General features: G+C 36.2%; 1 protein-coding gene and 4 pseudogenes across 1 annotated transcript; 4 read left to right on the plus strand and 1 right to left on the minus strand.

Moving 5' to 3' along the window:
• Window positions 1–4,332: 4,332 nt before the first annotated feature.
• On the plus strand, window positions 4,333–8,404 carry LOC131876637 (uncharacterized). Its single transcript, XM_059222080.1, has 4 exons — window positions 4,333–4,575; window positions 5,973–6,199; window positions 7,739–8,221; window positions 8,356–8,404. The coding sequence occupies exons 1-4, from the start codon at window positions 4,333–4,335 to the stop codon at window positions 8,402–8,404; spliced, it is 1,002 nt and encodes a 333-aa protein (XP_059078063.1).
• Window positions 8,405–16,293: 7,889 nt separating this feature from the next.
• Window positions 16,294–17,367, plus strand: LOC131037580 (photosystem II protein D1-like; annotated as a pseudogene).
• Window positions 17,368–22,021: 4,654 nt separating this feature from the next.
• On the minus strand, window positions 22,022–24,348 carry LOC131037567 (NAD(P)H-quinone oxidoreductase subunit K, chloroplastic-like; annotated as a pseudogene).
• A 16,754-nt stretch (window positions 24,349–41,102) lies between these two features.
• LOC131037555 (ATP synthase subunit beta, chloroplastic-like) lies at window positions 41,103–42,565 on the plus strand (annotated as a pseudogene).
• Window positions 42,566–43,395: 830 nt separating this feature from the next.
• LOC131037579 (ribulose bisphosphate carboxylase large chain-like) lies at window positions 43,396–44,823 on the plus strand (annotated as a pseudogene).
• The last annotated feature ends 27,266 nt before the right edge of the window (window positions 44,824–72,089 follow it).

Consider the following 72,089-nt stretch of genomic DNA (forward strand, 5'->3'; position numbering starts at 1 on the left):
TATAGTTAAACACTTTCCCACCAAGAGACAAAAATAAAAATTCAAACTTAAATCCACACGTGTCAAGTGACACAAGAAAACATTTTTACAATTTAATACATGAAATCGTCTCTTGTGGATTTTACATAAATCAATTAAATAACACTTAACACACACACATCATTCACTATTACAAATAAAATACAACACAAACGGGGTGTTGTCTCTCCAAATAGACAAACCCTAGCTTACGAACATACATAGGTCTAAGTTTGGTTCTCTATAATATTTCCATGGTCACATGGATAACTTCCTGCGCATCTCAATTTACATATTAGTAACTTTCAAATATCCACATATAATATAATTCACAGGAATAATAATACACATCATCACTTGCATACAATTTACATCTGAACAATTTAAATACATCTTTTATCCAAGCAATTTCACATAAGCAATTCATCCTAATTCTCATACCGTTGATCCACACTTAAACATACATCATAATTCTATTATCATAATAAAGTCCTGCAAATTCCATAATGACATTTATCACCACATATTCATCCTATTCAAAAATCATGTATTGTTCTATATCATAAAGCATATAAATAAATCCTCAATATATAGCAATGTTATCCAAATCATGAAATCATATAAGTTCTAATTCCAAAATGCATAAAAATAAAGTATCATGTTACTGCGTCATTTATTCTTCATGGCAAGAGTGGGTCATCTTTTCGTTTTTATGTTGGAGTCCTAGTTCATACCATATTACCTTGGTTCAAGTCCTTAATGCGGCCTCAAATCCTTTTTCTAGTCATTTAAGTCAAGTTCAGACAATTCATTGTACTCCTTGAACACATCGAACCATTCTGAACTAGGTTCAAGATGTTCATTTAGGTTCAATAGGTTCCAAGGTGTTTAGAAAAGGTTCTTCATACTAACATTTTCTCTAAGTTTTTGCAGCGGCTCTTTAATAAAGTTTTTCCTATTCGGTGATATAACATTTGTGTTGAACTTGTTGAACTGAGTTCAAAGGGTTCAAATATGTTCAACGTGTTAAACATGGCAAAGTGGTCAACAGTTTGACGTGGCATACATCTTGAACTACTTGAACACTCAAGAAGTTGGTTCAAGATGTTCATACGGGTTCAATGTTGGTGGGTCCCGCAGTTTCTAATGTTTTGAGAAGTGCATTTATTGCTAAATATGGAGAGGTAGAACCATATTGTAAAGTGATGTCATTCTTTGGCTTTTTCAAAGTAAGTGAACATTTCGAGAACTGGCAGTTTCTTAAAGTATGCTGCCATGCATTCAATGCATGTGTGCGGGGGTCTAATCTACCAATTTAACGCGTTCAGAATGAAATTGTGAAATAATTGCATTTAATGTGTTTGTATCATTACCTTTCTCAATGAGGTATGAAAATCATTTGTGTTCTGCATTTACTACTTGCTGCTGGATTTTTGTTTATATTATCCCTAGATAGGAGTCTTTCTTGCTGCTAGCTGTTGTCCGATTATACAGTTGTGAAGGTAAGGAAATCAAGTCGGCTTAGCCTAGATGCAGATCTAGCCCAACTCTGGATTTTAGTACCCCTCGGCATACTCGATCACGTTGTGTCACCCAGAGGAGGATGGACTAGGTCAAGGATATGATAGTGAAAGATGCCATGCTTGAAGCTCAGATCTTTGAAATTGAAGATGTGGATGGTGAAGTTGCTTGTGCTCTAGACTCCCAAATGGTGACTGTGGCTATGACGCCACCCCCAAAAATGATTGAAGGAACTTCTCATTTTGTTGCGACTCCTAAATGGTTAACAACCTCAGTGAACAAGAAAAGGAGCTTTCTTCCTATGACCATTCCAATTTAGGAGATGGTTGCCAAGTACTCTGAGAAGAATCCAAAGTGAAAGAGGTTCAAGACCACCGCTCACCTGAAAAATGATGAGGAAATTGGTAAATGGACAGCAGAAATTGCCTCTTACAAACTAAAAGATGAGAACAAAGAGCCCAGTTCTGATCATTTTGAAATCACAAAAGTAGAGTTGGGAAAGATGAGCAGGGATATAGATAACCATTTTTTCCAAGTGTTAGCGAAGAAAATGCTTACCTGGTCAGAGAAGGATGGATGGGAGGAAAGAGAACTTAAAAGACACATAAGTGTTTTGGCTCAGTTCATCGATAGCATCGGTTGCCTTGGAGCAATTCCAATATCCCACGCCACTAAGAATTTTGACCCAACTTCTCCGGAAAACAAGAAGTTGATGAACCAAGTTCAATGGGCTAAGAGCATTGCTGAAGTGGTTGAAAAGTGGATTGAACAAGTAATCAAAGATGGCAAAAAATACATTACCAACTCCCAGAAGTTGTGTGATGAAGTACAGAGCCTAATTTATGAAATCCAAAATCAGCTTGTACCATGGGAGAAAGAAGAGCACAAATGGCAAAATGTCCTGCCTATGTTTACCAAAATCGAAGAGTATGGAACTACTAGATTTTTGATAGAACATTCAATTAAGCTAGTATCTGATGAATGCCAACTTTTCATGCTAAAGAAAACTATCATGTGGCGGGTGCTCACCTTTCAATCAGTGATTACGGATGCAAAAACCTTCATCTATGAACTCCAGGATTTGCAGAGCAGTATAGTCAAGGATAATAAAGTGGTTAATCCTGATCATGACTGGGAGCTAGGAATCTGCGGGTCAAGTACATAGGAAGCAGTCAAGTCTTTCCAGTTGAACATGGAGAAGATCAGAGTTAGGAGTAGTTTCACGCCGGAGGATATAACCAAAGTGGCTAGGATTGAATCTATTGTTTTCAATGGGAATGATCAACTACCAAAGCACTCAGAGAAGATGGTGCAACACAAGTGGAATAAAGAGGTGGAAAAGGTGAAAATTAATGTAATGAAAGTCCCAAGCCAATCAATGATCTAGGAACTCATGGCTGCTCATGACGCTCGTGAAGACGGAGAAGAGGATGATGATGAAATATGACATAATGCATCCACTTTGGGCTAGTTTTCTTTATTTTCAAAACATTTTTCATAGTTATGCAAAAACTTCAGGACAACTATCCCAAAATACTTTATGTTGGTTTTGTAACTATTTTATCGGGGAGTGGTCGAGCTTTTAGGGAGACCTCCCCCATTTAGACTATAAATTAAGTAAAACTGATGGTAGAAGGGTTAGATTTTAGTAATTGATTTTGGAAAACTTTGATGGAGTGTTTGTTTTGATATTTTCTATTCTTAATCAAAGGAAGAATTAGATGGTTGAGATCTATGGTGGAACAAGATAGGCAGATTTATCATTGTGTCTTTGATTACATAAAGATATATATATGAAATCTGATCATATTGTTTTTTGGGGAGAAGAAAGATCTGTGTATTTTGAATCCAAATAGATAACATGTCTTTTTCATATGTTCATCTGATCAAGTAATAGTATTTGATTATTTCATTGTGGTTTTTCATTATTCCTCTGATGTTCTCTCCTTTGAATGTATTGTTTACTCTGGAAAGGATTCATGTTTGTGGGTGGATTTATTTTCCTTGAATCCGTTCGTCTTTATTTGGAAGAAGTATATTGAACTTTGTTTCAGTTGATGTAGTTACATACTTTGAAAATTAAGAAAATAGTTTCCATTATTTATGATATATGAGGAAAGTTATAGCCTTTCATCTAAGAATGAAATAGGTGGCCTTATACACTTTCTGGTTAAAAGCTTTTCATTTATATATAAGTAAAAACAAAAATGCCATTTTGTGAAAAACCTAGATAGGGAGCTGTACCTAGGCGAAAATTCAGAGGGAAGTGATTCGAACAAACACTTACCCAACTGTTTAGTGAATCATTTGTTCTTAGAAGAAGGTAACAGAGTAAAAAATTAATCATTTAAAAACAAAGAGCAAATATATTCACTAACAGATTTTTGGCGACTTTGCTGGGGAGCAAAACAAAGAGAAAAAGAATCAATTTTTCAGTAGACTGGTATGCCATAAACATAACAAAAGTGAACTTAAATTGGCAAAATTTCTTTGAGTGCAGGAAGATTGTTGAGATTGAGTCCTATTTGAAGTAACCTGGTTTTCCTACAAGTAATCACCTTGGATTCTCGTCCATATACCAGAGCACAAAGAAGAGAAGGACTAGTTGATAACTGTTTTGAAGAATTACAAAATTTGTCATTTGCCCCAAGTTTTACTCCTAGAAGGAAGGCCAAAAGAAGACCTTCATCTCCTGTCAGAGTTACCCCTATATCTTCTTCTTCCCCTTGGCAAGCACTAACACTTACTAGAATTCAAGCCCCTCCTCTTGTAACCATTCATCCAGTGTTCATTATGGCTCAACCCTGGGGTGCGGCTGTTGGACCTCCTGCACTCGTAGCCCATAATCCACTACCAAAAGGAGCAAAGGATGTTTTACCCAAATATAAAGGTGATGGGAAAGTTTCAGTTGAAGAGCATTTGAGCTCTTTTAATGTAGCAATAGGAATCCTAGCAGTTCAATATGAGGATGTGGCTATTAGGCTTTTTGTCCAAACCCTCACCGAAGGGGCAGCAGAATGGTTTAGCCAGCTGCAAGTAGGATCCATAACTGACTAGCAAATGATGAAAACCGCTTTTGAAAAAAGATTCCAAAGTGTTGATGATGAACACACGCTATTGGCTCAACTCACACAGATGAAGAAGGAAATTCATGAGCCAATGAGGGATTATGTGGCAAGATATAATAAGATTATTCACAAAATTCCTCAAGCCAAAAGACCAACTGCAGATAATCAGTGATGTTTCTTCATAAATTCCATGCCACCTGATGTAGGATTTCACCTCAGAAGAAGTAGGCTGGCGGACCTAGAGACTACACAAAATGAGGCTATAGAGCTTGAAGATGATCTAATAACAACTGGCAAATGGAGGAAAGATGTACAAACTCCTCTGGGACAATCTCAGGCTTCTACGTCCTCTACTGATCCAGTTGTTCAGCGGCTTGTCAATGATATGATTGCTTTAAAGAGGCAGATACCTAGGCCTGGAAACTCTTATCCATAACCTTATCAGGATATAAGTAGGAGAACTTCAAATCAATATAACTATGGATGACCGTTGCAACTTACTGTAGCTCCACAAAGATTATAGATAGAGGCACCTCCTGACAAAGGTGTCATGTGTTCATTTCATCTTACCACTGATCATGATGGGGTTTCATGTCTTGATATGATAAGACACGTTTAGATGCAAAACACAATGAATTAGGAGAGTTCATTGAAGCAGAAAGAATTCAAGAGGCACCTGGCGACTCTGGAGCATTCTACCTCGAATATGAGTCAGATTCAGAAAAGGGTAGTAACATTTTGGCAACTCTTGAAGGTTCTTCATGTGCGATTCTAACATGGAATCAATGAACCTCCTAGCCTTCTTCCTTTGTGAACCCTTCTGGAAACAATTTCAAAGGAAAAAATCTCCCAGGTAATAGTTTTTCAAAGGTTCCTGAGGTTAAGATTTTGCAAAGGAACCATGAAGATCATAAGAGCTCTTCCTCTTCTTCCTCCTTTGATATCATCGAATTCTGTAAGGCCTCTACTATTCAACTTCCTACCACTGAGTATTTAAAGCTTAACCCAAAAGAGTTGGATAAACTGGTCAAATACGTTAAAGGAGATTCCTTTTTGGAGTCTCAAGTACATGGATGTATGGAAAATAGTGATTTAGCTGCTGTAGAAGGGTCTTCATCTATCCCCTGCTCATTAGCTAATCTGGCAGATCCCTGTGCTTTTCATGATACAAGGTCTAGGCATGAGCTTGAGATTCTGAAACCTAAATCTTTCTATATTTCCCTTCTCCTAAATGGCCAAAAGTTAAGTAATTGCATAATTGATTCAGGGGCTTCAAACAACATAATGCCTTCTCCTATGGCTAAGTCTCTAGGTTTGACCCTCACTAAAACATTTGGGAGATGCTTTTCAATGGATGGAAAACAGGTTCCTCTTATTGGTCAGGTAAAGGACATCCAGGCAGTGTTGGCAGCATGCCCAAACAAAAGAGTAAGATTAACTATACTGGTTGCTGATATTCCGATGAGTTATGGAATGCTTCTGAGTAGGACATTTTGCAAAGATCTTGGAGGTGAAATCAAAATGGACTGGTTTGAAGCCGTTATTCCCCTTGGAAATCAGAAAATCAAGCTTGAACCTGAACCCAAGAATCAGTATACTGTATTTCCCTCAGATAACCCAAAAGCCTAGATTCTATTTCAGGAGTGTGAGTTTGGAAACTATCTTCTCCTTGCACCTGGTGAAAAGAAAATAGATGAGGCAGTTGATGAACTTGATGGACTATGGCAGATGGAGTTTGATGGAAGCTGCGCTAACTCCGGTTCTAGAGCAGGGGTGGTTTTGCTATCACCAACTGGTAATATTTTCCCTTTTTCCTTCAAGTTGGATTTTAAGAGCACTAATAATATTGCTGAATATGAGGCACTATTATTGGGATTAAGTGAGGCTAAATGTAAAGGAATTAAGTTGCTTAAAGTCAAAGGTGATGCAGAATTAATAGTTAGGCAGGTGAGGAATGTCTATACGATTAAGAATGACAGGTTGAGGCATTACAGGAATAGAGTTTGGGATGAGTTAGAATTCTTTGATGCCTTCTCGATTGAAGCAATTCTGAGGGAACAAAATATTAGGGCAGATTCATTGGCCATGTCTACCTCACTTTTATTACCACATCTAGATTTTAAAGATAACTCATATAGGATTGAAATGATCTATAGGCCCAGTGTTCCTGATAATGTAGATCACTGGCAGGTTTTTGATGCAGATGCATAGATCAAAGATTTCATAGAATGTGCTCAATCATTTTCTCAGTCATATTTTGAAGGCTCTGAGAATGTTTGCAAAGAGTTCAGTCCAGATCCAGAGGTAGATCCTACAAATAGCTTTATTCAGCTTAAAGGTAACAAAATTCCAAAGGGGTTAGTGACACTGGAGAGATTTTTCACCAAAGATGATGCATTCATAGGTAACAAAGCTCCCAAGGATGATGGGAAAGGGAATTGTGAGAAAATAAACTTGGGAGATGAAGCTAATCCAAAAGAAGTGACAATCGGCAGGTGTTGTTCTACGGAGGAAAAGAGAGAACTTGGTACACTGCTTAAGGAGTACATTGATGTTTTTGCTTGGTCTTATGATGATCTGAAGGAGTTTGGAAATGGACATTTTCAAGATCACATCCTGCTGAAGCCAAGCATCTCTCCTTTTAGGCAAAAATTGAGGAACTTCATTCCCATCATGGCGGATGCAATTTCTAAGGAAGTTGAGAAAATGCTTAAGGCCTGAATCATATATCCAATCCACCATTCCACTTGGGTAGCTAACATTGTGCCTGTAAGAAATAAAAATGGAGAAATTTGTATCTATGTTGATTTTCAAAATTTGAATCAAGAAAGCCTAAAAGACAACTATGCCTTACCAAATATGGATCACATTTTATAGACAGTGTCCAGGTCAGAGATGATGTCGATGTTGGATGGTTTTTCTAGTTATAACCAGATATCTGTAGCAGAACATGAGCAGCACAAGACAATGTTCATCACTCCATGGGGAACATTCGCATACAACCGCATGCCTTTTGGTTTAATAAATGTCAGAGCCACTTTTTAAAGGGCTATGGATTCCTCTTTCAAGGATTTTTAAGACAGAATAATTGTAGTTTACTTGGATGACCTCACGGTGTTTTAAAAAAAAAGGACAGATCAATTCCAGGATTTGAGTGCAGTATTACAGCGTTGTCATGAGCACAGGATTTCTCTGAATCCTAAGAAATCAGTTTTTTGCATCACGGAGGGAAAACTGTTAGGACATATTGTCTCAAAAGAGGGATTCAAGATTGATCCCGAGAGGGTTAATGTAATTCAACGTCTTAGTTTACCCTCTATCCGGACTGGAGTAAGATCGCTCTTTGGTCAAGTGAATTTCTTAAGAAGATTTGTTCCAAAGTTTGCTGAGACCACAAAACACATTGTTGGTTTGCTAAGTGAGCAACATCCTTTCAAGTGGACTGAAGAGGCCAAAAATGCTTTTGAGAAAATTAAAGAATCAGTTGCAAATGCGCCCACTCTTGTTAATCCAGATTTCACGAAGGACTTCATTCTGTATTGTTATGCATTAGACCATACTATGTCTGGGATTTTGTTGCAATTGGATGAACGTGGGGCTGAAATGCCTATAGCGTTCATTAGTACTCCGCTCAAGAAGCATGAGCTCAAATATTCACCTATGGAGAAGCATGCATATGCTATTGTAAAAGTCATGAAATAGTTTTGATACTATATCCTACATTCTCACTCTGTAGTTTTTGTTCCAGATTCAACCGTGAAAAGCATTTTGACTCAGTAGGAGGTTGGACTAAATAAGAGAGCAAAATGGGTGATGAAAATCTAGGAGTATGACTTAGATATTCGCCCTACGAAGACAATTAAAGGGCAGGGCTTATGTAGGTTGATAGTGGAAAATGAGGTGGAAACTGAAGCGGAGTTACCATTAACTCTTTTTATTGGATTGCAGGATACTTGGTTCTCTGATGTGGCCTACTATTTAACTTATGGTAGTTTCCCAAATCATCTGTCAACTAAAGAACAAAGGAATTTAAAATTAAAAGTTGTAAAGTATGTAATTTGGTAGGATGTTATATACAAAAAGGGTTTAGATGGAACATACCTAAGGTGTGTAGATAAACCTAAATAGCAAAATCGCCTGGAAGCTTATAATGGAGAGGTTTGTGGTGGACACTTCTCATCATCTGTTACTGCTTTCAAAATTATGAGAAATTTTTTTTATTGGCCCGACATGTTTTGGGATGCCTATATTCATGTAAAAGAATGCGAAAAATGTCAATTGTTTTCTAGAAAGCCACATTTAGTAGCACTACCTCTAAGGCCTGTAGTGATAGATGAACCTTTCATGCAGTGGGGCATTGATTTCATAGGCCAAATAAACCCTCATTCCAGTGTGGGTCACATGTATATTTTGACAGCAACTGACTACTTTACTAAGTGGGTAGAGGCCATTCCCACCAAAAAGGCTAACTTAGAGATTGTGTGTAGTTTTCTCATGGATTACATCCTAGTTCATTTTGGAGTACCCCAGAAAATTGTGACAGATAATGCGTCATATTTCTCCTTTGAAGAGTTGACTTTGTTTTGCTATGATCATCAGATTTCCCTCTCACATTCTTCTGATTATTTTCCACAGGGCAATGGTTTGGCCGAATCTAGCAACAAGAATTTGATAGTGATCATGAAGAAGCTAGTTGATGAGAGTGCTAGGAATTGGCATAAGAAGTTGTATGAGGCTTTATGGGTGGATAGAACCACACCCAAGAGGGCTATTGGAATGGCACCTTTTGAACTTGTGTATGGCATAGGAGCAAAACTTTCTTTGCCACTGGAGTTACCAACAACCAAGCTGCAAACAGTAGTGGAAGATTCCTTCTTTCAAAATGCTTTGGAGAAAAGAATCATGTATCTGACAAAGTTAGAAGAAGAGAGAGAATTGTTGGTGGATAGGATTTCAGAACATCAGAGCTGAGTAAAGAGGATTTTTGACATGCAAGCTTGACCAAGAGGTTTCCTAGTAGGAGATGAGGTGCTGCTATGGGACAAAAGGAGAGAGTCCAAAGGTGCTCATGACAAGTTTGATTCATTGTGGAAAGGCCCTTTCAGAATTTGTGAAGCAGTAGGACAAAATGAATTCAGACTCAGCTATGCTGACAGAACGATCATGCCTTATACCTACAATGGGCAAGATCTCAAGCTCTATAAATTGTAAATCTGGTGTTTGAGTCACTTGTACATAGTAGTCTAGGTATTTTTGGTTGTGCCCTTAACCCTTTCCCCTTTGTTTTATATTTTATGAAACCAGAGTCTGTGAGTTCTTTGCATTTTCCTTTGAAAACTACAATCCCCAGTCAGAGCCAATGTTACCGCGTCATTTATTCTTCATGGTGAGAGTGGATCATCTTTTCCTTTTTATGTTGGAGTCCTAGTTCATACCATATTACCTTGGTTCAAGTCCTTAATGTGGCCTCAAATCCTTCTTCTAGTCATTTAAGTCAAGTTCAGACAATTCATTGTACTCCTTGAACACGTCAAACGGTTCTGAACTGGGTTCAAGATGTTCATTTAGGTTCAATAGGTTCCAAGGTGTTCAAAAAAGGTTCTTCGTACTAATGTTTTCTCTAAGTTTTTGCAGGGACTCTTTAATAAAGTTTTTCCTCTTCGGTGATATAACATTTGTGTTGAACTTGTTGAACTGAGTTCAAAGGGTTCAAATATGTTCAATGTGTTCAACATGGCAAAGTGGTCAACAGTTTGACACGACGTACATCTTGAACTACTTGAAAACTCAAGAAGTTGGTTCAAGATGTTCATACGGGTTCAATGTTGGTGGGTCCAACGGTTTCTAATGTTTTGAGAAGTGCATTTATTGCTAAATACGGAGAGGCAGAACCATATTGTAAAGTGATGTCATTCTTTGGCTTTTTCGAAGTAAGTGAACGTTTCAGGAACTGACAGTTTCTTAAAGTATGCTGACATGCATTCAATGCATGCGTGCGGGGGTCTAATCTACCAATTTGCTACATTTGGAATGAAATTGTGAAATCATTGCATTTAATGTGTCTGTATCATTACCTTTCTCGATAAGGTATGAAAATCATTTGTGTTCTGCATTTGCTACTTGCTACTGGATTTTTGTTTATATTATCCTTGGATAGGAGTCTTTCTTGCTGCTAGGCGTCGTCCGATTATACAGCTGTGAAGGTAAGGAAATCAAGTCGGCTCAGCCTAGATGCAGATCTAGCCCAACTCTGGATTTTAGTACCCCTCGGCATACTCGATCATTTAGTGTCGTCCAGAGGAGGATGGACTAGGTCAAGGATATGGGAGTAAAAGATGTCATGCTTGAAGCTCAGATCTTTGAAATTGAAGATGTGGATGGTGAAGTTGCTTGTGCTCTAGACTCCCAAATGGTGACTATGGCTATGATGCCATCCCCAAAAATGATTGAAGGAACTTCTCATTCTATTGCGACTCCTAAATGGTTAACAACCTCAGTGAACAAGAAAAGGAGCTTTCTTCCTATGACCATTCCAATTCAGGAGATGGTTGCCAAGTACTCTGAGAGGAATCCAAAGCCAAAGAGGTTCAAGACCACCGCTCACCTGAACAATGATGAGGAAACTGGTAAATGGACGGCAGAAATTGCCTCTTACAAACCGAAAGATGAGAACAAAGAGGCCGGTTCTGATGATTTTGAAATCACAAAAGTAGAGTTGGGAAAGATGAGCAGGGATACAGATAACCATTTTTTCCAAGTGTCAATGAAGAAAATGCTTACCCGGTTGAAGAAGGATGGACGGGAGAAAAGAGAACTTAAAAGACACATAAGTGTTTTGGCTCAGTTCATCGATAGCATTGGTTGCCTTGGAGCAATTCCAATATCCCATCCCACTGAGAATTTTGACCCAACTTCTCCAGAAAACAAGAAGTTGATGAACCAAGTTCAACGGGCTAAGAGCATCACTGAAGCGGTTGAAAAGTGGATTGAACAAGTAATCAAAGATGGTGAAAAATACATTACCGACTCCCCAAAGTTGTGTGATGAAGTACAGAGCCTGATTTCTAAAATCCAAAATCAGCTTGTACCATGGGAGAAAGAAGAGCACAAATGGCAAAATGTCCTGCCTCTGTTTACCAAAATTGAAGAGTATGGAACTACCAGATTTTTGACAGAACATTCAATTAAGCTGGTATCTGATGACTACCGACTTTTCATGCTAAAGAAAACTATCATGTGGCGGGTGCTCACCTTTCAGTCAGTGATTACAGATGCAAAAACCTCTGTCTATGAACTCCAGGATTTGCAAAGCAGTATAGTCAAGGATAATAAAGTGGTTAACCCCGATCATGACTGGGATCTAGGAATCTACAGGTCAAGTACACAAGAAGTAGTCAAGTTTTTCAAGTTGAACATGGAGAAGATCAAAGTTAGGATTAGTTTCACATTGGAGGATATAACCAAAGTGGCTAGGATCGAATCTATGGTTTTCATTGGGAATGATCAGCTACCGAAGCACTCAAAGAAGATGGTGCAACACAAGTGGAATAAAGAGGTGGCAAAGGTGAAACTTAATGCAATGAAAGTCCCAATCCAATCAATGATCTAGGAACTCATGGCTGCTCATGACACTCACAAAGATGGAGAAGAGGATGATGATGAAATATGACATAATGCATCCACTTTGGGCTAGTTTTCTTTATTTTTAAAACATTTTTCATAGTTATTGAAAAACTTCGGGACAACTATCCCAAAATACTTTCTATTGGTTTCGTAACTATTTTATTGGGGAGTGGTCAAGTTTTCAAGGATACCTCCCCTATTTAGACTATAAATTAAGTAAAACCAATGGTAGAAGGGTTAGATTTTAGTAATTGATTTTGGAAAACTTCGACGGAGTGTTTGTTTTGATATTTTTCTGTTCTTAATCAAAGGAAGAATCAGATGGTTGAGATTTGTGGTAGAAAAAGATTGGCAGATGTATCATTGTGTCTTTGATTACATAAAGATATATATATTAAATTTGATCATATTGTTTTTTGGGGAGAAGAAAGATCTGTGTATTTTGAATCTGAATAGATAACATGTCTTTGCATATGTTCATCTGATCAAGTAACAATATTTGATTATTTCATTGCGGTTTTTCATTATTCCTCTGATGTTCTTTCCTTTGAATGTATTGTTTACTTTGGAAAAGATTCATGTTTGCGGGTGGATTTATTTTCCTTGAATCTGTTCGTCTTTATTTGGAAGAAGTATATTGAACTTTGTTTCAGTTGCTGTAGTTACATACTTTGAAAATTAAGAAAATAGTTTCCATTATTAATGAGATATGAGGAAAGTTATAGCCTTTCATCCAAGAATGAAATAGGTGGCCTTATACGCTTTCTAGTTAAAATCTTTTCATTTAGATATAAGTAAAAACGAAAACACCATTTTGTGAAAAACCTAGATAGGGAGTTGTACCTAGGCAAAAATTCAGAGGGAAGTGATTCAAACAAACACTTACCCAACTGTTCAATGAATCATTTGTTCTTAGAAGAAGGTAACATAGTTAAAAATTAATCATTTAAAAACAAAGAGAAAATCTGTTCACTAACATATCCGTAATAGTCTCAATATAAAAAACCACTAAAATGTCAGACTGAGTCGAGGTGGGGCCTCACATTCGGAAAGATCACTTGATTTGATTCAGAAATGGTAAAGTTTAATTATATATCCCTTGATGATTTATTTTTTTAAAGGTTCTAATTCTGTCGTTCAATCAAAACAATTGTTAAAATAGCGATTAAGGTAACTACGTATTCCACTTCGACTGTATCTCTCCAAATAAGGGTTGCTAACTCAATGGTAGAGTAATCGGCTCTTAAGTGCAACTATGGTCTTTTAGACATTCGAATGAACTACTAAATTCATCTATTCCATTGGTAAAATTAGTAAGGCTACGACTGATCCTGAAAAGTAAATAAAATGGAAAAAGCAGCATGTCGTTCTAAGAATCTTGACTTTCTTTCTTTTTTGATCAGAATCGGATTTTATCCAAGAAATTATGCATGCATGTACATACATATTATTTACATGTATGTATAATTTGAAATAAAAATGGATTGATCTTGAAATAAGATCAAATAAATTGAGAGTGCGAGTGATTAAGTCAAGTGAGTCAATGGATAAAGCTGGATGGCTTGAATCATAAGTAAAACCAGAAGAATAAGCTTTTGTTCCTCATTTCAATGAGGAATTCCCTTTACTAATCAAAAGTTAAGAGACTTTTAGTAATTGATAAAGGAAGTTTTCCCTGTAGTAAATTAGGGTTTGTACATCCACAATGAGTCCTAAGTACTCGAAGAAAAATGTGTAAGAGAAATAGTGTACTGACTCAGGTTAATTGTATTCCATGAGTCAGGAGAGCGATCGGACTACCAAAATAAAAGATTTTTGTTCTTCCTCATGACAAATGAAGATCTATGTGAAGAAAATTATCAGATAGATATTTTCTATTATGTCCTAACTAGATCGCAACATGTATCATTTAATAATCCAAGAGGTTATTCTTGGGTCTGGGGGTTTTAAAAAAATGGGTGAATTCCAAAGAAATGAAAACAAACATAAATCTTGGCAACAATTCTTTTTATATCCACTTTTTTTTTCAAGAAGATCTTTACGCAATTGCTCATGATCATCATTTAGATAGATCTGGTTCCTCTGAACCAACGAAAATTTTAGTTTCTAATTTTGAGTTTCCTAACTGTAAAATGTTCAATTCATCGGATGCGTAAATTAACTAATTCCATTAGTTTATTTAGGAATTTCGATCCAAATAAATTGATTGAATGCAATAAGAATTTTTCTTCTCAATCGATACTAGAAGGTTTTACAATCATCTTGGAAGTTTCATTCGCAATGTGATCAAAATGGTTCATAGAAGGAATGAATGGGTGGAATAGTCTCCGATCCATCGATTGCCTATTTCCTCTTATGGAAGATTTGTAACTGCATTCCAATTATATATTAGATATACGAGTGCCCTACTCAATTCATCCAGAAATTTTGGTTCAAATTTTTCGTCGTTGGATTTGATATGCTCCTTCTTTTCATTTATTACGATCCATTCTCCATGAATGGAAAAATAGGTTTAGTCGAGAAAATTTGTAGAAAGCACTAATTACACAAATAGAAAATACAAGGTTCTCCCTGTTCCTTTGGAATTCTTATGTGTATGAATGCAAATAGTTTTTAATTCCTCTTATTAAATGATTTTTTAATTCACAATTGTTGTTATAGGGATCTTTTCCCGATCGAACTCAATTTGATAAAAAGATCAAAGATATTGTTCTATTTCCCCATAAAATTTCAACAAAAAAGATATGGTTGTTGAAGGATTCTTTCATCCATTATGTGAGATATGAGAAAGATCCCTTATGGCTCTAAATGGTATGCACCTTCAAGTGAAAAAATGTAGATATCATCTGTTTCATTTTTGGCAATACTATTTTCATCTTTGTTTTCAACCGTATAGGATATGCAGTCTTCAATCATCCAAGACTTCTTTTTCTTTTTTAGGTTATTTTCTGCATGTTAAAATGAAACCTCTCATGGTTAGGGCCAAAATGCTAGATGATTTATTCATTACCGATCTCATTACCAATAAATTAAACCCAATAGTTCCGATTAGATCAATTCTTTTCTTTTTGGCTAAAGAAAAGTTTTGTGACATCTTAGGGTGGCTAGTTAGTAAATTGTCTTGGACCAGTCTATCAGATGATGATATCCTCGATCGATTCGGTCGAATTTGGATAGTTTTTTTTCATTACTATAGTGGATCAATCAATCAAGAACAATTAGGTTCGAAACTCTTTACAAAATCATTTTCAAAAGAAAAATTCATTTCTTCATCCTTTTCAAAAACTTGTTCATAGAGAGAACAAATTTGGAATTCAGAAATTAGCCAAATAAATCCCCTGGCTAATTTCTGGCAAAATATGCAAAATAAACAAATAGAAAACTGATTTGACCAATGAAATTCTTATTGAGCAATTGCCATGACCAATTTATGATCCTATAGCTCTTTTCCACGTGGAAATCCCACCAAATAATTAGTAAATTACTACATGGAGAAAGCAGTGTGCAATGAAAATTGCAAGCATGGTTTGGGGAGAGATTTCTTGCTCTTATAAAAAGAAAGAGAGGATAATCCACTCCATCTGATGAGCTTCGGGTTCAAGTTTCGAGCAACCCAGAGTACTAGAATCTAGTACCTAAAGGTATTTTTACTTATGATCCAATCTAGTTCATGTTATTCATTGCTCTTAATAAGCAAGAGAGGTAGCATCCCACATTTCGGGAATAATCTGAGAAATGATAAGGTCTTTCTTACCCAATTTTCTCCAATAACATTTATAATTCAAGGTAATAAATACTAATATTATATTACCTTGAATTATAAAGAAAGAAGGAATACTCATAGAGCGCATTAATACCGGTATTAATATCTATAGATATTATACTATTCAAAAGTATTTCAATATATGTACATATAGTTTATGGAGGAAGATACCATGAATTTCTATAGTATTCATAAAGATGTCAAAATAAATATTGATTGACATACAGATATGAATCATATTATACTGTTGAATAACAAGCCTTATGTGTATGCTTGGGAGCATCTAATGATTAAATAAACCAAGTTATAACCATGACCACAATTTTAGAAAGATGCGAAAGTGCAAGCCTATGGAATCGTTTTTGCGATTGTATCACTAGCACTAAAAACTGTCTTTACATTGGATGGTTCAGTGTCTTGATTATTCCTACCCTATTGATTGTAACCTCTATATTCATTATTGCTTTCATTGCAGCTCCTCCAGTAGATATTGATGGTATTCGTTAACCTGTTTCCAGTTCTCTTCTTTATGGAAACAATATTATTTCTGGTGCTATTATTCCTACCTCTGCAGCCATTGGTCTACATTTCTATCCCATCTGGGAAGCAACTTTTGTTGATGAATGGCTATACAATGGTGGTCCCTATGAGCTAATTGTTCTACACTTCCTACTTGGTGTATCTTGTTATATGGGTCATGAGTGGGAGCTTAGCTTCCGGCTAGGTATGCGTCCTTGGATTTCTATTGCATATTCAACTCTAGTAGCAGCAACTACTATTGTTTTCTTGATTTACCCTATTGGTCATGGAAGTTTCTCTGATGGTATCCCTCTAGGAATCTCTCGTACTTTCAATTTCATGATCATATTCTAGGCTGAACACAATATTCTTATGCATCCATTTCACATGTTAGGTGTAGCTGGCATATTCGGCAGCTCTCTATTTAGTGCTATGCATGGTTCCTTGGTAACTTCAAGTTTAATAAGGGAAACTACCAAAAATGAGTCTGCTAATGTAGGTTACAAATTTGGTCAAGAAGAAGAAACCTACAATATTGTAGATGCTCACAGTTATTTCAGCCGATTGATCTTCCAATATGCTAGTTTCAACAACTCTCATTCTCTACATTTCTTTTTAGCTACTTGGCCAGTAGTAGGTATCTGGTTTACTACTTTGGGCATCAACACTATGGCTTTCAACTTAAATGGATTCAATTTCAACCAATTTGTTGTTGACAGTCAAGGTTGTGTAATTAACACTTGGGCCAATATCAGTAATTGTGCTAACCTTGGTATGGAAGTGATGCACAAGCGTAACGCTCACAACTTCCCTTTGAATCTAGCTATTGTTGAAGCTAATTCTATAGATGGCTAATTACTCAATCCAATGAATTGTTAGTGTCTTTCAATCCTTGAAAAGCAAAAAAGAAAGCAGTACCAAAACTGAAAGGTTTGCTACTTCTTTTTTCCGTCTAATTTTTTCGTCATAAAACTAAAAGTTATTGCGATCAGAGCACAATAACTATTCATTGTGCATACAACAGGAATTGAACCCCCAACTTCCCAATTATGAGTTGGGTGCTTTAACCATTCAACCATGGATGCATAATAATAATAATAATAAATAAGTATTGGCTTAGATCTTTTTTTGGATACCCAGAACTATTGTTTTCAACAAACAAATAAAGAAATGTAATGAACTTGTTTGAGAGCTATATTGAAGGTTATTTATCTTGCAATGCATCACTTTGATGTTTGGTCAGAGCTTGCCAACAAAATTGAAGAGTTCATAACTAACTAATAATATATTAGTTTCATTATTAGTTCATTTATGGGGCTTAGAACCATTCTTGTTGAAATGGAATGACCGTAGACAAAGACTATCAATTAGTTTGGGGCAGACATAGCCAAGTGGTTTCAAGGCAGTGGATTGTGAATCCACCATGCATGGGTTTGATCCTTGGTGTTCGCTTGGTAAAAAAAATTGACTGGATTCAATTCATTGCGATTTTCTATCCTGAATCAAATGATGAGTGATTGATGATACATTATGTTATATGTATGTATATATATATACATATAACATATGTTATGTATGTATTTTGTTATATACATATAACAAAATATAAGAAGAAAATAGAGATATTTGAAAAAAAGAACAAACTGAATCGATGGGAGGATTGGGATCTTTCCAAAACTATTTCCTTGGTTTTCCATTGATTCATTGAAATAACCATACACGACATCACATATAACATAACAAAAGCATTCATTTGCAGGCAGTAACCAAATCAAATCCCAAACCTATCTTCTCCTCTTATCATTTGCCATGTAGTCAATTGGTTTTTTCATTCTATTATTTGAATAAAGAGAACTAAGTCTTAATTACCGGGGAGTTCCATCCGCTTCAAATTAATGAATAAAATTGCATTGATCTAGGAATGGAGGAAGGGTCTTTTTCTTGGCTTCCTCCATTTACTTAGGAGAGAATAAGGTTTAAGATGTGAGCGAGCTAAAAAAAACAACAACGTCAAACAATGTAACATGCTACAATTATATAAATAAGGCAAAGTTCAACTCAAAATTAGATCAAACGAATCACAAGTTCGGAAGATAAAAAAAAAATAAAAAGAGATGAAAATATGAAAATAACAGTTTATGGAAAAGGCGGAATTGGTAAATCAACCACTACTTGTAATATTTCAATTTCCCTAGCTAGACGTGGTAAAAAAAATTTACGGATTGGATGTGATCCCAAACATGATAGTACTTTTACTCTGACGGGATTTTTGATACCTACAATTATAGATACTTTGTAGTCCAAAGATTATCATTATGAAGATATTTGGTCTAAAGATGTCATTCATAAAGGTTATGGAGGGGTAGATTGTGTGGAAGCTAGGGGGCTACCTGTAGGAGTCGGATGCAAGGGATATGTGGTAGGAGAGACTGTGAAATTGTTAAAAGAATTAAATGCATTTTATGAATATGATGTAATATTATTTGATGTATTGGGCGATGTGGTTTGTGGGGGTTTTTCTGCTCCATTGAACTATGCAGATTATTGTGTCATTATTACAGATAATGGATTTGATGCATTATTTGCAGCTAATCGTATTATTTCTTCTATCAGGGAAAAAGCTCATACATATCCACTGTGATTAGAAGGTTTGGTTGGAAATTGTACATCTAAAAGAGATCTTATCAATAAATATGTAGAAGTCTGTCCAATTCCCACAATAGAAGTGTTACCTCTTATTGAAGATATTCAAGTTTCGAGAGTCAAGGGCAAAATCTTATTTGAAATGGTTGGATCTGAACCATCTCTTAACTATGTGTGTGAATATTATTTAGACATAGCAGATCAAATATTGTCCCAACCAGTAGGTATTGTGCCAAAGGAGATTCCAGATTGGGAATTATTCAGTTTTCTCTCTGACCTTTATCTCAATCTTATTGATGAGGGGAAACATCAAAATGATAAGGAAAATTTACTTGGATTTATGATGATTTAATCAACATAGTTATAATCATTTATGTCAGTGAAAATTGATGAAACTCTCACTGTCGAATGTGAGATAGGTGATTATCATACTTTTTGTCCAATTAGTTGTGTATCTTGGTTATATCAAAAGATTGAAGATAGTTTCTTTTTAGTTGTGGGTACAAAGACATGCAGTTATTTTCTGCAAAATGCACTTGGAGTAATGATTTTTGCAGAACCTCGCTATGCAATGACAAAATTGGAAGAAGGAGATATCTCAGCTCAATTGAATGATTATGAAGGATTAAAAAAACTTTGTATTCGAATAAGAAAAGATACAGACCCTAGCATGATCATATGGATAGGTACTTGTACTACAGAGATAATCAAAATGGATTTGGAAGGTATGGCATCCAAGCTATAATGAGAAATTGGAATCCCAATTCTAGTGGCAAGAGCCAATGGACTCGATTATGCTTTTACTCAAGGACAAGATACTGTGTTAGTTGCAATGGTACATCATTTTCTAGAACCGGAATTCTTTGTTCGTGAACGAAAAGAAGCTATACAATTTTTTTTCACTTTTCTTTTTAGAAAAAAAGAGGAATTGGTTGAATATGAAAATCACCCCTCCTTAGTTCTTTTTGGATCTTTGTCGTCCAATGTGGCTTCTCAACTAAATCTAGAATTAAACATCAATCCATCAAGGTATCAGGTTGGTTACCTGCTCCAAAATACACCAATCTTCCATCATTGGATGATGGAGTTTATGTTTGTGGTGTCAACCCATTTTTGAGTCAGACAACGAAAACTTTGATAAGATGTGAAAAATGTCAATTAATTGAAGCTCCTTTTCCTATCGGTCCAGACAGAATGCGTGCTTGGATTGAAAAGATTTGTCCTATATTTGGCATTGAACCCCAAGGTTTGCAGGAAAGGGAGGAATGGATATGGGAAAGTTTAAAGGATTATCTTGATTTGGTACGTGGTAAATCTGTCTTTTTCATGGGATATAATCTGCTAGAAGTATCTCTAGCAAGATTCTTAATAAGATGTGGAATGATTGTTCATGAAATTGGCATTCCATATATGGATAACTGATATCAAGCTGCTAAATTATCAATTTTACAAGATACATGTATGAAAATGCATGTTCCAATACCACAAATTATGGAGAAACTAGATAATTCGAATCAAATACAATGTATACGTGAATTACAACCCAATTTAGCTATCATGGGAATGGCTCATGCTAACCCGCTAGAAGCAAGAGGAATTAGTACTAAATGGTCAGTTGAATTTACTTTTGCTCAGATTCATGGGTTTTCCAATGCAAGAGATGTACTTGAATTGGTTACCCGACCTCTACGGCATCAAAAAAATTTAGAAGACTCGGGTCCAACCATTTTGGTAAGAAAATAATAAGTTGAAATTCTAGTAATTTCAAATATCATCATATACAAAATTTTGTGAAATAAAGATCCAAATTGATTCAAAGTCATATTATTGTCAATGTTATTTGTGGATGTGAGCCACAGCTAATATTGATTTATTTTTATGGGAGATCCCCAAAAAAATTTCTATAATCATTTCAAATCTCCCCACGCTTATATGAGACATATCAAGGTCATTTCTCTCATTTCTAATGTGTGTTACACCACCAATGAACACAAAAACATTATTTATTTTATTTATTAGATGGACTTAGACAAATGTAGAAGTACAAGCATGAGATTAGGAAAAATGGACATCAAAACTATATTTTCCATAAATAAATGGAATTATTCACCGCGAACAATAGTAATTAATTTTATTCTTATCTTATATAGATATATATTCTATTTTTTTACTTGTATAACCTATGTAGATAGATAGACATAGATCGATACATATAGATCTATGTCTACGTGCATAAACTCTTTTCATACTGGGATTTCATTCCTTTTTTTTTTTTGCACTGAATGAGAATCTTGTATTTCATAAAAATCAGGTGCAATATAGTCTTTGCGTAAAGGCCACCCAATCCAACTTTCTAGCATCAATATATGTTTTAGACATGGATGACTTTCATAAAATATTCCCAACATATCATAAGATTCCCATTCCTAGAAATTAGCACCTTTCCAAATACGTAGAACAAATGGGATTATGGGATCTTCCCTTAGGACAAATACTTTTATACACACCTCTTCAGGTTGATCCACATTATTGTTTATTTTTGTAAGATGATATACACTAGCTAAGGAACCCCCTAGTGCTACATCATAAGCACATTGAGAATGAAGTTAATTAAAACCATAAACATATAGACCAACGACTATAGAGACCCAATCCTCGGCTTTGATCTGTAATGTTTTTGTTCCTTGGTAATCAAAACCCAAAGGTCTATGAGCTAACTTATGATTGGCTGGCCAAGTAGATAATTGACCTTGCATTTGATTACTATTTATTGTCAAAGTATCTGTGTATAAGGATTTGACATTTCTAATGGAATTTTCAAAATTTATTTTTTATTTCCTGCTCATTACTTTTTACTAACAATTATTCATTCGCAAGCAACCTCTTGTATTTTCTTCAAATTTTTCAAAGGGTATGATATCTCTAAAATGGGTTCAGATGTTTTGGGAGTTATCTCTAAAGTCGATTCAAACTGAGATTCATAAGATTGATGAAAAAAATTCTCCTCCTTATTTTCAATAAGAATATTGGACCCAAAATGAAACCTATGTTTTCGAGTGAAATACCTCTTTCCTTGTTGAAACTTGTTTCTATCTTTAGATATTTCTTGAGCTATTTTTTCATGAAGTTTTATTATAGCATCTATAATAGCTTCTGGTTTAGGAGGGCAACCCGGCAAATACATATCCATAGGAATTAACTTATCTACTCCACGAATGTTACTATAAGAATCTGTACTAAAAATTCCTCCTGTAATAGTACAGGCTCCCACATCAATTACAGATTTTGGTTCAGGCATTTGTTCATATAATCTCACTAAAGAAGGAGCCATTTTCATGGTCATGGTTTTGACTGTTATAAGTAAGTCAGCTTGCCTAGGACTGGATCTTGGCACCAAACTGTAATGATCAAAGTCGAATTGCGAACCTATTAATGAAGCAAACTCGATAAAACAACAACTAGTACCATAATGGAGCGGCCATAGACTAGAGAGTCTCGCCCAATTGGAAAGATTATTTAGAGTAGTGGAAATCACTGAATTTGAAGTTGTTTGATCAAGCAAAGATGATTCTATAGGATTTATCGTTGGCTTTAGATTTAGATAATTTTCTGCTCACCTTTTATTATTCTAAAATTTGGGAGTTAAGACCATTCCAATGCTCCTTTTCTCCATGCATAAACTAAACCAACAATTAAGATAATCACAAAAATAAAAGCTTCTATAAATGTAAATAGACCCAAAATATCAAAGCTCATGGCCAATGGATAGAGAAAGACTGTTTCCACATCAAAAACAATGAAAACTAAAGCAAACATATAATAACAAATTCTAAATTGGATCCATGTATCTCCCATTGGTTCTATACCTGATTCATTACTAGTGGCTTTCTCCGCCCCTTTACTTATTGGAACCAAACTTCTTGAAATTGAGAATGCCAGAATCAGAATAAGATTGGATATGGATAAATATATCCAAAAGGTATCATATTCAAAAAATAGAAACATAAATAGATTCCTATTTAAATAATTTAAATTCTTCTATTTATTGTCAATTTATTAATCGCTTCTCTCCCCTCTCGAATGATTCATTATGATTTATTATAATAAATCAATGTTTTGTTTGTGACTTAAAACAAAAATTCATAAAAGAATACTATGTATTTAATACATTTTAAATAATTGGTTCTAAAAGAACCCGTGTAGTTCAACAGACTTCACGTTGGTTCATGTGAGTATGTAAGGGAACTTTATTTATTGAAATAAGGGGTCTTTCAAGGTCATTGTTTCTAACGATATGAGATGTGCTAGCAAGTTCAACTCTATCAATTTGTTCCATATTCAATATTTTTAGATATTAAAATAAAATATTGAGGGATAATTAAAATGAATTTGAAAAATAAAGTTAACAAAACTAAATGACCTAGTTACATATATTATTCGAATACTTAATATATAATGTATTCGACAAACCTAAACTATCTAGTATAATATAGTATTCGAAATAGGGAAATAATTCTTTTTTTTTATTGTCTGCCTTGATGGTGAAATGGTAGACATGCGAGACCAAAATAGTATTGTCTCAGTAGACACACGCGCCGCAAAATGGTCCGTATACCCTGCATACCCCACGTATCTCACATTTGCTTGGTAAAAAACAAGCACAGGCGTGCTTGATACACAAAGTGGTAGTACCTCTATCCACCTTATTGACACATAGATTATTCCCCCAAGCAGAGAGGTATATTGCCCGCCATGCAGGTCAACAAGAGCAAACGTGCTCTATAAACGAGCATACGATATGCACGAGGTAAACACCTAGCACACGTTACTGCTAAGTATGGAGGTTTGAGTCCTCCTCAAGGCACACATATTGGAATAAAATGTTCAAAGGGAAATAAAATTGATACTATGTCTTTCTAGCAAATTGAAAAAAAAAAAATGGAGTTCGATTATAATCAATAGGTACCGATCGAACCGTGGAACCTATGAAATTTTTCATTAAAAAAATGATTATGTGCCCATATTCCGTCACGATTTTCAATCTATTATTCTGTATAATAGAGATATTGGGGAATAAGACTCTAAGTCGTAGTTGAACGAATATTATTTCTTATAATTCTATATTCTTTTTTGCCTTTCATTCATTTTTCCTCTTTACTTTTTCTTCAAAAAATTATCTTCTGTGTTCTGCATTTAAACAAAAAAAAATGAGATTCTTTATTTTAAATTTCAAATTAGCATCAAATCATAGGGACAATATGAGAGAGAAAGAATAGTTTTCTAATTGTATAGGGCTATACGGACTCGAACCATAGACCTTCTTGGTAGAACAGATCAAATTTCTTATTACCAAAATGATTCGAATTGTTCAAAGAACCCAACATGCAATTTTATTGCATTGGGCTCTTTCATTAACTGATGGAAAAATCAGTTGGTCTTGATAGTTATGATACTTAATATAAGTACAGATCCAATAGCCAACAAGATGAGAGGGGGGGGGTGAATCATACAAACTTAATCTTCCATAAAAACATCAGATTCAACCTCGGTAACATATACTTTAGTAATATAACCAAAACTGTTAATCATGCAAACTCAAAAGAATATAAACATCATAAACCTCATAACACTAGATTTAACATGGAAACCCAAATAGGGAAAAACCACTGTGGGATTTCGGACCCATTAAGAAATATACTCTTCTAGAGTATGCCCGGTTTAAAGAAAATCTTGTTAAAGATTACAAACACATTGCTAGATGTGACCCGGTTAAGGGATTTCCTTCAGATCTGTTAGGATCTTGACCTTGTTAGAAGTGACCTTGTTAAAGGATTTCAAACACTCAATTAGAATGTCACCTTGTTAGAGGGTTTTACAAATAAGATTGTTAAGTCCACTCGGTTAAGAGATTTTCTGTTACTTCACAAAATAACAGTAATAAAAATCTATCTGCAACTTCACATCTAAAATGCTAAAGCGGATTCTTATTTGCTCTATACAATCTAGTCATAGGACTTATCTTGTCCCTCTATTGGGCTCGATACTCTGTTATTCAAAATAGGTCTTCAAGCTTCAGTGCTTGGTAATCACTATGTAGCATCCCTGTGCATACACTTGCCCGCATACATTGTTTATCAACAGTTCCCTATTTATAAACAATTATCTAACCATTTAATCTCCTTGATCATATTTCCCATGATCAATCATAGCCATCAGATCTTCAAACTTGAGTAGGTTCAATGCATCTTTTGGTCTGAAAATGTTTTACCCTGCCTTGGAACTTGCATACATTTCTTGGAACTTGTGCTAGGGTATTGCGGTTCAATCTGAACTGTAGATCTTCCTGTCGATCTTCCATTGCCACAGATTCTTAACAAACTTTATTTACGGCATACCAATCATTTAAGCAACTCTAGCTCATCAGCTTCCTTCATTAAATAATGCATGTAAACATTTAATGCACTCTGTTACAACTTGGTTACAACTCGGTTATAACTTGGTAAATACTAAACTTCACTCGGTAGACATTCTACCTTCATTAACCAATAGTGATAACCTTAGGGTTTACCGACTAGGTTCCTTAGGGTTTACCGGCTAGGTTCTTTGCTTGGTAACATAGTATAGTATTAACCTTACAATTTATAACATATGTATGATGTCGAAATAATCTAAACATCATGATCTCATCATTGTTTGACTCGGTAATAGTTGCCCATTGAATACCTTATTCATCCCCTTATCCATCATAAACTTTCTATGTCTTTTACCAACACCTGTATACTCTTCAAATCATATTTCTCAAGATATGGCAATGTCATACTGAATTAGAAAATCAATTTCTTGACATCAATGACAAAATAATAATGTTAAGATAGTAGACATCATTAATTAGTTGTATCCATAATCATTAACAACCTTCTCAATATCCTTTATTGAAATGTCAACAATCCTTCATTGTTTGTTATAATGCTAAATTGCCAACAATCTCCCCCTTTGGCATTGATGGCAAAACCAATTGAGTTGACCTTAAAAGATTTGGATTGCTATGATTCTGAAATGCTAAAATTCTCTCTTACTGTCAACAGATTTTTCTCCCCCATACATTAGACTTCTCAGTTTTTTGTCCAAACTCAGTCTTCTCCCCTTTCTCAGTTTTGTCCCCCTTTGACAACAATGCCAAAAAAGTAAAGAACTAAAACATAATTTCTTCCTGTATGAAGTGAATTCCTACTGTAATGTGTCAATTCAGTCTTGGTCAGAGCATTTTGTCTACAATTCCTATTCCCTATATTGTTTCCTGCATTATTTCCTATAATATTTCCTGTACACCTTTAGAAAACATCCTAAAGTGTGTAAATCAGCATCAACTCCTAAAAGATATTCAATAGAGTCATCAGATTGATGCTTTCACTGAACTTGGTCAGTGAGTAGAAGATAGGGGTAGGACCCCTAACTTACTTCTAAGATATTCAAAAGTGTCCCTTGGTAGTGGTTTGGTGAAGATATCTGCTATTTGTTGCTTTGTGCTAACATATTCCAACACCACTTTCTTCTCTTGAGCTTCTTCTCTAAGATAATGATATTTGATAGAGATGTGTTTTGTCCTAGAGTGCATAACAGGATTTTTTGAAATGTTAATGGCACTAGTATTGTCACAAAATATAGTTACTGGCTTAGTAACTTTCTCATTTATACCTTCCAACAGTTGTTTGATCCATGCAATGTTAGTATAATTCAATGTTGTAGCAACATATTCAACTTCTGCTATTGACTATGAAACACATCCTTGTTTCTTGCTAAGCCAACTCACTAGTCTTTCTCTTAAAAAGAAAGCTCCTCCACTTGTACTTTTGCTGTCATCAATGTTGTCTGCCCAATCAACATCAGTATAAACTTTTAAATCAAAATCATTTCCTTTCTGATATACTAAGCCATAATCTTCAGTGCCTTTCAAGTATCTAAAAATTCTTTTGATTGTTGTCATGTGTGTTTCCTTAGGATCTGCAGAGAATCTTGCAACTATACCTACTGCATGTACTATGTCTAGTCTGCTATGAACAACATATTGTAGCTTTCCAATCATGGATTGGTAAAGTGTCTCATCAACAGGTGCAGATTCATCATTCTTTGATAATTTACAGTTGGTAGTCATAGGAGTACTTACTAGTTTTGAATCATCCATTCCAAATTTCTTCAAGATTTCCTTTATGTACTTGGATTGAGTAATGAAAATCTCATTTTTCATTTGCAGTATCTATAAACCTATAAAATACTTTATCTCCTTGATTAATGATATCTCAAATTCTTTGCTCATTTCATTTCCAAAGTTCTTGCATAAAGAGTCATTTCCACAAAATATAATATCATCAACAAATATGGCTGAGATCAGTATTCCATTTTCATCATTCTTCATGTACATATTGTTGTTCTCACTTGTCCTTATAAAACCAATCTTAATCAAATAAGAGTGCAATCTTTCATACCATGCTCTAGGTGCTTGTTTCAAACCATATAAAGCTTTGTTCAATTTACATACCTGATCTTTATTCTTGTCTTCAACAAATCCTTCAGGTTGTTCAATAAAAACTTTTTCTTCTAATATTCCATTTAGAAATGCAGATTTGACATCCATTTGATATACCTTGAATTTTTTGAAAGCAGCATATGTCAACAATGTTCTTACTCCTTCAAGTCTAGCAATAGGTGCAAGAGTTTCACCATAACCAATTCCTTCTTCTTGAGCATAACCTTTGCAAACTAGTCTTGGTTTGTTTCGAATGACCTCTCCTTTTTCATTTAGCTTGTTTCTGAAAAATCCACTTTGTACCGATTACATTTTTGTCCTTCAGTCTAGGGATTAGTGTCCATGTGTCATTCTTCTTGATTTGATCAATCTCTTCTATCATAGCATTTATCCAATCTTCACTATTAAATGCCTCTTTCACTATTCTTGGTTCAAATTCAGATATCAGACATGTGTTCTGTCTCAGTTTGTTCCTTGTCATCACTGGATCATCCTTATCTCCTATAATCTGACTTGGTGCATGATGTCTTCTGACATACTTGGCTAATATAGGCTCGGTAGGCTCTGTATGACCTTCTTCATCACTCGGTAACTGGATATTCTCTTCATTTTCTTCAACAATTTTCTCGGTAAGACTTGTCGGTTGAATATAGACAAATTCATCATAGTCTTTTGGTTCCTTGGGATTTCCTTCATCATTTCTTTCTTCAAATTCATCAATTTTCACATTTGCACTTTCTACTATTTTGTTAGATGATTTGATTAGACATTTAAATGCTTTGCTTCTAGAAGAATAACCTAGAAATGTTCCTTCTTCACTTTTCTTATCAAACTTGCCATTTCTATCATCTTTGTGAACATAGCATCTACTTCCAAAGATTTTAAAATAACTTACATTGGGTTTCTTATCATACCAGATTTCATATGGTGTCTTCAAAGTACCTTTCTTCAATTGTACTCAGTTTAGGGTGTAAACTATTGTGCTTATTGCTTCTCTCCAAAATGTTTGTGGCACTTTCTTTTCAATCATTAGTGTTCTTTCACAATCCACAATAGATTTGTTTCTTCTCTCAGCTATTCCATTCTATTGTGGAGTTCTTGGTGCAAAGACTTGTCTTTTAATACCATGATCATTGCAGAATAAGTTGAATTCATCAGATGTGAACTCTCCTCCTCTATCTGATCTAAGACATTTCAGTTGTCTTCTTGTTTCATTTTCAACTCTTGCCTTGTACCATTTAAACATTTGAAAAGCTTTTGATTTTTCTTTTAAAATCATTATTGACATCAATCTTGAATAGTCATCCACAAATAATATGAAATATTTATCACCATAATAACTTTGAACTTTCATAGGACCACAAAGATCAGTGTGCACAAGATCTAAACTTTCCTTAGAAGTGTAAGACCTACTTGTAAAGGTTGATCTTGTCATCTTACCCATCTGGCATCCTCGACACATATCATTCTCAAGTTTTTCAAGACTTGGTAGACCTCTTACTCAGTGCCTCTTACTTATTTTGATCAGATTATCAAAATTTACATGACAAAACCTTTTAATGCCATAACCAAGTATCATCTATCTTTGCATAAAGACATTTATTTTGAGTTGAGTCAAGATGAAATGTATTACCTTTTGTTTATGTCTCGGTAGCAGCTAACTTTCCATTCTTGTCATGAACTTTGACAATTCCTTTCTGAAATTCTATTCGGTAACCTGTATTGTTTAGCTGTGCTACACTCAACAAATTGTATTTCAAACCTTCAACCCAATAAACATCATTACATTTAGCATTGTCAAGAAGTGTTATGGATCCTTTACCTCTTACCGGACATGGTGCATCATTACCAAATCTAACATAGCCTCCATCATAATCTTCTAACATAACAAAATTGTGTTTATCTCCTATCATATGATGTGAGCATCCACTATCTATGATCCAAGAATCATTAGTGTTTATGTGAGATATTAGGGATTTTTGTTCATACTTTTCTTCATCTGATCCATCTTTGATAGCCACATAAACCACTTCCTCTGTATCAGTGTCATCTGATTTATCATCATTGGATTCCTCATCGGCTATTAAGCATGTCTTTCTATCTCTTCTTCTGAAGTCTTGGTGTCCTTTGTAATGATTACCTTTTTGTCTGTCATTTCAGCAATCTCTCTTTTCAGTAAAATCTTTGTCAGGACAGTTAGAAGCTATATGTCCTATTTTATTACAATTGAAACATTTCAAAGGTAGTTTTCCTTTATACTTACCTTTGCCTCTCGGTAACCTTCTGGCTAATAGTGCTTCAAACTCTTCCTGCTTTCTGATTTCCTCATACAGTTTGTGTACTTCCATGTTCTTATGAAATATTTCACTTTCTCCACTATGATCTCCTTTAGAGTACTTGTACTTTCTTTCATTGTAATCATTAGATTCATCAAGATGAAAAGAGCTAAATGCAGATTCAACTTTATTTATCGAAGATCCATTGTTATCAAAGTTAATTAACTCAAATGCATGTAGCTTACCAATGGTAGCACATAAGAAATTGGCATATTAGGTATAGACCTTAACTCATGGATTGCATAAGCTGGTAGAAAGGTTCTTAACAACTTACTTGTTATATCCTTTTCTTCAATAGTCCCACCTGCTCCTTTGATTTGATTGACAATCTCTTTTAGTCTTGTACTATACTTGTAGCATCCTAAAATTGCGACACTTGTAATTTCAACTGCATTTGGGTCTTCATGATGGCGACGCAACATTGAACCTAAATGGAGACCCCGAAACCTGCTTGTGACATCAAAAACTGCATATTTCTGCACCTTGGCATGATCCTTCCTTGCACCCTACTATCCCGGGAGGTGGGACCATGGCCCCCAACGCCCTGGTCCTTCTGGACCATGGTGCCTAGCACCCTGGTCCCCCAGGACCATGGCGCCTAGCGCCCTGGTCCTTGGCCCTATTTTGGGCCTGGTCTCTTGTTGGGCATCGGGTCTTTAAGTTTGCGATTCAGAAAATGATGTTCCTAGGTTGGCCTAAGGTTGGAAAAATCAGTCTCTCAACCCTAATTGACAAGTATATAAACTACTTTTCCTCTCCTAGAAGAAGGAGGAAGGAAATAAGCAAGAGAAAGACGCGGAGGCAACATTCAAACATTCAAACATTCAAGCATTCAAGCAATTGAGCATTCTAATTCTCCATTCAAGACTAGGTGTTGCATTCAAGACAAGGATTCAACCATTGAAGAGGAGATCACTTACAACATACAAAATACAACATCATTACACCTTCGCATGTAAGAATACAAACATTCTTACAACAAGGTATCAGTACTTGTTTACATTACAAACATTTACATTTACATCATTCTCATTTCTTGGTTAATTCCAAAACTGGGGTTTGACCTAAAGGCAAACCCCTAATCCCTAACCCCCCAATCGTCCTCTCTTTTCTATGTGTAGGTTGTAGGTACACGGTTGTAATTGAAGATCTGGAATCCTTGTGCAGAGACGAACAAATCCCCCTTCATTTCGTGGATTTTTCGGAGGACCGTGTGCACTCTGGGCGCCATCATCCTGACAACTTTCACTCAAATTTGTAGAACAGCACCGTCTCGACATTTTACTACTAATTTCAGGTCCGTAGCTTCATCCTGTGTCCCTATCTCCGTCTATAAGCGAATCTTTCTTACTTTACATGCATTCCTAGTTCAATCATTCTATCTACATTCTTTACAAAAGTGGGTATCCTTGATGTCTTAACCCTTGAAACTCATTTAGAATCTAGTCTTGCATTGTGTGGGATTGGATCTTGTGGGTTTCAGCCCCTCTTTTGAATGTAAAGTCTCTCCTAAGTGAAAACCATCAACCCTAGTGACCCTCTTTTCTCTCTCCTTGGAGTGGAGTGGGGGGAACACCTAGGGTTCGATTTTTCCACTTTACATTTTGGTGAACCCGACGTGAACATCCTAAATCTGATTATTCATGGTTAGATCTAAAAATTTTGCTTCCTTAATTACATTTCCATGTTTGATCTTTTGCAAATTTTAGAGGTTAATTGCATAAAAACCCTAAATTTTCTTTTTAGTAATTGAGCTTGTGAAATGTTTAATGCTTGTTTCAGATCTACCCTTCTATTGCAAATTGTCAATTCATATTTGTGCTTTAATTCTGAAAATTAAGTGGTTAAGTGTCAAAACCCTAATTTTTAAAGCCCTCTTGATTGAACCTTTGACTGACAATTTCACTGATCAAAACACCTCCAAATCGGTTGTAACTTTGGATTTCGCAACAAAATCACAATATCTTTCATCGCTGAAAATTTCAAAAAAAGTTGCGAGGACCATGTGCACCCCGAGCGCCATCGTCCCCGACATTTTTTCTGAAATTTTGGGAGCTAGATCTTACTGTATTTTTCTACTAAAATCTAGAATTTTGGCTGATTTTATCAATTCTAACACTTTCAAAATTAAAGTCAAAGTTGGTCTAGTGATTGCTGGGATTAAGGCTTATAATCATTCAAAAAATTGTTGAAATTGAAATTTGTGTCAAAATTGTGTTTCTTACTGTCCTAAATCTGGAAAGTGTGTTAGCATTCATTCGAAATTTCAGTGCTTTATTCAAATTTTTGTAGTTTGTGACTTTTGAAATTAAGTGTTTAATTGTAGCAACCTTGATTTCCACTTTCAAAATTGAATTTTGCATGAAATCAAGTCAACTTTTAAATTTCAAATCTTGCATTGCTTTCAGTATTCCCTCTAAAATCATAAAATTCAAAATTTCAGTTTCCCTCTCTTTTTCAAAATTCAAATTTTGCATTTTTCAACAATCTTGGTAGGGTTCAATTTTGAGATTGCAACTTTAATTTGGCCTACCTACAGATCATAAAATCACTCAATTTTTTCAGATTAGCTTTAAAATATTCATAACTTTCACCCCTGAAAATTTTGAAAAAAGTTGCAAGGACCATGTGCACTCCGTTCGCCACGGTCCCCGACATTTTTTCCGAAATTTTGGGAGATTGTCCTGATTGTATTTAACAGCTTAAATTTAGGAGATTGGTTGATTTTATTGAAATTTTCTACCTCTAAAATTCAAAATCTTCTCTCTCTCTTTAGTGCATGAGTTTTACAACAATAAGCCCTACTTACACTATTCCCGTTAGACGAAGCCTTAGAATTAAGTCTTTCCAAGGTGTAATTACCAAGGAGATGGATCCTAATTTGAATGGCCTTTTTAATGAGGACATGGGTAATTCCTCTAATCCTCTTAATGATGAATAATCTCTCTATGAGGTTTCTATAGAACAACTCTCAAAATTGGATAACCAATTTGATGATTTTCGACAATGGATGTCTCAAGAAAACCCCGATAGTCAAGCTCTTTCATTAATTGAGGGTCTAAAACGTATGGTTCAAAGTGATAAGAATGGAATTGATATTTTGCATAGTATTGCACACATTGTGGATTCAAATGTGATGCCTATGAAAAGTTGTACTGAAACTTTAGGTTATACACAACCTCCTACTCAAGTTAATCATTCTATTCCTTTGACAACTCCTATTGCTAGTATACCTACTTTTACATCAACATAATGACTACTTCAATACAAGACATTCCACCTATGATCACTAGTCATGGGGGAAATCCTTCTTCTTCAATCAACCCTCTTCCTTCATTCAATCCAACTTCTTCAATCAATCCTTCAATGAGTGTTCCTATTACATCTCCACAAATAAACATGACGCAAGGGGGCAATTCATTCAACCCTTCCATTCCTCCTTGTAGTGTTCCTCCTTTCCAATAATCTCCTATGATTAACTATCATAGTGTCCCACAACCTTACTCTCAATCAATACCTTCTTTCAATAACATAATACCTTCATCACAATCTAACACGTCTAATATGAACTCTTCGACTAAAGCGACCATTAACAATCTTGCACAAACTATCTCTTCTTTACAGCAACAAATTGCCTCTATGAATCAATCTAAGTCTAGTGTGCCCACATTTGATGTTGCGAGCCCACTTTCTCTTGACATTGTTTGAGCTATTCCCCCTAAACATGTTGAAATCCCACAGTTGGAGCTTTATAATGGTAAAGGTGATCCTCTAACACATGTTAAGACCTTTCAAACAATATGTACCGATTTTACTTATGACCAAAGGTTGCTTGCAAAACTATTTACTAGAACATTAAGAGATAAAGCCCTACAATGGTATTGCTCGTTGCCTTCTTATTCTATTACTTCTTTCGAACAACTTGCAAATGCTTTTATTCAACAATTTCAAAACAATATAAGTCCTAAAGTTACTTTGATTGATTTAATGCATTGTAAACAAGGTGTTAAAGAAAAAGTGACTGATTTCATTGGTAGATATAAGCATTTGTATGCTCAGATTTATTTTCCAGTACCTGACAATGATATTCAAAGAATCTTTATTTCTAATTTACAAAAAGATATTAGAGAAAAACTTCTATTTTCTGAGTTTACTTCTTTCCAACAGTTGTGCGCAACTCTTCACAATTATCAATTGACTGTGAGTCAAATGGAACAAGAAAATCCTATGGCTCCGAGTGATAAGGGTGATAGTAGTCAACAACCATTTGGGAAGTTTAAACCGAACAGAGAGTCTATTAAATTCAATGAAAACATCATCAACAACAATGTGAATGCAGCATCAGGTGTGCCTCCTATTTCTAAGTTTTTCAAGAAAGAAAGAAAGTTTACTCCTTTGAATGAATCATTTCATAGTATTATGAATAAGTTATTGGAACAAAATGTTCTTACTCTTCCTCCTATAAGGCAAATAGATCCTACAAAGATTAATTCGCCCTATTTTGATAACAAATCTTTTTGTCAATTTCATCGTCAACCTAGGCATGATACCGAAAAATGTTTTGCTTTAAAGGGTAAAATTTAGGATTTGATTGATAATAATACTATCTCTGTTTTTGGTGTGAATGATAAAGGCAACACATCTGTAGCCCCTCCTAACCAAAATCTTAAGATTTTTACTTATCCATTACCTTCTCATACCTCTAATGTGATTGAGACTAATGATTCCTCTTTCTCACCTGATAGTCTTGTGTCTATGACTCCGAATGTGATTAACTTTGTGGAACAACAGAAAATTCCTAAAGAACCTTCTATCACATTTGATTCTAGTGAAACTATCAGGACACCTGATGGTCCTTTATATATAGTTTCAAAAGTCAAGAATACACCTTGTCGTGGAGTGCTTATTGATCCTTCTTGTATGATTAATATCATTACTGAAGAATTTGTTTTTACTTTGCAATTGAATCAAGTGATCTATGACAAAACAAATGTGGTTGTGAAATTATTTGATGCATTTTCTTCTCCTTCAATTGCTTCTATTACATTACCTATTGAGGTCCATAGCAAACCCCTTGATGTAGACTTTACTATTATTCCATCATCCGAACAATTTCATGTGAAGCTAGGCTATCCTTGGCTATCTTCCATGAAAGCTATTGCTTCTCCTATTCACAAGTGTTTGAAATTTCCCCATAATGGTGAAGTTGTTACTATCAATCATAGTCTCTTTAAACTAGCTAAAATAACTTCTAGTGTTCCCATTGATTATTTTTGGCCTAAACAATTCCAATCTCTTCCACCGCGGAGTGATCATCTTTTCAAATCTTATCAAAAGTGGAAAAAAGATATGATCCTATCTCTAAGTGAACCTAGAACACCCAAACTTGATATTCCTATCATTCTTGAGAAGGAAGTTCTTCCTTTGAAAGATAAAACTAATGTCTTTCCTCAAGAAGATTCCCAACCCATCCCTATGAATGTGACTATGCCTATATCTAGTAAACTTCCTAAAAGTAGACCTATACCTCCTCGTCATGATGGACTTGGTCTCCTTCCTAAACCAAATATTCCTCCTTTATATGGAGCAGTTCCTCCTCCTTCCTCTTATGGAGAGAAGAGACCTTCCTCTTCTCCTATTATTCAACCTAAGAGACCACAACCTAAACACCTGAGTGATAAGGATGAGAACATCCCTCCTCCTCACTCTTCTCAACTTCCTATTAAGACTAGACGAAATCGTTCTGCACGTGAACACTGATGAAAGCATCGTCTTAGAGCTCAGGCAGCTGCTTCTCAAACTTTGCAATCCCCAAAAACACCTTTAGCTAGTATTATTCCATTTTCTCCTCAACCGAAAATTGAGCCAAAATCTCCTAAACTTAAGATGCATGATGGTCTTGATCCTGTGCGAGTTAGTGATGATGATATAGATGAAAATGTTTTTCATGATGAAAATGTTAGTCCTCTTTCTTTTGATAGTAAATATGAATATGTTGATGTTGATAACCATTTATCTAACAAATTTTCTAAAGCACTTATCCTAGCTCCTAGACAAGAACAACGTGGCTCGGAACATGAACATAGCCCTTGTTTGGATCTTGTGATAGCTCCATCTACTGTGTTGGATGTTCCTCCTCTAGCGTATTTCTTGCCTTCCCAAAATATTGATCAGCAAGATCGGGGGGTAGATGATGTGCTAGACTAGTTTCATTAGCATAGCAGACTCTCTCCTCCTCTCTTGATCTCTTTTGTTACCTCTTCTATGTGTTAGTATCATTCTTCTATTTGTTGTCCTTATTGTTGTTTACTTGAGGACGATGCAAAGCATTGAGATCTCTTTTGGTCTCTCTCATGTTGACTCAAAAGACACATGTGTTCCCTTCTTTTAGGTGACCTTCCTTGATTGGGGAATGAAGAACAATTATGCATACATACATATGATATACATGAATTATCATACAACATACTGACCCCGAGGAAAGCAAAGTCACCTCGTGCTTTGTGTTTTGTGTCTATTATCCTTGGGTTTATCTCACACTTGGGGGCTAAATCCTTGTGATAGCGTGCTCTGTTCCCTTCTCATTTCTTATATGTATCACTACCTTAAAGCAATCACCCCCGATGAGGTGTATGCGATCGCTTTAACGTAGGGGGGCATACACCCCGTTCATATCTCTTCAAGATACTTGAAAATTTCTTGGTGAACTTAGCTTTGCCTTGAAAATTTTTGGTATTTTTCTTGCATGACTCATAGTGAGGGAACCTTACTACTAATAGTCATGGTTCTCCCTCGTGATCTTCCCTTTTACTTTGTCAATCGAAGTCGTAAGATCCTTAGTCCACTGGGGGCTTGGTGTATCTTGCCTCCTTAACATGGTGAAAGTTTTTCAATGTTGTTTCCTTGTACTTTACCAGAAGTATGGGCGTACGCTTATACTCCCACTAAAGTGGGGGCTGAATGTAGCATCCTAAAATTACGACACTTGCAATTTCGACTGCATTTGGGTCTTCACGATGGCAGTACAACTTTGAACCTAAATGGAGACCCCGAAACCTACTTGTGACATCAAAAACTGCATATTTTTGCACCTTGGCATGATCCTTCCTTGCACCCTACTATCCCGGGAGGTGGGACCATGGCGCCCAGCGCCCTGGTCCCTGGTCCCTGGCCCTATTTTGGGCCCGGTCTCTTGTTGGGCATTGGGTCTTTAAGTTTGCAATTCAGAAAATGATGTTCCTAGGTCGGCCTAAGGTTGGAAAAATCAGTCTCTCAACCCTAATTGACAAGTATATAAACTACTTTTCCTCTCCTAGAAGAAGGAAGGAAATAAGCAAGAGCAAGACGCGGAAGCAACATTCAAACATTCAAACATTCAAGCATTCAAGCAATTGAGCATTCTAAGTCTCCATTCAAGGCTAGGTGTTGCATTCAAGACAAGGATTCAACCATTGAAGAGGAGATCACTTACAACATACAACATACAACATCATTACACCTTTGCATGTAAGAATACAAACATTCTTACAACAAGGTATCAGTACTTGTTTACATTACAAACATTTACATTTACAGCATTCTCATTTCTTGGTTAATTCCAAAACTGGGGTTTGACCTAAAGGCAAACCCCTAATCCCTAACCCCCCAATCATCCTCTCTTTTCTGTGTGTAGGTTGTAGGTACGCGGCTGTAATTGAAGATCTAGAATCCTTGTGCAAAGACGAACAGATCCCCCTTCATTTCGCGGATTTTTCGGAGGACCGTGTGCACTCTGGGCGCCATCGTCCTGACAACTTTCACTCAAATTTGCAGAACAACACCATCTCGACAGTTTACTGCTAATTTCAGGTCCGTAGCTTCATCCTATGTCCCTATCTCAATCTATAAGCGAATCTTTCTTACTTTATATGCATTCCTAGTTCAATCATTCTATCTACATTCTTTACAAAAGAGGGTATCCTTGATGTCTTAACCCTTGAAACTCATTTAGAATCCAGTCTTGCATTGTGTGGGATTGGATCTTGTGGGTTTCAGCCCCTCTTTTGAATGTAAATTCTCTCCTAAGTGAAAACCGTCAACCCTAGTGACCCTCTTTTCTCTCTCCTTGGAGTGGAGTAGGGGGAACACCTAGGGTTCGATTTTTCTGCTTTACAGTACTGAGTTATGTTTTCACCTTCATTCATCCTCATGGATTCAAGTTGTCCTCTTAGACTATCTACTTTTTCTCTTTGAACATGTTCATCTCCTCCATACAAAGAAATGAGCTTATCCCACATTGCCTTTGCATCATTGCAGCCTTTTAGGTCATTAAACTTTGAGTCACTGAATGCAGATGTTATTTCAATCATTGCTTGGATATGTTCTTGCTTTGCCTTTATCTCTTCCATTGTCAGTGGATAGGTTCTTGGTGTAACAAAATCATTTTCCAAATAGTATATAGCATATTCTCCAACTCCTGATAGATGCAGCTTCATTCTTTTCTGCCATGTAGAGAAACTTGACTTGTTCAGCTTCGATGCATCCCTCTTATACATCTTTGGATCTTTAACTCAAGTGCCTTTAAACTTTTCTTCTGGATTCCAAGGCTCTAATACCAATTGATAGTTCTGATACTTAATATAAGTACAGATCCAATAGCCAACAAGATGAGAGGGGGGGAGTGAATCATACAAACTTAATCTTCCATAAAAAAACCTCAGATTCAACCTCGGTAACATATACTTTAGTAATATAACCAAAATTGTTAATCATGCAAACTCAAAAGCATATAAACATCATAAACCTCATAACACCAAATTTAATGTGGAAACCCAAATAGGGAAAAACCACTGTGGGATTTCAGACCCACTAAGATATATACTCTTCTAGAGTATGCTTGGTTAAAAGTAAATCCTGTTAAAGATTACAAACACATTTCTAGATGTGACTTGGTTAAGGGATTTCCCTTAGATCTGTTAGGATCTTCACCTTGTTATAAGTGACCTTCTTAAAGGATTTAAAACACTCAATCATAATGTCACCTTGTTAGAGGGTTTTACAAAGAAGACTGTTAAGTCCACTCGGTTAAGAGATTTTTTGTTACTTCACAAAATAACAGTAATAAAAATCTATCTGCAACTTCACATCTAAAATACTAAAGCAGATTCTTATTTGCTCTATACAATATAGTCATAGGACTTATCTTGTCCCTCTGCTAGGCTCTATACTCTGTTATTCAAAACAGGTCTTCAAGCTTCTGTGCTTGGTAATCACTATGTAGCATCCCTGTGCATACACTTTCCCGCATATATTGTTTATCAATAGTTCCCTATTTATAAACAATTAGCTAACCACTTAATCTCCTTGATCACATTTCCCATGATCAATCATAGCCATTAGATCTTCAAACTTGACTAGGTTCAATGCATCTTCCAGTCTGAAATTTTTTTACACTACCTTGGAACTTGCATACATTTCTTGGAACTTGTGCTAGGGTATTGCGGTTCAATCTGAACTATAGATCTTCCTGCCGATCTTCCATTGCCACAGATTCTTAACAAACTTTATTTACGACATACCAATCATTTAAGCAACTCTAGCTCATCAGCTTCCTTTATTAAATAACACATGTAAATATTTAATGCATTCTATTATAGCTCGGTTACAACTCAGTTATAACTCGATAAATACTAAACTTCACTCGGTAGACATTCCGCCTTCATTAACCGATAGCGATAACCTTAGGGTTTACCGACTAGGTTGTTTGCTTGGTAACATAGTATAGTATTAACCTTATAATTTATAACATATGTATGATGTCAAAACAATCTAAACATCATGATCTCATCATTTTCTGACTTGGTAATAGTTGCCCATTGAATACCTTATTCATCCCTTTATCCATCATAAACTTTCGGTGTCTTTTACCAACACCTTTATACTCTTCAAATCATATTTCTCAAGATATGGTAACATCATACTGAATTAGAAAATCAATTTCTTGACATCAATGACAAAATAATAATATTAAGATAGTAGACATCATTAATCAGTTGTATCCATAATCATCAACAACCTTCTCAATATCCTTTATTGAAATGTCAACAATCCTTCATTGTCTGTTATAATGCTAAATTGCCAACAGGTCTACCATTCTCTTCTTTCGAGAAAGATAATAAGATGGCTCCATCTGCTTCAAACAAAATTTTTTCAGAAGCAATCCCAAAGTTCTTCAAAAGGTTTCCTTGACATAGGTCTGTCATGCTTAGAAATAGATTCTCCAAATGGAGTCTCTCTCACCCTAAAAATAGAATAATATGAGACTTCATACACCCCAAGTTCATAGAGTGAAAAGAATTATTTTTTGACATCCTTGTATTGTACTCATTATGTCTAACATTGAATCTCCATGAGATTGACCATATCAACTAGATCTATAGTTTGAATCAGATCAAACTTCATCTTTGTCATGCTATTATTCTCCCAATTCATAGAGTAAGACTCAAATCTATTTTATGGACTAAATGAAACAATAAACTCTTCTAAAAACCATTGGTGCACATGTAAATGAGGTGCTCTACTCAGCTGAGCTATAGCCCTTCACAGTTTAGTCTTGAAGATATACTAATAAAATAGATCACTTTCTATCAAGATGGATGATATTTGATTGAATCATTCGAATCCTAGTTAAGGGCATATTGTTTATATGTCTAATTATACCTATAATTGTTTCTAGGTACAACTCTATCTATGATAATAAATAACCCAGTTAACTCAGTGGTTAGAGTATCTCTTTCATATGGCGAGAGTCATTGGTTTAAATCCAATAGTAGGTGAAACTTATTTGATGTGATTGAGTAATAAATTGCATCAAATAAGTTTTACTCTATTTTAATAATATCAATTATTTCAATTCATTTAAATAATGAATCAACTTTTAGATCATTATCGAAGTTGAACTTTACAAAGAAAGAGATTACTAAGTAAATGTAAGTTATAACTCTAAATGATTATTGATTGATCAAGTCATTACAGAGCATTTATGCCTTTTTAGGTTTTTTGCTAGTATTAGCAATTGGAATCAATATCCTTTTTATTTTTTATTTTTTATGAGAACCAATCCTTTTATTCTTGGGGTTTCTACACTTGTAGAAAAGAAGGCAAGACGTATTGATTAGATAATCGGCCCATTACTCGATGTATCTTTCCCTCCAGGTCATATACCTAGAATTTACAATTCCTTGATAGTTAAGGATAGTGATACAACTGGTTAGCCAATAAGTGTGACTTGTGAGGTACCAAAATTATTAGGAAATAATAAGGTTAGAGCTGTAGCTATGAGTTCTACAGGCGGTTTGATGAGAGGAATGAAAGTAATTGATATAGGAGGTCCACTTAGTGTTCCAGTTGGTGAAACTACTCTTGGAAGAATTTTTAATATTCTTGGGGAACCTGTTGATGACTTAGGTCTTGTAGATGCTCTCACAAGATATCCTATTCATATGTCTACTCCCACCTTTACACAATTGGATAGCAGATTATCAATCTTTGAAACAGGCATTAAAGTAGTGGATCTTTTAGCTCCTTACTGCCATGGGGGAAAAATTGGATTATTCAGGGGCGCTGGAGTGGGTAAAATAGTGTTAATTATAGAATTAATCAACAACACTGCTAAGGCTCATGGAGGTGTTTCGGTATTTGGCAGAGTAGGAGAACGTACCTATGAAGGGAATGATCTTTATATGGAAATGAAAGAATCGGGAGTTATTAATGAACAAAATATATCAGAATCAAAAGTAGCTTTGGTCTATGGTTAGATGAAAGAACCACCAGGAGCTCGTATGAGAGTAGGTTTAACTGCTTTAACTATGGCTGAATATTTCCAAGATGTAAATAAACAAGATGTACTCCTATTTATTGACAATATATTCCACTTTGTCCAAGCAGGATCAGAGGTATCCGCATTTATTAGGGAGAATGCCTTCCGCAGTGGGTTATCAACCAACTCTTAGCACGGAAATGGGTTCTTTACAAGAGAGAATAACTTCTACCAAAGAGGGATCTATAACCTCCATTCAAGTAGTTTATGTACCTACAAATGACTTGACTGGTCCCACTCCTGCTACAACATTTGCACATTTAGATGATACTACTGTACTATCAAGAGGATTAGCTACCAAGGGGATCTATCCGGTAGTAGATCCGTTAGATTCCACGTCAACTATGCTCCAACCTTCGATCATAGGTGAAGAACATTATGAAACTACGCAAGGAGTTAAACAAACTTTGCAATGTTATAATTATAGCTATTCTTGGATTAGATGAATTATCAGAAGACGATCATTTAATTGTGGCAAGAGCAAGAAAAATTGAACGGTTTTTGTCACAACCCTTTTTTGTAGCAGAGGTATTCACTGGTTCCCCTAGTAAATATGTTAATGTAATAGAGACAATTAGAGGTTTTTGAATGATCCTTTTTGGAGAATTAGATGTTCTACATGAACAGTCTTTTTATTTGGTGGGTAACATTGATGAAGCTACTGCAAAGGCTATGAACTTAAAAGAAATTTAAAGAAACAAAATGAACCTAAACCTTCATGTAGTCACTCCCAATCGAGTTGTTTGGGATTTAGAAGTTCAAGAAATAATACTAACTACTAATTATGGTCAAATGGGTGTATTACCCAACAATACTACAAATGTAACAACTTTGGATATAGGAGTCATGAAGATACGACTCAATGCTCAGTGGTCCACTATGGCTTTGATGGGTGTTTTTGCCATGATAGACAATAATGAAATCACATTATTGGTAAATAATGCAGAAAGAGGTATTGATATTGATCTTCAAGAGGATTGGGAAAGTTTTAGACTAGTTAAAGCTTATCGTACGTGAGCTGAAGGCAAGAGACAAGCAATCAAGGCTGATGTGGCTCTCAAAAGAGCTAAAACACGACTAGAGCTTGTTGATGCTCTTTTGTTGAGATAAAGAGATATTAATCTATGAAATTGGATGTAAATGGATAACGATCATAAAGAAGTCTTCAACTTGCCTCAGCCAATAACTAGGCACATTTCCACCTATGCCCATGTGGTCTGTTATTGCAATTTTTTTCTGATTTTCTTTTTCGCCTAAAATGAAAAAAAATCTATATTTTTTTTTCCTATATAAAATTAGAATTACGGAAAGGTCCTCAAGTCAATCAGAATAAGAAATTGGGTTGCGTCATACATACATAACATGATACAATATCACTTCAAAGAAAAGCCTTTTTGACAATAAAGGCTACAAAATGAGTATTTTGTATTACCAAAGTGATTCTTTATGTTCAACACCCAGGTCGAGTAGACCTCGTTCTTGTAAGAGTTATTAACCAATAAATCATAGGGAGGGACTTATTTATGTCACCAAAAATAGAGACTAAAGCAAGTGTCAGATTCAAAGCTGGTATTAAAGATTATAGATTAACTTATTATACTCTGGAATATCAGACCAAAGATACTCATATCTTAGCAGCATTCTAGGTCACTCCTCAACCTAGAGTACCCCCCGAAGAAGCGGGAGCAACAGTAGCTGCCGAATCTTCCACTGGTATGTGGATGACTGTTTGGACCGATGGACTTACCAGTCTTTATCATTACAAGGGGCGATGCTATGATATTAAACCCATTCCTGGAGAGGAAAGTCAATTTATTTCCTATGTAGCTTACCCTTTACATCTTTTTGAAGAAGGTTTTGTTACTAACCTATTCACTTCTATTGTAGGTAATGTATTTGGATTCAAAGCCTTATGGGCTCTACGTCTGGAAGATTTACGAATTCCTCCTACTTATTCAAAAACTTTCCAAGGCCCACCACATGGCATTCAAGTAGAAAGAGATAAATTAAACAAATATGGTCATCATTTGTTGGGATGTACTATAAAACCAAAATTGGGTCTATCTGTCAAGAATTATGGTAGAGCGGTTTATGAATGTCTCCGTGGTGGACTTGATTTTACCAAGGATGATGAAAACGTGAATTCCCAACCATTTATGCGCTAGAGAGATTGTTTCTTCTTTTGTGCAAAAGCAATTTATAAAGCTCAGGCTGAGACGGGTGAGATTAAGGGACATTACTTGAATGCTACTACAAGTACATGTGAAGAAATGATGAAAAGAGAAGTATTCGCCATAGAATTGGGAGTTCCTATAGTCATGCATGACTATCTGACTAGAGGTTTTACAGAAAATACTTCGTTGGCTCATTATTGTCAAGATAACAGCCTACTTCTTCACATTCACCGCGCAATGCATACAGTTATTGACAGACAAAGAAATCATGGTATGCACTTCCGTGTACTGGCTAAAGCACTATGTATGTCTGGTGGAGATCATATTCACTCTAGTACTGTAGTAGGTAAATTTGAAGGAGAACGATAAGTGACTTTGGGTTTTGTTGATCTATTGCGTGATGATTTTATTGAAAAAGACCGAAGTCGTGGTATTTATTTCACTCAAGATTGGGTCTCTATGTCAGGTGTTCTGCCTGTAGCTTCAGGAGGTATTCACATTTGGCATATGCCTGCTCTAACCGAGATCTTTAGGGATGATTCTATATTACAGTTTGGTGGAGGGACTTTGGGGCACCCTTGGGGAAATGCACCTGGTGCAGTGGCTAATAGGGTTGCTTTAGAAGCTTGTGTACAAGCTTGTAATGAAGGACGTAATCTTGCGTGTGAAGGTAATGAAGTGATCCACGAAGCTACTAAATGGAGCCCTGAACTAGCTATTGCTTGTGAAGTATGGAAAGAAATCAAATTTGAATTTGATATGATTGATCGCTTGTAATCGAGTGACTCTCATCTATTTGGTCCCTTAATCAAATCGAACTTAGCCCAATCTTTTCTTTTAAGATTGAGCCGAATACCGAATGGATGGGAATAGATAATTCAGCTACAGGAAAGAAATTGACCTCTTACCTACTAACATAGAAATATATTTTCTAGATTATTTGATGGGGTCAGTGGATCACTAGATCCAGGCCCAAGGAGCAAGGGCCTTCAATCTCTTCTAGCCACGAGCTCAAAGGAGGTTAAAAATTTGTTATCTTTAACAAATTAAATCTCGGTCAAATCTCTTCTAATCTATATAAAAGCTCATTTTGAATCGGCTTTGTCCAAAACTTTAGTAAAAAAAAAAAAACTACAATAGCGTATTATGTAAAAATAGATATTTTATTAAGTCAATTGTTCATTATATTACATGAATCATCACGAATTCATTGGATAGATCAGAAAGAACTTGATGGAGACTTCCTTTTCTCTTTTTTGATCAGAAGTGGAATTTGATTAAATGAATCAAATGTATATGAAATATATTATATATATATATAATAGTACACTATTTGAACAAATAAATGAATTACGATGATAAGATTGAATTAATTCTCGATTAAGTCAAGTGAGTCAGATGGATAAATTTTTTTATTTTTTTTTGAAAAAGCAAAAAGAAAATGGAATAAAAAGGAAGCAAAATTTGTATTTTATCTATTAAAAGTTGTACATTAACAATATGTAGAAAACATATAGGAAAATGTGTGTGGAAAATGAAAACAAGGATTCTAAATATATTGAAACAACCCCCATAGAAAACGGATACAATCCAGAATGTTTTAAGCATTTGTGGTTTTTGTGCGAGAATTGTTAGACCCTTATATATAAGAAATCTTTAGTAGAACAAAAAGGTGTTTGTGTAGAATGTGGAGCAACTCTGCAAATGACTAGTTCAGAGTGAATTGAACTATTAGTTGATAATGGCACTTGGCATTCTATGCACACAAATTTATCTAGTATAGATGTTTTAGCAAAAAAACATACGACGTTTGACATCAAAATGGTTTGGAAGGTCTCAATTTTCTTGTACAAAGTAATTTCTGGCAAATACTTTTACAAAGGATTATTTAAAAATAAATATTACAATAAAGCATTGAGAATATTAGTAGCATACAACAATACTCTTGTTAATATCCTTAAGGTTGCACTAGGATCGAAATTCATAAAATATTTGAATTTAGATTCAAAAGAAACTATTGGTGTAAATAATTATTCATCTTGGATATTATTACACCTTACTTAAGTTTACTTAGGTACATGCATTTCATAGTAGTTTGGGTATGAGACTCTTGGGTGTTTGTGCCACATTGGGATTGTGTATGTAGGATAATTTCCACCTTTTATCGTGTTGATCTTGTTGTTACACTCCACATTCAGTGGGTGATCCACCTCATGTGGAATATTATATTGTTTGTCCTACCTACCCTTGTTTCTTATTGAGCTACATGTCATGTTTGTGTGCTCACATATCCATATAGCCTTTCCTATATAAGCAGGCTCATATTGATTGTATGTAACGACTTAATGATCTAGTTGATCATATTTTTCCTCTTGATAGAATACAGTTTATTTCTATCATCTATTTTGTTCTCTCTTATTTGTGCTTTCTATTGCCTCTTGATCTTGGCAAAATATTACATGGTATCAAAGCTGGTCCATGTCTCACATGGTATCAAAGCCATTAGAGTGTCATTGGTTTGCCAATTGAGAGAAATTGGATGCTATTTGGAGTTTGCATTTTGGAGATTTCTATTGCAGGTTTTTATTGAAGCTTGATGGGTCAAATATGAGGTCACTATTGGATTGAGGAGGTCCAAGAAAGTTAGTTTTGCCTTTTGTTTCATCCAAAGTGGACTTCAGAGGCCAAATCTAGAAGCATTTGAAGTTTGGCACTGCGACGGAAATTTTCCAGATTCTATTGCCTCTTGATCTTGGCAAAATATTACATGGTATCAAAGCTGGTCCATGTCTCACATGGTATCAGAGCCATTAGAGTGTCATTGGTTTGCCAATTGAGAGAAATTGGATGCTATTTGGAGTTTGCATTTTGGAGATTTCTATTGCATGTTTTTATTGAAGCTTGATGGGTCAAATATGAGGTCACTATTGGATTGAGGAGGTCCAAGAAAGTTAGTTTTGCCTTTTGTTTCATCCAAAGTGGACTTCAGAGGCCAAATCTAGAAGCATTTGAAGTTTGGCACTGCGACGGAAATTTTCCAGAAATTATAATTTTGCAAGCAATTTTCAAATAGCGATATCTCACTCAGCTGGACTCATTTTTTCGAGTAGTTGTTTTTGTTTTGGGGTAGAATTTCATGATCTGTACAGTTGTGCAAAATTTTTCTAATTTTTGGATACAGGTTTTTCGGAAATTGTGAAATCCCTATTTTTACAACTTTGGAGGCTTCATTTGGGCTCATATGGACTCCTTTTTAGGTGCCATTTTTTTTGAAAGTGTATATTTTTTCATCTACTTTCATAATATGTCATTTGTTTGTAGTAATTTTAAGTAGAAATTGTACTTTCTTTATTTGGCCATTTTTGGCATATTTGGTACTTGCATTTCGCTTGGATCTCAGTTTTGATCACTAGTAGTATTTGTTGAAGTCTCTTAGATCTCATTTTGAAAAGTTTTAAATTGAAATCAGAAGTCCACTTTGCCTTGTTTTGCAAGTGGCCCATTATATACACACTAAGTATAAAGTGCTAAAATCACTATTTTGGGGGGATTTATTGATTGAGTATTTTCGGGGGTGTCTTGAGTGATTGTGCCTCTCTCTATCTTGTGTTTTTTTATTTTGGTGCTATGGGTTCTCCTAAATTTCCACTTAAAACTCCTCATAATTATGCATCATGGAATTTCAAGGTATGGAGTAAACTAATGGAAAAAGGACTCATTCATTATGTAAATGAAACTATTACAGCACCACCTGATCCTAAGGTTGATCCTAATGCTCAAATTGAATGGCTTACTAAGAATTCTATGACACTTGGAACTCTTAGAAATTATGTATCAGATGACCTCATTTTTCACATTGATAAGTGTACAACATTTAAAGAGGCTTGGGACATTTATAAGAAATTGTATGGTCAAGTTGATGAGATTAAGGGCTACAAGCTTGACAGTGAACTCATAACTTTGGATCCCAAGGATTTTGATACAATCCAAGATTATGTCACAAAAGCAACTGAGTTAAGAAAAAAGCTAAAGGATGGTGGAATTGACAAAAAGGATGCTCAATTGGTTTATAACTTGTTGGACAAGCTTCCTTCAGAGTATGCAGCCTTTGTATCTAGCTTTCACACCCATAGGTTAGCTCAAGGTTCCTCATACACTTCTCCCTCATTTGATTCATTCACGGAGATGTTGATACTTGAGAAATCTAAGTTGACCGTGACGGGGATTCTCAAATCTTCAAAGTCACAAGCTTTGGCGGCTAACAAAGGGAATCAAAGTAATCAAGGAAAAGGCAAGAATCAAAAGCAACCTAAGTCTAAATCACAACAAGGTGGAGCAAAATCTTCCTCTCCACAACAAGGTGATTCACCATTCTCACCTAAGAGGAAATCATATAAGGACAATCACTTTTGTGGACATTGCAAGAAGTCAAGACATGATGAACATCATTGTTATAAGAAGGATATTGATGAGTTGAAGAATCTTCTTGAGAAGAATAGAATCAACCTACCTTCTAGAATGTCTACATCAACTTCTTCTTCCAAGGATAAAGGAAAGAATCACTCTTTTGGGATAGATAAAGGAAAGGGACAAGCTCTTTGTGCTACTACAAGTCATGATTTAGGAAGATGGCTTCTAGATTCAGGGGCTTCTCATCATATGGCATCTTCACAGTCTATGTTTTCTACATTTGAGCCTTGCCACATCCCATAGATTTTGATGGGCAATCATACATACATGGATGTGATTGGGAAAGGATCTATTGCCATTGGGGACAACTCCTTCAATGATGTGTTGTGTGTACCACCCCACTTGACAAATAATCTTCTTTCCATCTATCAAATCACACATTGGGAAAATAGGAAAACTGTGGAGTTCACACCTGATTCAGTTATCATTAGAGACTTGGAGAGTGGAGCTATCATTGTAGCTGGGGTGGTTGATCATGCATCTCAGTTGTACTCTTTTTCAGATGTTGGTCCTATTGATAAGGTTGGTTCTTCCTATGTTGATGATTCAAATTTTGAGGAGAGCTTTGGGCATTTGAACTTGGGGATTCTCACATGTGACCCCATTCTTGAGCCTTGCATTTCATCTCCTTCTTTTGATATCACACCACCTATTGCACCTGATGATGCAGCTAGTGCGACAATTTTGCCTTCTTATGATTCAGTGCAACAGGATATTACATGTCTTCCAGCTTCAGTTCATTGGGTTGTCTACTTGACAGACATTGCAGGTTTGTTTGTGGACTCCTACATTGCAGATTTGGGAGACACCATTGATGGAATTCATCTTCTCTTTGATGAAGATGATCCTTCTTTGATTGTTGCGAGGGATCACTCTGACCCTCTTGTGCATTCTCTAGATGATGAATCTTTAGAGGTTGACATGATTGTGGATACTTTTGTACAACACTTGGAGGAGGTCTCTTTATCTTTTGAGGAGATATATGAGTCTTTGGATATTGTTCTACATTCATCTCCACTAGATCTTGGAGTGCCTTTTTCAGCAGTGTGGCACAGTTTACCACCTTTGGAGGGGGTATCTTTCAGCATCGACATGGGGACACTTGAGCAATTTTTAGAGATTTCATTCATTATGAGGTTTTTTCATACATCTTCGCTTCATGATTGGGGAGACTTCATGGATACACCTTTTGTTTTTTTTCTTCCTAAGGGGAAGAATGTTGTTCGACATTCATGGAGTAGTTTCTTCATTCATCTTCAAGCTTCTATCATTGGGGCAGATTCCATATTGAGGGGGGACTTCCTATCTTTTCTACTTCTTCTTCTCTCATATGGGGGGGACTTTTTCCTCACATGGGGTTTTGTCCTTCACATACTTCTATGAGAGTTCTTTGTAGCTAGTTTTCATCATCTCTCTTTTGGGGGAGGGTTTTTTTCCATTGGGTTTTTCTCTCTTTCCCTGCTTTGTGAGAGATCTCCTTGCATTGGTTTTCATGCATTTGCATTTGTACATGGGTACCTAACATGGCCTAGTAGCCGGGACCTATCTTACATTTCTTAGTTGCATTGTAGACTTTAGTGCATTCCCCTAAGTTGCACTTAAGGGGGGGTGTTGGTGTAAATAATTATTCATCTTGGATATTATTACACCTTACTTAAGTTTACTTAGGTACATGCATTTCATAGTAGTTTGGGTATGAGACACTTGGGTGTTTGTGCCACAATGGGATAGTGTATGTAGGAGAATTTCCACCTTTTATGGTGTTGATCTTGTTGTTACACTCCACATTCAGTGGGTGATCCACCTCATGTGGAATATTATATTATTTCTCCTACCTACCCACACCTATTTCCTACCTACCCTTGTTTCTTATTGAGCCACATGTCATTTTTGTGTGCTCACATATCCATATAGCCTTGCCTATATAAGCAGGCTCATATTCATTGTATGTAACGACTTAATGATCTAGTTGATCATATTTTTCATCTTGATAGAATAGAGTTTATTTCTATCATCTATTTTGTTCTCTCTTATTTGTGCTTTCGATTGCCTCTTGATCTTGGCAAAATCTCATAGAAACTATTAAGATACTACAAGATATTATTGATACAGGGTTGAAAACAGTTCAATTTGTACTATTTAAAATATGTCAAAAAATAAAAAATGAATTATATGGGTATGCGTTTTTAAATAAAGCATTTGAAAATGAGAAAATTTCTAGCTTGCTTGCTCAAAATTTGGAAGATAGGAGGGATGACGAGTTTGAAATCATTTCTATAGAATTCAAGAAAATGGCACTTAAACTTCAAAAATTCCTCATTTTAGAATTACTATTGAAATTAAATACACAATTAGTCGATGTAAAAGAACAATTACTATCACAAGATAAGTTATTGAAAGTAGTGGCGACAAGCTTAGTGAAAAAAGAACTTTATTTTCTAGAAGACAAAAGAAAAACAAGGAAAATAAAAAAAATATTTCCTTTTTATCAAGGAACTGACCCAGAGACAAATTACTTTTTATGGCTGTGAACACATTTGGCGATCTATTTGATGGAAAGATATCTAGTCTTGAAACAATTTAAATATTGGTTTAGAAATCATTATTGTGGTTTATTGGAAGAAGAAGAATTTCCTCGGTTTGGTTCTGATATTCTAATAGAATACATTAAAAAACAAAACCACTATGAATGTTATAATATGATAGATCATATCATACAGGATGATCTACACTATAGTACAAATAGTGTCAAGTTATTTCACCAAATAAATCTCTTGTTCCATCACAAGAACAATGAAAAAGGTTGTGACAATAATTATTTGTCGTATACTAAAAATACTCAGAGAATTTATTTTTGTTTACTAAAAGACATTTCACTCAAAGGAGGGAAACCCCTTCGTACAATCAGATTATAATCTCCCCTCTAAAAGACATTTCACTAGGGAGATTCTAAACAAATCAGGGAGAACACCTGCAGATAAAACTCCTAAGCAACCTATAGTCATCCCTACATACCCGAGGAAAGAGTTCATCCCCTATAAGTCAAGAGAGCCAAAAGCATTAGTGTCCACAACACTAGATGTGGTGGAGCAGTTGAAGAAGGCTCGGGCCAATCTATCTTTGTGGGACCTTCTTAGCATCCTAGATAAAAATAATCAACTAAAGGAGGCCCTGTTCGACACTAGTGAAAGTGCAAGCGGAGTCTCTACCAAACTCCAAAGTACAATGAAAGAGAGCCCCAACCCTCTACAGACAAATCGTTCTCTCAACCTATGTTAACCATCGAGACCATGTCTCCCAAGGCTTAGATGGAAGGTAAGCCCAACCCCAACCCATTCTATCTAACCCTTATAGTCATGGATAAGGTCTTTGTAATGTCCCCAAAATCTGCAATTTATAAAACATAAAAGAAAATGTGGATTAACATGTGTTCATGATATGAATGGTTTGATCTAGAGTATAGCTTAACAATTCTTTTAAGGTTATTATTTTTATCAATAATTCAATATCATATTTAGCTCCTAATGAGACCAAGAGGACTAGATGCAGTAGGATGCCCGTAGTGCTTATCAGGCCTAAGGGAAGTACACTCCCCCTCAGCCCAACTGCGGCAGACCTTAAGTCATCCGCAGTGGGTGGCCTACCTGATAGAGGCCTAGTTCCTGCTATCCTTGTTGCTCTATTCATCATATGTCTCACTAGGTTTGGATATGTAATTGTGTCATTTATCATTGTGTTAATATTTTAATCTATTCCTACTAATTTGACAATGCCATTCATTTAAATTGCTCATGGTTGTAGTTCTTTCAATGGAATATATGGGGGTTCATTATACATCTGCATATACACATCTACATATACATACATATATATAAACCTTTATTAATCTATGGTATTAATCTATATTTATATACAAATACATTGCAATAAATCTGTATAAATACAAATGCATTGAACTAATAACTATATATATATTCCTATACCCATGCATTGAATGACCATCTATCTATACGTATATCCTTATGTATGAATTCCCATGATTTATATGCTTCCTACTACAAAGTAAGCATGAGTGGGTGTAAAATTCTTACTTGCGTCCCTAGCTATCCTCCAACTATCATATTTCCTACTCACCTTCCCCACCTCTCTTCCGCCTCATGTCATGCATTTTAATACCAGCGGGGGGGGTGGGGGTGGTGGGGGGGGGGGGGTGTTGGAGTAGACCCAACCAGGGGTGGTGACTACTGAGGTGAGTGGTGGTGACTGTTGGGGTCACCGCTCCCTGGGCCACCCGTATCTCCTTTCGGAGCCTTAGTCTATACACACCGCATTCCATACAATGCGATCGCTAGTGCAATACACCCTTAAGGTTTAGCGTTGATTTATAAGTATTGATATATTATAAGTAATTTGTATTGTATATTAATATTGGTTCTATTCAATAATATCGTATGGTGATAAGTTATTATTCCTTAATAATAATAATTATAATTTATTAAGTTTTATATTGTATATTAATATTATAATTTATATTTATTTAGTAACACATTATATGGTAAATGTTATGTAACATTATGTAACAGTAATTATATATTTGATTAACAACATTTTATGGTAAAGTTCAATTAAGAGTTAATAATTAAAACATGATCATTATATTAATATAAAACAAGGAGTCATTTCTGATTAAATAATAGACAGTATAAATATTTTCTTTTATTAATTAATTACATAAAATGTGGGGTTATGACAGTCCTCCCCACTCAAAATTGCTTGTTCTCAAGCAATCTGAGATTAAGATGATTAATGGTCTCATCTCCCTCCCATGTGGCATCTTCCCTAGGAAGGTTCTTCCATTTGACTAAGTACTCTGTTATGGTCCTCCTTCTTAATTCTTTTTCTCGCTTGTCAAGGATGAGCTCAGGTTCCAAAATCAACTTCCCTTCATTATCAATTGGAGGTAGCTCAGTACAAGGGGAAGTGTGTAGGCCCAAAACCTTTTTCAGTCGGGATACATGAAATACATTGTGTATTTTATTGTGATCAGGTAGATCCAATTCATAGGCCACTTCACCTATCCTTCTCAAAATTTTATAAGGACCATAGAATCATGGTTTCAATTTCTCAGCTCCACTGATTTTAATGGATGACTACTTATAAGGTTGAAGTCTTAAAAATACCAAGTCTCCTACTTCAAAAGAACTTTCAATTCCTTTTTTGTCCGCATAAAGTTTCTGTTGATTTTGTGCTTGGTGAAGATTATCTTTAAGGGCATTCATGATATCCGTGTTTTGCTGGAGGAAATATTTTGCACCTGGTACATTACTTTCTGAGCAGATGAGATCCCTAAAGGATGTTGCTTCATACCCGTAGAGAGCTTTAAAGGGACTCATTCTAATTGACATATGATGGGCTGTGTTGTAACAATACTCTCCAAGATGAAGCCATTTTACCCAAGCATTCTGTTGACCTGAAACATAATTCCTTAGATAACCCTCTATCCATTTATTGACAATTTTAGTTTGCCCATCGGTCTGTGGATGATAACTGGTACTAGGCATTAACTCTGTTCCTGCTAGTTTGAATAGTTCTTGCCAAAATATGCTAAGAAATCGTTTATCTCTGTCACTCACAATATTCTTGGGTAAGTCGTGTGGCTTGAAGATTTCTTTAAAGAAGATGTCAACCAATTGGGAGGCTCCAGAACTTGAAGGAATGGCCATAAAATGTGCATATTTCATTAACCTGTCCACTACTACAAAAATGCAATCTTTATTCTGTACCTTTGGAAGTCCTGTTATGAAGTCCATGGATATACTCTCCCATTTTTGATTTGGGATGGGTAGTGGTTGGAGTAATCCTAAAGGAAAAGTGTGTTCTTCTTTATTTCTTTGACACACCATGCACTCTTGGGTGTGCCTTAGTACATCTTCCTTCAGCCCCTTCCATGAAAATCTTTCTCTGGTCTGCTTGTAGGTCTTATAATATCCTTGATGACCCACTAAAGGAAGGTCATGATAAGTCTTCATAATGTCTACTTTCATATTTGATTCAGATGGAATATAGATTCTATTTTTGTAGAGGATGAAGTCATCGATTACTTGGTAATTTTCATCTATTTCTTTCCCATCTAGAATGTTGCTAGAGAATTTGTCTTGGGTATATTTGGTACTTAGAGATGCCTTCCAATTTGTAGATAGGACTGATAAAGACCCCAAGTAGGGCCTTCTTGAGAGGGCATCTGCTACAACATTATACTTCCCTTTCATATATTCTATGTCGAAGTTGTATGCCTGAAGTTTACTCACCCATTTTTGTTGTCTATCATTCAAATCTTTTTGATTGAGAAAGAACTTCAAGCTATTATGATTAGTTTTAACTATAAACTTCCCACAGATTAGGTATTGTCTAAACTTCTCTAATGCATGCATAATAGCTAGCATTTCTTTATCATAAACTGAATAGGTCCTTTCTGTGTCTCTAAGTTTCCTACTTTCAAAAGCTATGGGATGTTTCTTTTGCATTAAGACAACCCCGATGCCTTCTCCTGAGGCATCACAATAAAGCTCAAAAGGTGCTGAGAAGTCCGATATTGCTAAGACGGGGCAAGAACTCATCACCTCTTTAAGCTTTTCAAATGTGGATTGGGCTTCATCTGACCATAAAAATGCTCCTTTCTTAGTTAGATTGGTTAAGGGAGAAGTTAAATTTGAAAATCCTTTAACAAATCTTCTATAATAACTACATAAACCTAGGAAACCTCTTAGATGAGTGAGGGTTCGGGGCTTTGGCTAGTTTTTGATGGCTTCAATCTTTTCTTCATCTACCTTAACTCCATGGGTACTGATCTTATGACCAAGATACAAAATTTCTTCCATCCCAAACTCACATTTTTACATTTTGGCAAAAAGAGAGTGTTGTTCAAGTAGGCCCAATATTTCATCTACATGACTCAAGTATGCTTCCCAAGTTTTGTTGTAAATCAATATATCATCAAAAAATACTAATAGGAACTTCCTTAACTATCCCCTAATAATGTGGTTCATGCATGATTGCAAGGTGGCAGGGGCATTTGTGAGGCTAAATGGAAGAACCAAAAATTCAAAGTGGCCATAATGGCATCAAAAAGCTATTTTGGGAACATCTTCCTTCCTCAATCTTATTTGATGGTATCCTAATCTCAAATCTATTTTTGAGAAGTACACTGCTCCATGTAATTCATCTATAAGTTCATCCACCCTAGGGATGGGGTATCGGTTTTTTATAGTCTTCTTATTGAGTGTTCTATAATCAATGCACATCCGCATGATTCCATCCTTCTTTTTTACCAATACAACGGAGGAGGAGAAAGGGCTAGAGCTAGGTTGAATGTGCCCCATTTCTAGAAGCTCTTTGATAGCTTTCTCAATTTCCTCCTTATAGCCCCTTGGATGGCGGTAAGGGGTGGAGATTACTGGTTTTGTACCTTCTTCGAGTTCAATTGTGTGTTCAAAACCTCTTTTGGGTGGCAGCCCATTTGGAATGTCTTCAAACACCTTTTTATGCTTTCTAATAATGGGCTTAATATCAACATGAATGGCTTCCCCTTAGGTTGAATTTTTGTCCAGTACCATGCATTGAGCAGCCCACTCTCCTTGATTATGTCTAAAAATCCTTTCCATTCTTTTGGATGTTACCATTCTGGTTGTGCCATCATGCAACCCTTTGATTAGTATTTCCTGCCAATTTTGAGTGAAACATAATTCTAATTTGGGGTGATCGAGGTAGAATCTTCCCAAGGGATTCCTAGGATTACATCTAAGTCCCCTAAATCGACCACATAGAAATTTTCTTTGGTGGGATGTTTCCCTAATGTTATGTTTAATTGAAGTATCTTTTTGTTACATGAGGAAGTGGATCTATTGGTCAGGGCCACTTGGAATCCTTTAAACTCTTGTGTTGCTAGTTTCAATCTCTTAACCAAACTTTTATCAATAAAGTTGTGGGTAGCCCCACTATCTAGTAGTGCAATTACTCTCTGCCCTCTGATTACACTTTTGATTCTAAAGGGATGGTGTTTTGAGGCTACGAAAATTGCTGCTAATGATACTTGTATGTCTTCGGCAAGTTTTTTCTTTTTGCTTGGGGGTTCATTAAATTCTTCTTCTTCATCGCTAGATAAGGCTTCCAAATTGTGTGCTTGGCTCTTCCTCCCACATATGTGACCCGGCTGCCACTTTTCTTTGCATTTAAAACACATATTTTTTTTCCTAAGCATATCTCTTTCATTACCCTCCTTGCAAATGTGGCCACATTCCCACTTCTCATGACAATGGTAACATAAGTTTTTTCTCTTAAGTTCTTTTTCTTTTGAGGTGTTCCCCTTTCTAGGCCATTCTTTTGTATGTGTATTTTTAGTGAATGTTCTGGATGGTTTCTCCCAAGTTGAAGTGTCTTCTAAGCCCAAAGATTTATCCATGGCATCATCCAGGGTGGGGGGTTTCAATTCTCTCATCAATCCTTTAAGGGAGTCCTTGAGTCCTTCCACAAAAAGATAGGCGAGTCTGTCCTCATCCACTCCTGAGACCCTTACGGAATTTTTTTGAAATTTAGTAATGTAATCTTCCACTATTCCCTTTTGTCTTAAAAGAGTCAATTCTTTGAAATCTTTATGTGGATGTTTCCTCTCAAATCTCTTAATGAGCTTCTGAGTGAACTCATCGTATGTTGTTATACCATCATGACCTTGTGTGAGGGTGCCATGATACCACCATTCATGGGCTAAACCTTCTAGGTGTAAAATGGAAAATTGGACTGCATCGACTTCTGTCATGGGGCTGAGATTTAAATATGTATTAATTTTTGGATCCATGCTTGAGATGATATTTTCCCTGAGCCATCAAAGTTGGGTAGTGATAGTTTATTAACTTTACGTTTTAGATCCCTGCTAATTGGTTTCCTCTTAGGGGTCTCATGTTTCTTTGCTTCACAAAATTCCCTAAAAGATACAACCTCTCTCACTCCTGGTTCCAAACTAGCATAGGCTATGACCATTTCTTCTGTGTTACTCATGGAGGAGTTAGTGTTTGTTTCTTCCCTATTGTCTCCCTCTCTAGGTAGGAAATTGGGTTTTTGGATCCTTGAGCTGGAAGATGTATTACGAGTGTTTTCAGAATGATTAGAGTTTTCTTCTCTGCCCTTGGAATGATTCTTAAGATTATTCATGGTGGTATTCATATCTTGCAAGGCTTGAAGCAAAGCCTAGCTTATTTTTTCATTTTGCTCTATCAAAGCTTGAGTTTTTCTATCATTGTTTTCCATAAATGTTCTAAGTTCATTTTCCAATGGTTCACCCATGTGGTTACTATTTCCCCTGGTTCTCCTTTGATAAGTTTGCATTAACAACCCTTAATAGGATGGCAGAATCAGGCTCTAATACCAATTGTAATGTCCCCAAAATTCGCAATCTATAAAACATAAAAAAAATGCGATTTAACATGTGTTCATGATATGAATGGTTTGATCTAGAGTATAGCTTAACCAATTCTTTTAAGGTTATTATTTTTATCAATAAGTCAATATCATATTTAGCTCCTAATGAGATGAAGAGGACTACATGCAGTAGGATGCCCATAGCGCTTATCAGGCCCAAGGGTAGTACACTCCCCCTCAGCCCAACTGCGGCAGACCTTAAGTCATCCGCAGTGGGTGGCCTACTTGACAGAGGCCTAGTTCCTGCTATCCTTGCTGCTCTATTCATCATATGTCTCACTGGGTTTGGATATGTAATTGTCTCATTTATCATTGTGTTAATATTTTAACCTATTCCTACTAATTTGACAATGCCATTCATTTAAATTGCTCACGGTTGTAGTTCTTTCATTAGTTAATGGAATATACAGGGGTTTATTATACATCTGCATATACACATCTACATATACATACATATATATAAACCTTTATTAATCTATGGTATTAATCTATATTCATATACAAATACATTGCAATAAATCTATATAAATACAAATGCATTGAACTAATAGCTATATATATATTCCTATACTCATGCATTGAATGACCATCTATCTATACGTATATCCTTACATATGAATTCCATGATTTCTATGCTTCCTACTACAAAGTAAGCATGAGTGGGTGTAGGATTCTTACCTGCATCCCTAGCTATCCTCCAACTATCATATTTCCTATGCACCTTCCCCCCCTCTCTTCCGCCTCATGTCATGCATTTTAATACCAGTTGGGGGGGGGGGGTGTTGGAGCGGACCCAACCAGGGGTCATGACTACTGAGGTGAGTGGTGGTGACTATTGGAGTCACCACTCCTTGGGCCACCTGTATCTCCTTTCGGTGCCTTAGTCTATATGCACCGCATTCCATACAATGTGATCGCTGGTGCAATACACCCTTAAGGTTTAGCATTGATTTATAAGGTATTGATATATTATAAGTAATTTGTATTGTATATTAATATTGGTTCTATTCAATAATATTGTATGGTGATAAGATATGATTCCTTAATAATAATAATTATAATGTATTAAGTTTTATATTGTATATTAATATTATAATTTATATTTATTTAGTAACACATTATATGGTAAATGCTATGTAACATTATGTAACAGTAATTATATATTTGATTAACAACATTTTATGGTAAAGTTCAATTAAGAGTTAATAATTAAAACATGATCATTATATTAATATAAAACAAGGAGTCATTTCTGATTAAATAATAGACAGTATAAATGTTTTCTTTTATCAATTAATTACAAAAAATGTGGGGTTATGATAGTGCATAATTCTATGATAGATTCCGGAGCTAGCACTATTGTCATGCCGAAACAGATAGTTGAGGTTTTGAATATCAAGTACGAACCATTAAATAGAGGATTCATACAATTAGATGGAAATAAATTCTACACCATAGGTCTTATTTAAAGTATCCCACTGACATTGTTTGTGTGCTCTAGTATTACTCTGCCCCAAATAGTAGTTGTCATCGATATCCCACCTGTTTTCGGGCTCTGCCTTTCTTAGGATTTTACTGCCAAGATAGGAGGCTATTTGTCCTTAGATTGGTCTCACCTCATCCTCTGCACTCAGCACAGAGTCAAACTCAAAATCCTTTTAGATCCCTTCCATGCCGAGCATGTGGCAAACCAGGCCATGATTAATTTTGAGCCCACTCATACTCCCATCTAGAATGAAGAAAGGAAATTCATAGAGCTCCTAGAAGAAGAGGAAGTGACCAAGGAGATCCCACCAAACCAAGAGGTTTTCTTAAATGAATTCATAGATTTTGATCCATTCTCCAACTACCATGCTACCGGCCTAGGTAGCTATTGCATTTTTTACGAAAACTAGGTCATCCCAAAGCTTATCAAAGAGCCTTTCTCTAAGGAAGAATTGTCATCTACTCTATGGACCTTGAACCTTGATGGTCCGAGATGCAAAGTGGGTTCCAGAGCCAATATTTGCCTCACTTTGCCTTTGGGCAAGCGAATCTTGAGGTCTTTCTATCTACAGTTTGCATGCTCAAATAATGAGGCAAAATACGAAGAATCGATCCAAGGTTTGAGCTTGGCGGAGAAGATGGATATCAAGCAACTAAGAGTCTTGGGAGACTCTGAGATGTTGGTACACCAGGTTCGAGGAATTTCCAATGCTAAACATGTCTACATGAGATCTTATCGCACCAAAATGTGGGATTTAATTGAAAGCTTTGATGCTTTCAACATCCAAAGTATCCCTTGATTAATAAATGTTTTCACTGATCAGATGGCTACAATCAGATCGTAATTCGACCCTACTACAGATTTTCTTACCAATTCCCCAATAGTCTATGTGGTTTTCCACCTGGCCATCCCTAACAATAATACTCAATGGCAAGTTTTCAAGAGTGATGAGCAGATTGCACTGTTCATTCAAAACTTAGGGAAGTTTGTAGATCAACTGCAACCTAAAGTGAAGGAGGCTTACGAAGACCAAATCCTCCAGCTAAAATCCAATAAACTTCCTAATGGTCTGATCACCTTGGATAATTTGTTTGACCATGATGACACCAAAAAGGACAGGTGGAAGCTTACGGTCGATAAAGGAGATTATACCGAAATGTTGGTAGGAGATGGGAGATGGGAGAATACTTAAAGTAGGAAAAGATGTTTCTTGGGAGGACAAGAGATGCTTGGCCTGATATTGTGATGAATAAATGGGCATCCTAGCATGGTCTTATGAAGATTTGAAAGGTTATAACCCCAGCATAATTTAGCATACTATCGAACTCACTGATGGAGATAAACCAATCCGACAGAAGAAAAGGCCAGCCAATCCGAAGGTTGAGTCCCTCATGGCTCAAGAGTTGAGGAGGTTGATTGAGTCCCCGATTATCTACCCCATTAAACACAACACATGGGTGTCCAATTTGGTGCCTATAAGGAAAAAGAATGGAGACATCTAGCTATGTGTAGATTTCAGAGATCTAAATCAAGCGTCTCTCAAAGATCACTACCCCTTGCCTTCAATGGATACACCTTTTGTTTTTTTTCTTCCTAAGGGGAGGAATGTTTTTTGACATTCATGGAGCAGTTTCTTCATTCATCTTCAAGCTTCCTATATTTTCTTCTTCTTCTCTCATATGGGGGGGACTTTTTCCTCACATGGGGTTTTATCCTTCACATACTTCTATGAGAGTTCTTTGTAGCTAGTTTTCATCATCTCTCTTTTGGGGGAGGGTTTTTTCCCATTGGGTTTTTCTCTCTTTCCCTGCTTTGTGAGAGATTTACTTGCATTGGTTTTCAAGAATTTGCATTTGTACATGGGTACCTAACATGGCCTAGTAGCCGGGACCTATCTTACATTTCTTAGTTGCATTGTAGACTTTAGTGCATTCTCCTAAGTTGCACTTAAGGGGGGTTGTTGGTGTAAATAATTATTCATCTTGGATATTATTACACCTTACTTAAGTTTACTTAGGTACATGCATTTCATAGTAGTTTGGGTATGAGACACTTGGGTGTTTGTGCCACATTGGGATATTGTATGTAGGAGAATTTCCACCTTTTATGGTGTTGATCTTGTTGTTAAACTCCACATTCAGTGGGTGATCCACCTCATGTGGAATATTATATTGTTTCTCCTACCTACCCTTGTTTCTTATTGAGCCACATGTCATGTTTGTGTGCTCACATATCCATATAGCCTTGCCTATATAAGCAAGCTCATATTCATTGTATGTAATGACTTAATGATCTAGTTGATCATATTTTTCATCTTGATAGAATAGAGTTTATTTCTATCATCTATTTTGTTCTCTCTTATTTGTGCTTTTGATTACCTCTTGATATTGGCAAAATCTCATAGAAACTATTAAGATACTACAAGATATTATTGATATAGGGTTGAAAACAATTCAATTTGTACTATTTAAAATATGTCAAAAAATAAAAAATGAATTATATGGGTATGCGTTTTTAAATAAAGCATTTGAAAATGAGCAAATTTCTAGCTTGCTTGCTCAAAATTTGGAAGATAGGAGGGATGACAAGGTTGAAATCATTTCTATAGAATTCAATAAAATGGCGCTTAAACTTCGAAAATTCCTCATTTTAGAATTACTATTGAAATTAATTACGTAAAAGAACAATTACTATCACAAGATAAGTTCTTGAAAGTAGTGGCGACAAGCTTAGTGAAAAAAGAACTTTATTTTCCAGAAGACAAAAGAAAAACAAGGAAAATAAAAAAAATATTTCCTTTTTATCTAGGAACTGACCCAGAGATAGATTACTTTTTATGGCTGCGAGCACATTTGGTGATCTATTTGATGGAAAGATGTCTGGTTTTGAAACAATTTAAATATTCATTTAGAAATCGTTATTGTGGTTTACTGGAAGAAGAAGAATTTCCTCAGTTTGGTTCTGATATTCTAATAGAATACGTTAAAAAACAAGATCGTTATGAATGTTATAATATGATAGATCATATCATACAGGATGATCTACACTATAGTACAAATAGTGCTGAGTTATTTCACCAAATAAATCTCTTGTTCCATCACAAGAACAATGAAAAAGGTTGTGACAATAATTATTTGTCGTATACTAGAAATACTCAGAGAATTTATTTTTGTATACTAAAAGACATTCACTCAAAGGAGGGAAACCCCTTCGTACAATCAGATTATAATCTCCCCTCTAAAAGACATTTCACTAGGGATATTCTAAACAAATCAGGGAGAACACCTGTAGATAAAACTCCTGAGCAACCTACAGTCATCCCTACATACCCGAGGAAAGAGTCCATCCCCTATAAGTCAAGAGAGACAAAAGCATTAGTGTCCACAATACTAGATGTGGTGGAGCAGTTGAAGAAGGCTCGGTCCAATGTATTTCTATGGGACCTTCTTAGCATCCTAGATAAAAATAATCAACTGAAGGAGGCCCTATTCGACACTGGTGAAAGTGCAAGCGGAGTCTCTGCCAAAGCTCCAAAGTACAATGAAAGAGATCCCCAACCCTCTACAGACAAATCATTCTCTCCAACTATGTTAACCAATGAGACCATGTCTCCCAAGGCTCAGATGGAAGGTAAACCCAACCCCAACCCACTCTATCTAACCCTTATAGTCATGGATAAGGTCTTGCATAATTCTATGATAGATTCTAGAACTAGCACTATTGTCATGCCCAAATAGATCATTGAGGTTTTGAATATCAAGTATGAACCTTTAAATAGGGGATTCATACAATTAGATGGGAATGAATTCTACACCATAGGTCTTATTAAAACTATCTCCCTGACATTGTTTGCATGCCCTCGTATTACTCTACCCCAAGTAGTAGTCGTCATCGATATCCCACCTGTTTTCGGGCTCTGCCTTTCTCGAGATTTTACTACCAAGATAGGAGGCTATTTTTCCTTAGATTGGTCTCACCTCATCCTCTACACTCAGCACAGAGCCAAACTCAAAATCCTTTTAGAGCCCTTCCTTGTCGAGCATGTAGCAGACGAGACCATGATTAAATTTGAGCCCACTCATACTTCCATCTAGAATGAAGAAAGGAAAGTCATAGAGCTCCTAGAAGAAGAGGAAGTGACTAGAGAGATCCCACCAAACCAAGAGGTTTTCTTAAATGAATTCATAGATTCTGATCCATTCTCCAACTACCCTGCTACCAGCCTAGGTAGCTATTGCATTTTTTATGAAAACTAGGTCATCCCAAAGCTTATCAAAGAGCCTTTCTCTAAGGAAGAATTGTCATCTACTCTATGGACCTTGAACCTTGATGGTCCAAGATGCAAAGTGGGTTCCAGAGTTGAGATTTGCCTCACTTCACCTTTGGGCTAGTGAATCTTGAGTTCTTTCTATCTACAGTTTGCATGCTCAAATAATGAGGCAAAATATGAAGAACTGATCCAAGATTTGAGCTTGGCGAAGAAGATGGCTATCAAGAAACTAAGAGTCCTGGGAGACTCTGAGCTAGTGGTACACTAGGTTTGAGGAATTCCCAATGCTAAACACATCTACATGAGATCTTATCGCACCAGAATGTGGGATTTAATTGAAAGCTTCGACGCTTTCAACATCCAAAGTATCCCTTGATTAATAAATGTTTTCGCTGATCAGATGGTTACAATTGGATCGTAATTTGAGCCTACTATGGATTTTCTCACCAATTCCCAAATAGTCTATGTGGTTTTCCGCCCGGCCATCCCTAACAATGATACTCAATGGCAAGTTTTTGAGAGTGATGAGCAGATTGCACTATTCATTCAAAACTTAGGGGAGTTTGCAGATCAGCTGCAACCTAAAGTGAAGGAGGCTTACGAAGACCAAATCCTCTAGCTAAAATCCAATAAACTTCCTAATGGTCTGATCACCCTAGAGAATTTGTTTGACCATGATGACACCAAAAAGGATAGGTGGAAGCTTACGACTGATAAAGGAGATTATACCGAAATGTTGGTAGGAGATGGGAGAATACTTAAAGTAGGAAAAGATGTTTCTCAGGAGGACAAGAGATGCTTGGCCTGATATTATGATGAATACATGGGTGTCCTGGCATGGTCTTATGAATATTTGAAAGGTTATAACCCCAGTGTAATTCAGCATACTATAAAACTCATTGATGGAGATAAGCCAATCCGACAGAAGAAAAGGCCAGTCAATCCGAAGATTGAGTCCCTCATGGCTCAAGAGTTGAGGAGGCTGATCGAGTCCTAGATTATCTACCCCATTAAACACAACACATGGGTGTCCAATTTGGTGCTTGCAAGGAAAAAGAATGGAGACATCTAGCTATGTGTAGATTTCAAAGATCTAAATCAAGCATCTCTCAAAGATCACTACCCCTTGCCTTCAATGGAGCAGTTTTTGAGCACAGTGGTGGGATTAGAAATGTTCTCAATTCTCAATGGTTTCTCAGGATATAATCAAGTCCTGGTGAAGCTGGAGGACCAACACAAGACATATTTCACCACCAAGTGGGGAACATTTGCATACCAAAAGATGCCTTTTGATTTGTTAAATGATAGAGAAAATTTTCAAAGAGCTATGGATTTGGCCTTTAAAGAGCTCATTAAGAAAATTATTTTGATATACTTGGATGACCTAACAGAGTTTTCTAAACTCCAAGAAGATCATTTTGATCATCTCGAACTAGTTTTCCAAAAGCGCCTCGAGTTTGGGATTTCCTTAAACCCAAAGAAGTTTATCTTCGGCATTCCCCAATGTAATCTACTAGGACATATGGTGTCCAAGGAAGGTGTTTCCATTGACCCAGACCAAGTCAAAGAAATAAAAGACCTTCCCCTTCTAGTCAACAAAAAGGGAGTCTAGTCTTTCCTCGGAAAGGTCAACTTTGTCAGTCGTTTTAATTCTGATTTTGTTGGAATAATAAGGCCCATCACCCTAATGCTGAAGAAGGAGACACATTTCAAATGGACTCTTTAAGACAAATAATGTTTTGATGAAATCAAAGATACCATATGTTCAACCCCTGTGTTATCAAACCCGGATATGTCAAAAGACTTCATAATGTATGTTTTTTCAGGTCAGTATAGCATCACCATGATCCTCACCCAGAAGGATGTAGAAAAGGGGAGCAAGCATCCCATAGATTTACATTCAAAGACTCTCAAAGAGAATGAGGCTAAATACAATTTCATTGAAAAGAAAGCCCTGACCATAGTAAAGGGACTTAAGAAATTCAGGCACTTAATTATCTATAATAAAACCACCATATATGTAGCCTATCCTGCAGTCCGAGAATACATCATGGAGGGTGATATTACCAAAAAGAGGGCCAATTGGATCACTAAGATCCTGGAGTACAATGTTGATGTCAGGCCAACCAAAAGAGTTCATGGCAGAGGCTTATGAGAATATATGGTTCATGAGTGTGAACCCCGTGAAGACGAGATGGCTATAGAGGAAGTTGTGATGTTTTCCCCCAAGTCTCCAAACACATGTTGGATGGAGGCTAGAAAGTACTTTATGAAGACCGAGACTTTCCCTGAGGGTCTCCCTTTGAAAAAGAAAAGGTTATATAGAATCCAAAATAGTGGTTTCTACTTGGTAGATGGTGTACTTTTCAAAAGAAATTTTGATGGGGTCTTGCTTCACTGTGTGGACCAATGCCAAGTCGATAAAATCTTACATGAATTTCACTATGGTTCATGAGGAGGCTATTTCTTTGCATAGACAACCATCATCAAAATCACCGAGGCCGAATATTTTTGGCCCTCCATGTTCAAATATGTGCACACTTTGGGAAGTGAATGTAAGGAATGCTAATATTATACTAGTAGGAGCAGAAAAGTGGCAATGCCCCTCAGACCTGTGATGATAGAATAGCCTTTCACCTAGTGGGGACTTGATTTTATAGGGATGATCGACCCCCCCATTTCAGCTAGACATAAGTGGGTCCTGGCCACCACTGACTACTTGACCAGGTGGTTTGAGGTCATCCCTTTAAGAAATTGGTTAGAGAGTGAAGTGTTGAATTTCCTAGAAGACCTGGTGTGCTGATATGGTCCACCCAAAACCATCATATCAAACAACACGTGGGTATTCATCGGTTCTTGAATAACCCAATTCACCCTCAGCAGAGGTATCTACCTCAAAACCTCTTCCAATTACTACCCATTAGGGAACGGGCTTGCCAAGTCCACTAACAAGAACCTTTTCAGGCTCATCAAGAGGATAGGTTCAGAATATAAGAGGGAGTGGCACCACCACTTGAGGAGCGTGTTGTGGGTGGACCGAATAACACCCAAGAAGATTCTACAAAATTCCCCATACAAGTTGGTTTATGTAAAGGATGCACTATTTCCTATCTCTTTAGAGGTCCCAGCCCTCCAGCTACTTAACTCTATCAAGGTGGTAGAGAATAGCCTGATTTGTCATAAGGTTGGCGAAAATTATGGAACTCAAAGAAGCCATAGAGACAACTTTCACATCTCTCCAAGATTGCCAGCAAATCATCAAGAGGTGGTTTGATAGAAAAAAGAGTTCCAATTAGGTTTTCAGCCTAGGGGACCTCGTGTTGAAATATAATGAAAGAGCGGCCAAGCTTGGTCAGCATGCCAAGTTTGATAGTTTGTGGGAGGGGCCTTTCCATATCGTGAATTTTAGGGGTATTAATTCTTTCGACCTTGAAGATATGAATGGATATTCTCTCTAGATCCCAGTCAATGGGTTCCACCTCAAGCCTTAATATTAAGTTTTCTTCCTCCCTAATGTATATAATGTAAATAGTTATTTTGCATGATTTATTTATTTTAATTATTCTCAATCATATCCAAGCAAGGTAATTGTAATCACAAAATATGCCATATTAAGCAAAAAGAGAAAAAGCTATCATATTATGGATATTTTGTTTTATATATTCAAGGGTGAACCTTTGGCCCTATTTTATAAAAATTAATAAGTGAAGTGCTACAGGTTGGGCTACCGCCTTCTCATTGATCCTCTTGTCTTCATCATCCCCTATCTAGAAGTCTAGGTCACCACTATCATCTGGAGCATCATCTCCCTCCTACCACTCGTGGCCTTGATTGTCATCAGGTACCCTAGCCATGTAGACAATGACCAGGTCTGGTTGTATATGTAACATCAAAACTCGATGAAAAATGTAGTCCCTAAAGTCAGAATACCATTCAGTTCCATCTAGAATAGGGACTATCATGTGAATTTGCAGGAGAAATTCTATAGCGAGCTCAATGCAAAACCGACAGGAAGATTGTATCATCGTCTTCAGACTGCTGACGAGCGGATGCCAAGGTACTTCATCGCCAGATGAAACAAAACATCTCAAACTAGACGCTAGGGGGAGGCCCCTGAAAGGGACATGATATGCGACTACATCTTCCAAACCACCTAGATAATCTTGAGAAATAGAGCTAATTGGTGAGCAACGAAGCCAATAGGTGAGCCAGACCACAATCCAACAATGAGGCTATGAAACGTGAGTAGATATCCATGTTCACATGATATCAGTTTGCATTGTCAATGAAATTGTCTCGTAGCACCCATTTGATAGTAGCAATTATCAGAGAATTCCTCCATCGTGTCATTAGTTGTAGCCTCCGATTAGAGATATTCCCAAGGAAAGTGACTTGTGCTTTGTTGCTGACAAGTCTGATAGGAGTATCCATTTTTGAGGAAACTTCATCATTGAAGCAAGCACTACACAAAAGGATGTTTGAAAAGACATATTTATAGCAAAATTACAGCTCAAGGTGACAAGTGGCTAAGATGCCAATGTTCCCGAACTCCAATTCTCCTATCACTCTCCATTAAATTGCATAAGGGGATGAACTTTGATTCAGACTCAGAGATGTCCTGTCGGTATCTTGAAATAGGATATTGTACTAGCAAACGCCATGTGTATGTGTAAATACATCGCTTTTAAATTGAAGCCTCTGTAGGACTACCTCCACTCGTGTAAGCCTTGTTGTCTACCGATCTTCTTGGATAAAGTGGAGATCCATCCGGACAAGCTTTTCATCTCATGTGGCTTCAAGCAACAACGAGTTAAATAAGTGCTCACTTGGAAAGAGAGAATGTCGGCGCTCATCCTCATTAGAAGTTAATTGCAGCTGCAGAATGAGTTGGCATACGAGTAAATAGATGCTTACCATTAATCCTTTGCTTTTGCAAAAGTCTAGGCACTCAGCGCATTTAAGGATTTTGGTTGTCCTTGTTCATCTTATTACTCTTTTGTAGCCTAATTTTTCAGTTTTTTTCTCAAAGTTAAAAGGTTGGAAAAAGAAGAGCCTCAGACTAAAAATAGAAGCTGAAGTCACATCTTTAGGTTCTTTAGGAAGACTATGGGTGGATATTTTTGGAGACCTCTCATATTCATCACATTCCATTCCTCCCAAGGTGGAATACCCGAGGACCAAAATCAAGACAAAGACAACCACCCGCAACACATCAACTGTGTTAGACTCTTTTGAAAATGTCTTCAAACCAAAGGTCTACAAGAAGCCCAAGAACCTCAGAGAGGCTACATGCAACAAAATGCTTCACCATAGAATAGAGCCACAATCAATGGAAACTTGGTTCTAGGGTAGTCATGCACCTCAATTTGTACTCCCCATGGTTCCATACTGCTCCGAGCTCATAGCTGTCTACACTGATAGTTTTGATCCCACCTCCTGTTCAATTAGTGGCTCATCTATGAGGGTGGTGATCTCCTTGGAGGATATTAGGAATATGATGTGCTATCCTATTTTTGAGGGACCAAAGGCCTTCTCTGAGACTACAATGGAGGAATTCCAGGGTACCAGAAGGGATGCATTGTCTTTTTGCCAAAGCACACTCAACCAAAATCTGTCTGCCAGACTCCCAAAGTTCTCCTTGTCCCATAATGACCTAAAGCACAAAAATATCAAAGATATTTCCTCCACCCTTTCCTAGTTATGCGGTTATGATAATGACTGAGACATCACAACCGCTATAATGGGTTTTCTTTTCAAGTAAAGAAAATAGAGGGAGTCCTTCCACTTTGACTTCTTAGTTTGTATAGCCAAGAGCCATGGTTAAGCAATTATCAGAATTTTAGTAGTTCTAGAAATTCAAGTTTTACTCGATCTTAGTCCACTTTCTCTTGCATTAGAATGAGGCCTTCTTCAACCAACACATGCAATTTCCAACTTGTGATGAGTTGGGAAACAGGATGTCGGCCTCGACAACCCTGTTGTTAGCCTCTTTGATGTGTACTAGTTTTCTAACTATTTCTTGACCCCGATGCTTAAAGATTTTAGTTCAATCCCCAATGAACCACTAGCCCATTTTCCATAGGTCTCGATGAACTCAATGCAGAATGAGAACCCTCCCTACGTGATAGGGTTTACCTAGCCTTCTCACACTTCACCTAGTTGGTATTGCTCAATTCCACCAACCTCACCAGGTCTAGTTATGCTCCAAGACCTCCAAGTCCTTCCCAATCTCTACTAGGACTTTCTCCTTACCAGTCTCAAGGTGTTTTCAACAAGTGTTTGACTAAGAACCCTACCATTTCAATGTGTTTCCCATATGCTCATTCTTGCTTTCTTGCCAACAAATTGTCAATTTCTCACTTTTCACCCCCATGCTATTGTGAGTCATTGTAGAGGTGTGGAAGTGGTATTTACCATGGAATGAATTCAATTTTGTCCATTTGTGGTTTTGCAATCACTATCTTCCTTACCAATTTCTTAAATTTGCCTAAAAATAGGGCTACAAGGATGAGCCCCAATTAGGCCTCCTAAATCTGATTTTCAAGGGTTTTGAGGGAATCGGTCCAAAAGACCTTGAAACAAGGTTTATTTTTCTTCAACCACTCACCCAAACCTAATAAATTTTGTTGGTTTTAGTCTTCCAACTTACTGTACAGTGCCCTAACCCAAAAATGAGGGTTTTGAAGGGTTTTTAGGCCTTTAACTGGCAGTGACTGTTCAACTTTGTGAAATGGGCATCTAAATGACTTGTCAAGAATTCTTCTTGCAATTGCAACTATGTATGGAACTCATGAATCATCCCAAAATATTTGGTTAAGGTTTTGTATTCACCCGTGCAGTATGCATTAGATTTACACCCTGTTTTCTCTAGCCAGGTTGCTCCTGGACTTGCCTAGAACAAGGTTGCAACTATGATGAACTCCACTTCTAGAGCTCCTCCCTAGATATTTACACTGTATATAGGGTTGCCTTCCATGTCCCAATAGGCCATGATGGTAGCACGGGGGGATTTTATGGGGAAACCATTTTACATGAATTTTCTATTTACAAGGCAAAACTAATTGTTTGAAAATAAAACAATGAAAGTACTAACACACACTATCTACAAAGAATGAAATGAACCTATTGTTGTCAAATTTTGATTCCCCCTAAAATCCCTTATAATAAAATAATAAACTCTATCTGCAAAAGAGAAATCAAGGAGAAGGAAACTTTAGAGAAACATATGACAAGGTTTGATGAACCTTCTACACTTTGAACTTATCCAAAGTTAAGGCGGGTATACCTTATGTGAATTGACTTCACACTTTTAGAAGACAAATCCACAATAAACTAGTTTGAAAACCAATGAATCTTATTGCCTCAAAACTAACTGAAACAAAGAAAGAAAAGCTTATGCTCATGTTCAGTATCGACCTACAAGATATGTAAAAGATAACCACAATAGATACCAGTGCCTTATCTAGGCCACAGAGTCATCTAAGTTTAAACAATAATCTCACAACTAAACATCTCCATACATCCCTTCACCTAAGCTTTTATAAACCCCACATATGCCTGACATACATAAGAATTTACCCTCATCAAACTAGACAACATTCATCAAATTCAAAGTCTCCCACAAGGAATTTACTGATAGAAATGATTCCTGCATATTTAATTCCGCTCCTAAAGAGAAAATCTAAGAAACACATCTATTTAACCCATAATCAAATGAATAACCCTGGATTACTCAAATTGAAAATAGTAAATATTTGCAAGCACACTTGAAGACAACACAGATTCTAGGCTCAAAGTTGATGGTTTGTGTATTGATATTAATTCAGAAGATATTACAAAAACACTTGAATGTTCTCAATAAGACTTAGAAAAATCTCAGATAAATTTTTGAAGCTTTTCCTTATAATTTCTTGTGATCCCCTTTTTCCACAGTCCTGGTATCCATTTATAACAACATGGATGCATACAAAGATTCAAACTTCCCTAGGAAAATTTGTTACAACTATACTTTGCTTCAAAAAGCAATGACAAGTCTCTTTCTGTCTTAGCAGCCTTTTTAGTTGGTAACTCTTCTGTGATATCCTCTAACTGTTTTGGAGCATCTTCTTATTGCACCACATATTTCTTGGACCACTCTTGGAAAAGATCATCAGTAGGCCATGAGTAGTCAATAAGCCTTTTATTCAACTTTAATAACTTTTTCCAAGCCTTCCTCACTTTCCTTACCTCTGACTCCAAAAAACCATAATGTGATTTGACGTTTTCTATTTCCTTGATTGTTTTAACAAATAGTGAGGTGTCATCTTTATTGATTATTTCATTTACCCTGAGAGACAGATTAGCCCC

This window comes from Cryptomeria japonica, chromosome 6, assembly GCF_030272615.1.
Source record: "Cryptomeria japonica chromosome 6, Sugi_1.0, whole genome shotgun sequence".
Classification (NCBI taxonomy): domain Eukaryota; kingdom Viridiplantae; phylum Streptophyta; class Pinopsida; order Cupressales; family Cupressaceae; genus Cryptomeria; species Cryptomeria japonica.

Excerpts from the sequence above, each read along its gene's own strand:
- LOC131876637 (XM_059222080.1), top strand. The coding sequence starts at position 4,333 with ATGGCTCAACCCTGGGGTGCGGCTGTTGGACCTCCTGCACTCGTAGCC. Across the intron at positions 4,576-5,972 it reads AATGGTTTAGCCAGCTGCAA|GTTCCTCTTATTGGTCAGGT; the intron begins GTAGGATCCATA and ends GATGGAAAACAG. Across the intron at positions 6,200-7,738 it reads GAACCTGAACCCAAGAATCA|GACAGATCAATTCCAGGATT; the intron begins GTATACTGTATT and ends TTAAAAAAAAAG.